At 35.2% G+C, this 72,089-nt stretch overlaps 5 protein-coding genes and 1 pseudogene across 6 annotated transcripts; 4 read left to right on the top strand and 2 right to left on the bottom strand.

The window, feature by feature from the left end:
* Window positions 1-1,152: 1,152 nt before the first annotated feature.
* Window positions 1,153-3,891, top strand: LOC125877765 (F-box/kelch-repeat protein At3g27150-like). 2 transcript variants are annotated; one of them, XM_049559031.1, is made up of 2 exons: window positions 1,153-1,348; window positions 2,535-3,891. In XM_049559031.1, the coding sequence occupies exon 2, from the start codon at window positions 2,545-2,547 to the stop codon at window positions 3,796-3,798; it is 1,254 nt and encodes a 417-aa protein (XP_049414988.1). In that variant the 5' UTR covers window positions 1,153-1,348; window positions 2,535-2,544; the 3' UTR covers window positions 3,799-3,891. The 2 variants fall into 2 exon arrangements, with proteins under 2 accessions (XP_049414988.1, XP_049414987.1); XM_049559030.1 differs by having other exon boundaries at window positions 2,505-3,891.
* Window positions 3,892-36,763: 32,872 nt separating this feature from the next.
* Window positions 36,764-37,411, top strand: LOC125877184 (G-type lectin S-receptor-like serine/threonine-protein kinase At2g19130). The gene has a single exon (XM_049558523.1). The coding sequence runs from the start codon at window positions 36,764-36,766 to the stop codon at window positions 37,409-37,411; it is 648 nt and encodes a 215-aa protein (XP_049414480.1).
* A 410-nt stretch (window positions 37,412-37,821) lies between these two features.
* Window positions 37,822-44,903, top strand: LOC125877570 (G-type lectin S-receptor-like serine/threonine-protein kinase At4g03230; annotated as a pseudogene).
* A 6,062-nt stretch (window positions 44,904-50,965) lies between these two features.
* Window positions 50,966-52,442, top strand: LOC125876549 (putative F-box protein At4g38870). Its single transcript, XM_049557760.1, has one exon. The coding sequence runs from the start codon at window positions 51,224-51,226 to the stop codon at window positions 52,391-52,393; it is 1,170 nt and encodes a 389-aa protein (XP_049413717.1). The 5' UTR covers window positions 50,966-51,223; the 3' UTR covers window positions 52,394-52,442.
* Window positions 52,443-52,989: 547 nt separating this feature from the next.
* Window positions 52,990-54,171, bottom strand: LOC125877568 (putative F-box protein At4g38870). The gene has a single exon (XM_049558826.1). The coding sequence runs from the start codon at window positions 54,169-54,171 to the stop codon at window positions 52,990-52,992; it is 1,182 nt and encodes a 393-aa protein (XP_049414783.1).
* A 13,369-nt stretch (window positions 54,172-67,540) lies between these two features.
* Window positions 67,541-69,527, bottom strand: LOC125877567 (receptor-like serine/threonine-protein kinase SD1-8). The gene is made up of 3 exons (XM_049558825.1): window positions 68,997-69,527; window positions 68,239-68,644; window positions 67,541-68,001 (listed from the first exon to the last, which is right to left on the bottom strand). Exons 1-3 carry the CDS (start codon window positions 69,525-69,527, stop codon window positions 67,556-67,558), a joined length of 1,383 nt encoding a protein of 460 aa, XP_049414782.1. The 3' UTR covers window positions 67,541-67,555.
* Between the last annotated feature and the right edge of the window lie 2,562 nt (window positions 69,528-72,089).

Here is a 72,089-nt window from a genome sequence, read left to right as displayed (position 1 = left end):
TAAGAAAATAAAGAAGATTTTTTTCTAATTTTGTGATATTAAATTAAAGTTATGTCAAATGTATCAAAATACTCTTTAATCTTGTGACCTTAAACATTCACGTGGTCCGTGAAAAACTGAAACTAAAGTGTTGCCAAAAAAGAAAATGAGTCATTCATTTTTAAACTAGCTAAAAAGAAAAAATAGGTCATTTTTTTTAAACGAAGGGAGTATAATTTAATTTTAATATTTTTATTTTTGCACAAATATTTATGACTTTAGTTTTATATTACAAATTTGGGATAAGGGTCTGAAAAATACCCCAACTTTGGTCGAATTTTCTGTTGCGATACTAAACTTTCATGAGGACCTATTACCCCCCTGAACTATTTAATAATGTATTTTTTACCCCTTGAACTATTTAATAGTGTATTTTAAAGATATATATGTGCCCACGTGGACACATTACTATTTATAATTTTGCATTATTTTTTATGTCCACGTGGACAAATATATATGTTTAAAATACGGTATTAAATAGTCTAAGGAGGTAATAGGTCCTCATGAAAGTTTAGTATCGCAACAACAAATTTGACCAAAGTTGAGATATTTTTCAAACCCTTATCCCTACAAATTTCAAAAATCTTTCCTTCATTCTTAATCAATCAAATACCTTCGCATACATTAGAACATACATAATAATTATTATAAAAGGAATAAGATTTTGTTTAATGTGCATTGATTCATTTTATAAGTTTTCACATTGATAGTAGATTGTGATGCAATAATAACCACTACTACTTTGGTAGATGGTTCATGCCATAATCTTATTGGTGGATTCTAGCCAATTGCTANATGATCAATCAAATACCTTCGCATAAATTAGAACATACATAATAATTATTATAAAAGGAATAAGATTTTGTTTAATGTGCATTGATTCATTTTATAAGTTTTCACATTGATAGTAGATTGTGATGCAATAATAACCACTACTACTTTGGTAGATGGTTCATGCCATAATCTTATTGGTGGATTCTAGCCAATTGCTAACTTTATTTTCCTCTTTGAATTGTTTATTCTTACTTTTTATAATAATATATAATGTAATATAGTACTCTATAACTGCCATAAGAGTTTAGTACTATGGTTTAATATAATAAGTATCCATTAGCATATAAAATAGTATAGTAAGTGGTGAAGTTTCTCCACTTGCCATAATCTTGTCTCCAACCCCATTAAGAGAAAACAAATAAAATTAAACAACAGAGCAAGAAAAGCTGGAGCTCAAGAAGGTGAATGATACTCAAAGAAGTGAAATACAGGAAGAAAAATTGTTTGGATTTTCTAAAATCCAATTTAATTTAAGGTAAATTAGTTTTAGGTACTTTTAAACTTTATTTTGGAGTACATATAATGTGTATGTTATTCATTTGCTTTTTTATGGCTTTTATGGTTCTTGAGTGATTGATTTTTGGATTTTCATCTTGGTTGTTGCATATTATTTGTTTTTTTGTGTGTGTGTGTGTGGATTTCGTGGTTCTTGAGTTTATTCTGATTCAATAATGAATTCTTGAAAGTTAGTATAGTTTTTCATATTGAATTTACATGTGGAAACTACTTTTGATTTTGACTTTTATGTTATAAGCATTCTAGGTGGAAAAGTTATTTAAAAATTGTTATATGTAACTTAAATCCTTTTGATTTTTGTCATTTCAGGCATTTATGTTTGTTATTGGGTATATGTGTTATCAATTACTACAATTACCTAAAAAGAAAAGTTGTGTCTTATTACTCTCAACATTATCTCGTTGTCTAGCAAGATACGTCTAGTTCTCCCTCTACTTACCTATCCATTAGGAAAGTGGAACTTTCTTGACCTTCGAAAAGGTATAAAATGGTTTTATAAATATGGTATGTTATATGGACTAATTTGTTAGGTGCTACTTGCTTGCTTCAAGCACAATACTTTGATTTCTTTTTAAAGTTTTAGACAGAGGCGGAGCCAAGATTTAAAATTTATGGGTTTTAGATTCTAATCTTTTATGTTTTTGGGTTCTAAATTGATAAAATGTATAAATTCAAAAGATTTTAAAGACAAATACAAGATTTAAACTAAAACTACTAGATTCAGACTGAACCCGTAGCTGATATTCTAGCTCCGCCCCTAGACTTTTTTATTAGCATCCTCAAATACTAAAGTGGTCTTATTGCCCTTTCTTTTGTCACACTTTTTAGCTAGTTTTCTCAAAATGCATGAAAAGGAAGAGATGCTCTATTTCATCTTTTAAGTTCAATTCTTGAGGCTATATCTTGAATTCACTTTATTTTTTAAAAAATAAAATAAAATTGAGGGCCTAAGAAAGGGATTACAATGTGGGGAATCAAATACTCACACACGCGATAACTAACTGAGTTACTGAGATTCTCCTTTATCTTGATTTCACATGATTTGCTATATTTTGTTGTGATCCAAGTTGTCTATCTATTTTAGCTTTAGGTTATCAGTTCTTTTCCTATTTCAGGCTACTTGCAAATGATTTGAGGCTTTGAAGGTTTAAGAGGATGTTGGACTTCAACAAAATAGAACCTGAAGAAGGGAAGCTAGACTTGGATCTTCGTTGCGTTAACTATGATCTTGATGACAAATCTCATCTTAGATATGGTGATTGGGTCACTTTCAAGAGCCATTCATCTAAAAAAGTTAGAATCTCTCGACCTGAATCTCCGAGAGGTGAAAATTCAGATAGACAACCTCAGGATGCAGATTATCCCTCACTTAGCTATGAACTCGAAAGTGAGATTCTAGCCAGGTTTCCTAGGTGGGAGTATTGGAAACTTAGCCTCGTAAACAAGAGATGTTCAATGCTTCTAAAGAGCGGTGAGATATTTGAGATTCGTAAAGAGAATGGATTTAAAGAACCTTCGGTATATATGTTAGCAAGTGGGGAGACTAACTGGTGGACGTTTGATCGAGAGTTTAAGTCCCGGAGGAAAATCCCCGACTTACCATCAGATGTGTGCTTCACATTTGGCGATAAGGAGTCGCTTTGTGCAGGCACACATTTACTTGTTTCGGGTAGGGAAATCGATGGCCTAGTTATATGGAGGTTCGAATTAGCAACGAATTGTTGGTACAAAGGTCCCTCTATGGTTAATCCAAGATGTTTATTTGCATCAGCTACTTGTGGCACCTCTGTTTTTGTTGCTGGTGGTGTTGGTATTATGGCGAATAGTGAGGTATACGACACAGCTGAGAAATACAACCCCGATAGCAGATCGTGGGACCTACTACCGAGGATGAAGAGGAAGAGGAAGCTTTGTTCAGGATGTTACATGGACAAGAAATTCTACGTGATCGGGGGGAGGAATGAGAACGGAGAGCTTACCTGTGGAGAATTCTTCGATGAGGGTAGGAACAAGTGGGAGCTGATTCCGGACATGTTGAAGGATGATCCAGTCCTAACATGCCACTCACCACCCCTCATTGCTGTCGTGAACAACGAGCTGTACTCACTCGAGGCATCTTCAAACCAGCTGAAGCTTTACATGAAAAAAACCAACACTTGGAAAATGTTAGGACAAGTGCCAGTGAGAGCTGATTCAAACAGAGGATGGGGCATTGCTTTCAAGTCATTGGGAAATGAACTTCTTGTAATCGGAGCTGCTTCGTCTTCAGCCTCTTATTCGGGTAATTCCATGGCTATATATACTTGCTGTCCAGATCCTGATGTAATTGAGTTGCAGTGGAAACCTCTTGACAGTGGTCGAAATCGGCTTAGTAGTTTCATCTTAAACTGTTCTGTTATGGTAGCTTGAATAATGTCATTTATCTAGCAAACAACTTATGTATTATGATCAAAATATATAAGTGGCAAATGGCCACTGGTTTCTGATATTTTCTTGCATATATTCACTACTGTTTGCTCTGCTATGTTTGATGTAATTTGCATTTATTGTTGCATTATTATGATTTATATTGAAGGTGTTATTCTATGGGAAAAAGGGTCTGATATACTTCTCTACTTTGTCATTTAAACATGATATACATCTCGTTATAAAAGTGGCTCATATATACTTCTACTGTTACATAAATTATTAAATTTGAGTCCACTTTTATGTGGGCCAAACACATATACATCCCCTTTAGATAGAAAATTAGCTACTCATAAAAGTATGTAAAAATACACTAATAAAATTCATAACCAATAAAAAAAATAGAAAAAAGAAAGGAAAAACTCATTATCAAATCTTTCGCGTTGCTCTACAATGACTCCTTGGTCTCTCAAACCACCTCCAATACATGTTTATGAACTATTTATAGGTGTAGAAAAGTCTCAAATAAAATAATCTATTTCAAAATAATTTGAAAAAAAAATCAAATTCAAAATTGACTTGACACACCGTCCATAGGCAAATTCCCAGTGACAAAAATTGTTGGGACGCATGACATGATGTAATTCTTCAATACTTGTGATTTAATTTCTTTTCCTTGGGGACAAGCATTATTTCCCCACTTGTCCCCCTCTTCTTTTACCTTTTTCTTTTTTTTTTAAATTTATTTTTGCTTCGAATTTCTTTATCTTCACATTATTTTATTCTTATACAATAAAATTATGATATTAAGTTTTATACTCACTCTTGTTATACGTTGCTCAACGTCGCTGGGATTATATAATTCATTTACAACCATTGAAAAAAGATTGTAAGAAGATTAAAATCTATTTTCCCCAAAAGTTTTAAAATCTTTGGCTTATGAGATTAAAATTATTTTCAATATTGCTACTTTTTGCCACCACTAGTTAGAAGAAAAATGAAAGTATGTTAGCAATAAGAAATATGAACTTGGTTTGACTACATTCATTGACTCCAAAGCAGAAAAGTCTCCTTATTGTTTCAGCCATATTCAACAAATTGTGTAGTTATCGAAATGAAGAATCGTTGGCTTCTAGTACTCTTTTTATGCTTCAGTCGCTGTTGATATCCAATTTTGGACCTCCACAATACAATTAATCACCGAACTTTTTCAATTTGGACGATTTGAAACAATTAATTTTATAAAAATTCACAAAGGTTTTCAAGTTATTTTAAGTAGTTTTGTCATGTCTTATAAATTTTGAATAATATATATGCTTTATATAATTAGTATATTTTATGAATATTTAAAAATCGTCTCAAAAATATTTTTTTTGTTGTTTTAATTAAATATTTGGTTAATTAGTTTAGTTATATAATGGTTTATATTTTTTAGTTTATATTTGAGTTGATTATTTTATTCCGTTAAGATTAAGAAGCTCATAAATTAATTATATTAATTCATCCTATCTAAGTTTTAGCCAAATTCACTAGTGAAATTCAATTTGATGAAATCAATAATTCATTTGGTTATATTAAAGGACCAAATTTCGGGCCTTCATAAAATATTTTTCAGCAGCCTTTTGTTCTCCTATCATCCAATTTCCCAGCCCACCATACAGCCCCACCAAACCGACCCAATTCCCCTGACCCGGCCCCATCCCTTTTTTCCTTTTAATTTCAACGATAGCAGCCGCAATACATACAACAGTAACAGTACCAAACGACCCCACCTGTGTTCTCCTTCTTCTTCAGCAAACACCAGAAATGTCAACAACAACCGTTATTGCTGACCAGAAACGTCAAAGCAGCAGCAGCTGCACGCAGCAGCCCTGCTGCCTTCGATTTTCTGGGATTTTGGAGGAAATCTTCTGCAAACCCAGCTGCTCCCTGTTCCGATTTTTAAATTTTCAAACCAAGGGAGAATTCCGTTTTTTACCCTCGTTCCTATCCGTTTTTCACCCCAACTCCCCCTATAAATACATTTCTTCTCTTCCATTGAAAAAGGGTTTTTTTTGGGAAAATTTTAACTAAGGCAAAGAGAGTAGCTTAGGTGAAATAGCTAAATTACATACAAAAATATACTACAAAAGTTAGAGGAAGCAATCGATTTCGGTGTTCGAGTTCGATAATTTCTCTTGGATTTCTTGATCGGTGCTCGAGTTGGAATTTTTTGCGTGGTGGAACTCGTCTCCCTGCTCGTTCCCGTTTCCAGTTCGCTGCCCCAACAAGGTAAACAACTATTGGCCTTTGTCCTTTCTTCTTCCCAATTCTAATGAGCGTCGAATAATGAAATATTCGTTGTTGGTTGTTGATACCTAATTTTGATCCTCCTCGATAAGATTAATTTTCGAGCTTCTTAATTTTCAATGATTTGGAATAATTAGTTTTACAAAGACTCAAATAGATAAATAAATTATTTTCTAAGTTTTAAAGCAATTTTAGTCATTTATATAATTTTCAAAACAATATAATATTTTCATATAAATTTTGTGTGTAATTGTTACTTTTCTTACGAGCATTCAAAAATAAAAAAAGAAGAAAAAAAAGAAGGGGATTTTACTTGTTTAAAATGTTTTGATAATTATCTCACTTAATATTAATTAATATTCCCAAATTAGTTATTTTTATCTCGTTAAGATTAAGAAGCCCGTTAATTAATTAATTTAATTCATCGTGTTCTAGCCGGATACACTAAATTAACTCAATTCGGCTATGTTTTGAATTTTATATGGTCATAATTGCAATCCATTTAGTCATTTTATACTACACTTCTAGCCAATTTTAACCTCACCTTAATTCAATTTTTCGATCAAAATTGGGTCAGTCGACCCATCAACCCATTCCATTTTTCCAGCCCACTTAATTTCCTATTCTAATTCCAACTAACCCAGCCCCTTTCAACTCCAAATAATACAAAAAACAAATGGCCCAGACCTGTATTTTTCTTCTTCCAGAACAGCAGCCAGCGCTGCAAACAAGAAACGACAACCAGAGATCCTAAAATTCCAGCAGCCCGTGGACGACCATCCGACCCTTGTACGCGCCTCACGCGAGAACACGCAACAGCGAGTTCACAGAACCCACAGTGACGTCTTTACGACAGCATCGACGATAGACGGAAAGCGAAATCCCAACGTCTTCTTCTTCAGGCTGGTACGATCTTGTACATCTTTTCCGCAATTTCAGCTGCTGCCTCGTCCTTGGGGCTGTGGGATGGAGCCACGTTGCGCCCAAGGATGGGTGAATCAATCCGGAACGTCGATTTGACCTTTCCTCTTTTGGAATTGGACGAAATTGCAAAGAAAAGATGTTTACCCCGAATGGTGAAAGTTTTGGAGTTCAAATTTCGAAATGGTCCCTTGCCTATCCGGATTTTTTCCAGCCTCTTCCCTCCAAAACTCGAAACCCTAGTGATTCCCTTTTATATATATTTGCTTTTGTTAGCTGCAGAGGGGGATTTTTTTGATTGAAAAATTGAGATTCAAAGAAAAAAAGAGGCGTTGTTTTGGTGAACAAAAATTCCTACATAAGAGATTTGAGTGGTTCTCTTTTGGTCATTCTTCATTAATATACATCTAGAAGCTGATAGAGATGAAAGAGTCACAAGTCACAAAGGTCATATAAAAAATATAAATCAAGTGTATTCTTCTTAGTGTTTCTTTCTGGTTGTTGGAAATTTGCCGGAATTCTCGGAGTTCCCCAGAATTGTTGGTGGAAGAAGCATCATCCTCAGCTCGTTGTTCTAGCCCGCTGCCCCAAAAGAGGTTCGTTCCCTTTTTGCTCTTTCACCCTTCTATCGCATATTTGAATCGAAGAACGATGAAATGCTATAGGTGATATGTCAAAATGCTACGGATTTATTTTCTTAACTCCGACGTGGTTTGTTTGAGTTCTTAGAATAACATCGCCCTGCTTTGTTCTACTTGGGATTGGTCTCACATTCATATGGTCCCAATGTTGATTTTATATGTCTATGAATTTTTCTCGAACTTCTTATCCATTATGAGTCTTTAAGTGGGAGAATTTTCAGGCAGTTAGTGTGACCTGTTTCGTCGTCCAAATATTGTTGCTTTGGTATCTGTGTGTTGAAAATTCTGATGATCTTACTCTGTTACTATTTTCTTGTCGAAATATGTTTGTGCCTATGTTATGAGTGTATGTTAGCTTTTATTTTTCAAATTGATGGTGAGTTGGGAAAACATGTGGGCTAAAATATTGCAGCATCTAATTGTTTAGATTTTTTTGAAGTCTCAATTTTTTTTTTTACGAAGTGGGTCTGTTCATTTAGCTTAGGAAGGAGTGAATTAATGGTCTTATTCTTATTTGAGGGTCGTTATCTTCACTATATTAGTACATTTGGTCGATCGTGCTTATAAATAAATGGTTAGCTCTTTCCTCTTTTAATATTAGTATTGTCAATCGAACATGGATTATGACCAAAAATGTATTTGTCATGTTTTACAATGATGATCTTATGTTATTGCTTTTCGTTAATATACATGATATACTTGTATGCTGTCTACTTTCGTTTGGGACTAAATTTTTTTTCTTTTTTTATTATTTATGATAAAACTTATTTGTCCCGTATTTGCTTCCCAATATGTCATGGCAATGCTTCCTTATCTTATTTTTGGGAAGCCGGTTAAGTCATTATTTGGATATTCTTTATTGCGTAAAATGTTACAGCCCCTTCCCCTTCTCTCTTTTAACATACTAATCTCTATTCCTTTTGTCGTTGCATGTAAATATGTCCGAGTTCCCCGCGAACTCCTATTTTTCTTTCCCCGCATTTCAAGAGGGAGCCATAAAGGCTCAAATCCTTTATGTTGAGTCAATCGGGTCAGCAAAAATGGTGTACATATTGAAAGCAGCAAGACATTGCTGGAAATTAAATTTTCTAGCTCCAAAAAGGTTGAAAACAGGCTGTGTACCTGTTGTATACAACAATATACATTGGTATACAGTCGGAAATGCAGTATACGGGTTTAAAAATAAAAAATAAAAATGAAAGTACAGGTTGCAAGCGTCAAAAGAATCGTATACGCTTGGTATATGGTCTGATATACAAGAAAACGGGTCAAAATACGACCCGTATGCGAAGTATACACTCGCTGTATAACGATTTTTAGTAGCGAAAATGGGCTGAAAGAGGCCCAAAATGCAGCAATAGGCCCAAATTTGACATGCTCTTCCTATCCCTCCTCTATTTATTTTATTGTATTTGACTAACACTTTGATTATCTTATGGTTCAATTTAATTAAATCCCCCAAGATCACCATTTCACCTTTTTTTTATATATATATATAGTTAAATTAAAATATGTAGATTTCATACTTAGTTTTAATTCTATTATTTGTCTCGTCACTTAAGTTACTTCTCCTTAGAAAAATCTCATTTAGTCCTATTTCCCTTAATACATAGAAAGTGATAAAAAATAATAATAGTAATAAATAAATAAGTTAAAATAAATGAGTTCATTTACTTAGGTAAATTTTTTTAAAAATAAGTTAAAGCAAATGAGTTCTTTTACTTAGTTAAAGTTTTCAAAAAATTAGTTAAAAAATAATTATTTTTTTTACTTAGTCAAAATTTCAAATTAGTTAAAAAATAAATGAGTCATTTTATGTGGTTAAAATTTCAAAATTAGTCAAAATCATTTTAAGTCAAATCGCCGGTCAACAGCAAGTTAGCGGGCATTCCGAGGGCCTAACGCTTTCTCGGAATGTATATTAAACTTTGAACCCTTTTTATTTTCAATTGATTTTATCTTTTTAAATCTATAGAGAACCCTTTAATATTTTTCTTGATTTTTATTAAAAAATTAAGTGGCGACTCTGTTCTTTTGAAAATTCGATTTCTCTTAAACTATAAGTTTAATCGATTTTTTCGAAAACTCAATCATTTTCCTTTATTTATCTTTTTAAATAAAACAGAAATGACGACTCTGCTGGGGACTTAATTAAGTTCTAACCATAAGATTTGACTTATTTGATTAATTGTTATTAATTATTGAAACTCTTTATTTGTGCTTAACGTGTTTTAACTGCTATAACTGTCATTGCATTTCATGTCATCTTCTCTTATATGTGTAGTATATTAAGGATGGTTTCTGCATAATCGCAGTCGGACTTTTTATACTCAACCCTTTTTCGGAAGGATCGGTGATTTATTGGTACGTCATGCGTCCAACGGTTGTCGTGAATTCCAGCCTAAGATGTCCACTTGGGTTCCCGGTCTTTCAAAGCCACTCTTAGTCAACTAGCGTAGAGCGAAACCAAATCCCTAATTTAGCGCATTTTGAACTAAGTTGACCCAACACCCAAAGCGTGTTGGGCCCATTAGAAGCCCACCTTGTGTCTATTTGGCCCATTTGCCAATAAAAATACAATCATACTTATGTGTTTTAATTGAAGGATGTATATGTAATTTTTAAACAAATCAATTATCAAGTGGGGGTGGGGGTTAACTTACCTTTGTTTGTTTTTCTTGTAGGATGAATTCGACATTTGAGCCGTTAAGAACCCGAATGGTGACTATACCTGATCCTTACCTCCAAGTTTGGTGGAAATTCATGAATAAGGAAGATAAGAAGAAAGTTCAAAAACACATAGGCCATCTCCGGTTACTGATGGAAATGGTGGCTTACCCCGATTTGATTGGAACAATGGTGAAGTTTTGGGATAGCGACAACATGGTATTTCGATTTGGGGAAGTAGAGTTGACCCCAACTATAGATGAAGTTCTTGCAAGGTACGAGAGCGTCGGCATGTGCAACAAAAGGAAACGCCAACCCGATACTGATCTTCTCTTTCCAAAAGTATGGGATTTTGCTGAAATCAATCAAAAATTGTCACTCGTCAAAGCCGAATGGATGGACAGGCTTCCTGGGTCAAATATTCCACTTCGGAAGAAAAATGGAAGGAAACACGCCCCCTCGCTTTTGCGATATGTCTACTTGGGACAATGGTGTTTCCCTAAGGACCGAACTACACCATCCATCCAAGTGTAGTAATGGTTACTCATGCTATTTTTAATGGAGTAGGCTACGGGTCTGCAAGAAAGTACTACAATTTGGCTCCTATAATCTTTGCCGACATTTACAGGGCATTGGATAGATGTAAAAATGGTACAGGTTTCTTTCAAGGGTGCAACCTGATACTTCAATGGTGGATGATAAGACAGTTGATCAAAGCTCATGATCCAACAGAACCAGACCCCTTGGAAATACCAAACAGACTCGAAAGTCATGATTGGTGGGTGCAACGTAATCATTTCAACAGGACTGGAGGCCAAGAGTTTTGGTACCCGAGACTTCAGAGTTTGAGAGAGGAAAATGTCCAGTGGTCGATTCAATGCTTGGTAGTGACAAACAAATTGTGATCCGAAGTGGAAAGGCCCCCTACTTGATATTTGCTGGGTTAAGAGGAACTCGGCCATATGCTCTTTCTCGAGTACTTAGACAGCTAGGAGAGAAACAAGAGCTTCATCAGATCGAAGACATGACAAGATTTGTGACGGATCATGAAAATGGCGAAGTCGCTTTTACTAAAAAGATGCTTCAATTATGGAAGACTCGAAGGGTATTGGGTGAGTCGGTGCCAAATAGGTTTCGTCCGGAATGTTCTAAAGATTACAAAGAATGGTTAAAGAAGAGTCTCGCCGGAACTATTGAACCCGGCCCAAACGTTCCCCATATTATTGCAGATATCGGAGCCAAGCATCAAATTCGACTTCATCAACTCCAAGAGAAGTTTGATAAGAATGAGTTAGAGCATCAACGTCGACACTCAGAAGACGCCAAAGTCATAGCTCAGTTGAAGCAAGAGTTACAAAAATCCAGGCAATGTATGTCAGAATTAGATGATAGCATGGAGCAGCAGATTCAGTCGGTCGAGAGGTTCAGACATCAAGAAGGGGCTCAGTTGGCAAGAGATCACCTATGGACGAACAAATATGCTATGTGGGAAGAGGTCAGCATAGCAAAGAATAGCAGACTTGGTGAAAGATCAGGATGAGCTTGAAGTTTGTTATCATCCCTTGCGTGGGATTGCTTTATTTGTACTTTGTCTTGTAATTTATTTTTCGAACTCTTTTCCCCAAATTTATGTTTGTCAAACATTTTTGAATGTTATTAATAAAATATTTTGGAGATAATTAATTGGCTTAAAAAGACATATACATCCTTCAATTCGCTAGGCCTACCCTTGGCACAAAAGGGTCACATGCATGTTTAGGACGCGATATTTGTCAGTTTACTTGTGTGCTTTAACTGTTTATGTGATACGCTGCTTTGAATGAGGACACCCTTAACCCGCTCCTTTTCAAAAATTTCCAAAAAAAAATTCCTACAATATTCAAATACAAGTCACTATCAAAATGTCCGACCAAAATTCCATGAGTCTTGAGTTTCTCAGTCAAAAATAAAATCCTACCACCCAAATCCTAAAATACTACTCTATCATCTCAGGAAAGGTGAAATTGCCGCTAAGATGGAAAAAGACAAAGGTATCGACATAAAGCTAACCGAGGAAGATTTGAGGATGAAATTGCAGCAGCTCAGGCGAGAGATCCAAGAAACCAAAGAAAGGAGAATAGAAGTGGATTTTGCCACCGCGGTCGCACAAGCAGCAAATGCGGCACTAGACGCGGAATTCGCAGCAAAGAGGACGAAATGCGATGTTATAAGTGAAAGGACAGTTGCTGTGCTGAAGGAACATGACGTCTTCAAGAAAGACATAACTATGAGACTTCAGAAGATACGCGGGAAATACTCTTTCTTCAATCAAGAAGCAAATAGTGGTCCTGAAGACACTCACCCTGGAGCTACTAAAGAAGATGCCGATGAGAAAATCATCTATATGCCTCCCTTCCTGGGACGTCTGAAAGGAGGAGACCAAAAGATCACTCTCCCGGCTTATGAGCGGACACATAGCGTGGGGGCAAGAGTCGTGTCGTGTGCTCTCATTTACGAGCACCTTAAGGCGTCAGGTATGCTGAAGCCTCTCGAAGGAACCACTTTTGGGTTTGGGTATGGAAGCTCTCAAAAGACATGTGTCTACCTCCCGAACCAAAGAGGACACTCTATAGAAGAATGTGTGGAGCTTAAGGCAGCAATCCGCAACCTGATCAACGTTGGGGAGATCCCGTATATGTGGGCTGGGAACACCGTCCTTACCTGTGACCAACAGGAGCCTAATATGCCGGTCACTGGGCACACTTTGTTTTATTGTCACTACTTCACGCCTTTCAAGAAAACATTGCTGGATATCTACAGTCTTTTAGTTCAAAAAAGAGTTTTGGCCTCTATCAGAAAGGATGACGAAGCAATCGATCCCATTGGAATTGAGATCTGGAAACCCTGCCCTTATCATGATGCCATAGATCACAACATTGGGAGGTGCCTCTGGTTTCGCTATGACAAGGAATCCCTCGTTAACATGGGAAAGATTTAAGTTGAGTTTGTCCCCCGTGGCTAATACGGCAGTCAGAGGAAGGAACTTCGGTGAAGGTACCATCTATCTTTTAGAAGCTTTATTATCTGTTTTTCACTTTCCTTGTAATCACCAAAAATGAATGAATGAAAATGAAAATTTTCCTTTGTATTCGAACTACGTAGGGCCTGAATTCTCATTGGGAGATACGTAGGTAGCCTTTCAAGGCCCGGCCCCTATCTTTTTCAAATTTTCTTTCCCCCATCTTTCATTTTACAAGGAAGCACTGAGTTCAGATCAACAGATGTCAGAAGATGCAGTGAGAAAACCTTAGCTCAATGCAATTTAGCCTTTCTGAGTCACTAGCCCCAAAATAAAACGAGCAAATTCCTGCTTGTTCAAACAGTCCCTATTACTCGTGGGTTAACGTGTCCTCAAATGAAGCAACTTTTATGTGTTTATCTGCTTTTTATGTGACATCTTGCATTATTCATCCAGAACTGATACTAACAGATTTGCCTTTGAGTTGTTTTTCTCTACAGGTAGTTAGAACTGATCTGTGTTGATACACTGGCTGAACACCCCTATTTTACCAGATCAAAAGGGCCTACAGATTCCTTTCCCAGTCAAAGTTCACAAAAGGGAAAAGCAGCAATGGGTGATAACAACGAAGAAACAGGCCTTATTGATGTCATGGTGGCTCAGCCCGTCCTTGCCGATCAGAATGAACTGATCCTGCAGTTGATGCAACAAATTGCTGAGATGAAGGTCGAGATGCAGAAAAAACAAGATTTGCCTCCTCCGATATTTGCTGTCAACACTCAACCAGACGGAAGACCTCCAGCTCAAACTCCCCTTCCTAACGTGGAACAAGCTCAGAACCCGCCTTCAAGTCCTGCTCGTAATCCCTCCGTCATTGACCTTACCACCCAAAACCCCCACTACGCCTTAGCCTCTTATCCAACACCACCCTCTCCTCAAAATACCAACCTCCAAGCACCACTCCCTCCTCCCAATGCAAACCACCAAACTGGCCTACCCCCTCACAGCCAAAACGCTAATAACCCACGCATTTCCCTCCTTCACCAAAACCAACATACCAACCCCCAGACTTTCCCTCAAAATTACCAAGCCACTCAAAATGCCCAAAGTCCCTCCATTGCTCCACCCCTACCTCAGAAAGCCATTTTCCAAATCCCAGTCCCTAATGAGCCTTACGCCAATTGTTCTGAGCTAAACCACTATGAGGAAAGGGAGAGAGAGTGGAGGTCAAAGGAGGAGACTGCCAAGATAGCTATGAAGGAGGAAATTAGAAAAGCCATGAAGGAATTGAACTGTATTCCTGAGGTCGCCGGGTTGAGTTATGAAGACATCTGCATTCATCCGAATTTGGACCTCCCGAAAGGGTTCAATGTGCCAAAATTCGACATCTTCGGAGGAACGGGGAACCCCTTGGCACACTTGATGGCCTACTGTGACCAACTCGTGGGAGTTGGGAGAGACGAAGCTTTGTTAATGTGGCTTTTTAGCCGAAGTTTGAGCGGAGAGGCTCTAGAATGGTTTACGTCTCATGAAATGAAACAGTGGTCTAGCTGGAACGCTCTGGCTAAAGACTTCATCGAACGATTCGCTTACAATGTGGAGATCGTTCCTGATCGTTACTCCTTAGAGAAGATGAAGCAGAAGCTGACCGAAAGTTACAGAGAATTCGCATATAGATGGCGAAAGGAGGCAGCTAGAGTTAGACCTCCTATGTCAGAAAAGAAAATTGTCGAAGTGTTTGTGCGGGTGCAGGAGACCGAATATTATGACAGAATTATGTTGCTCGTTGGGGCAAAATTTGCTGAGATAGTCAAGGTAGGTGAGACTATCGAAGATGGATTGAGAACCGGGAAGATTGCCCGTGTTGCTGCGTCGCCCGGATCTTCGAGCTTGTTGAAGAAGAAAAGAGAGGATGTGTCCTCTATCTCTTATGAGGGGAAAAAGACCCCAAGGAAATCCTCATCATACCAAGGTCATTCTTGACCTTTATAGAGTTCATACCCGGCTTGTTATGCACAGGCTGATTACTAGAATACCTCTCCCCATAGTTACCAAAATACCCCCCCTCCGAGTTATCCAAATACTCCCCCTCATAACTACCAAACTCCCCCTCCAGTTTACCAGACTCCATCTCATCACTACCGAAATGCCGCCCCCAACTATGGCAACATTCAGACAAATTACCAAACGCCTCCCCCAATGTACCAAGCCCCAACTCCACTTTACCAAAATAACCCCTCGAACTACCAAGCTCCACAACCAAATTATCAAACCAACTCATATCCCAGATATCAAGCCCCCCGTCTGAATGCTCCAAATTATCGCCAAATGCCTCCCCTTCAACAAGGCAATTACGATCCCTCCCATCCTAGATTTGAGAAGAAGCCTGCTAGAACTTTCACTCCGCTTATTGAAAGCCGAACAAAGTTGTTCGAGCGATTAACTACAGCAGGATATATTCATCCAGTGGGGCCCATGCCGGTTGACACTAGCTTAAAGTTTTACAGACCTAATCAGAGGTGCGCGTATCACTCCAACAGTGTTGGACATGATACCGAGGACTGTATCAACCTGAAGCATTAGATCCAAGACCTAATTGACCAGAATGTGGTCTCTCTTCAGACGGTCGCGCCCAATGTCAATACTAACCCTTTGCCGAATCATGGAGGTGCCACTATCAATATAATAGAGACAGATGATGACTGGTGTGTGACAAAGACAATAGTTCTAATTGCTCCTGATGAACTGGAAAGGGGATTAGCTTCGTTGAGCATCAGAGAACAGAAAGAGTTTGTGATTCTGACACCCTAGAAGGCTGTTGCCTTGGTGCCACGAGAAACTCTTACCCGACCAAAATTTGTAATTGAAACGGCTGTTACTCAAGGCATGACTAGATCTGGCAGGTGCTATACACCGGAAGAATTGGCCAAAGGAGAGCAGAAGAAGGACCAAACAAAGAGGCCGATCAGTAAAGCCGAGGCAGAGGAGTTCTGGAGAAAAATGCAGCCGAAAGATTATTCGATCGTGAAGCATTTGGAGAAGATGCCGGTTCAGATCTCCGTGTGGGCCTTATTGATGAGTTCGCAGTTACATAAGCAGGCTCTGATGAGGGCTTTGGATGATACTTTTGTGCATGTGGGTACTAACAGTGACAATTTAGCAGCCATGATAAACCAGGTCATCCGAGGACACCAAATCAGTTTTTGTGACGAAGAGTTGCCCTTTGAAGGGAGGATGCACAACAAAGCTCTGCACGTCACATGTATGTGTCGAGATAAAATAATTAATCGCGTCTTGGTCGATGACGGGTCCGGTCTTAATATTTGCCCATTTTCGACTCTGAGCCAGCTGAAATTCGACTTGGGAAAGCTTCACCAGAACCAAGTCAATCTAACGGCCTTTGATGGAGTGCAAAGAGACACATTGGGTGCGGTAAACTTGGATATTCAGGTTGGCCCTGCGGAATTTAATGTGGAGTTCCATGTGTTGGATATCAACACCAGTTACAACTTACTTCTGGAAGACCGTTTATTCATATGGCTGGGGCTGTGTCTTCTACCCTTCACCAACTAATGAAGTTTGTTTGGAAGGACAATGAATTGGTCATTTATGGTGAAGAGAGTCAGTCCAATGGGTATGCACCGATCGTTGATGATGTCTCTCGAGGTTGTGATTTCTGCACGGTGGAACTGGTAAATGCCATCGGTGATAACTTGGCTCCGCAACCTTCTATGTCTGCCGTGTACAAGATGATTGCTACTGTCATGCTCCAGAATGGTTTCGAACCAGGTTTTGGATTGGGGAAGCATTTCCAAGGAATCATCGAGCCTATCCAAATTCCCGCCAAAGGAACAAAGTTTGGTTTGGGATATGTCCCAACAGATGACGAAGCAGAGATGAAGAACAAGAATGTTGATCAAGCATTGGTCAGGCCAATTCGTCATCTGTACCAGTCATTCCCGGTGCGAGGATATGTCAATGATGATTGTCTCGTGGAAGGAATCTTGGGCCTTTTTGAGGAGATTGATGAGGTCATCGAACAAGAAGCTGGGACATCAGGCATCCGTGATGCAGAACCTGATGAGCAATTGCAGAATTGGACCTCCACACCGCTCCTGATTTCCCGTGCAGCTTAGTAGAAAAGACATGTGTCTTTATTTGTTTGTTCTTTTTTTTAAAAAAAATCGGTGGTAGTTCGAAAGAGGCCCGAGACCCACCCTTTATGAAGTTTTATTTGTTTGAAGTTTTTAAATTCCCTTGTGATGTTTAAAAAGGCAAAATGACCCTCGGCCATGACCAAAGTTTATGCTTTTCTTTCAATTTAAATGAAAAGCCTCTTTTATCGAAATTTGTTAGTTTACTTATTTGTTTATATTTTATATTCCTAACTTTGTTTGTTTATGATTTCAGTAATATTAATTTAAAACATGCCAATGTCATGTCATGTCATGAACCGAGGAACAAAATGAGGCAGGTGATGATGAGTGTGAGGAATATGAAGAAGGAAATGGGGTACCCGAATATATTGCTGAGGAGTTTCGACAATTCGAGAACCAACACAAGCTAAATTTGGAAGAAATCGAAACTCTGAATCTCAGAGATGAGCAATGTGTTAAAGAAGTAAGCATCAGTGCCCATCTGACGGAAGCTCAAATAAGAGACCTGATTCGTTTGCTCAGGGAGTACATTGATGTATTTGCCTGGTCTTATAAAGACATGCCAGGGCTGAGCACGAATATGGTGTCCTACAAGTTGCCGATCAATCCAGATTTCAGTCCAGTAAAACAAAAGACTCAGAAGTTCAAGCCTGAGCTGAGATTGAGGATCAAAGAGGAGATTACAAAACAGATCGAGTCTCAAGTAGTAGACGTAACACAATATCCGACTTGGTTAGCCAACGTTGTTTCGGTTGCCAAGAAAGACGAAAAGATCAGAATTTGTGTCGATTACAAAGATCTCAACAAGGCAAGCCCAAAAGATAATTTTCCGTTGCCAAATATCCACATTCTTATTGATAGCTGTACTAAGCATGAGATACAGTCATTTGTGGATTGTTATGCGGGTTACCACCAGATCCTGATGGATGAAGAAGACGTAGAAAAGACAGTTTTCATTACACCTTGTGTATATCATTGTCGGGTGATTCCTTTTGGTCTCAAGAATGCCGGTGCTACTTATATGAGGGCCATGACAACCATCTTTCATGATATGATTCATAAGGAGATCAAGGTGTATGTAGATGATGTTATAATCAAGTCCCGCGAGAGTCCGGATCAGTTGACTCACTTGAGGAAATTTTTTGATCATCTACGCCGATACAATTTGAAGTTAAATCCCGCTAAATGTGATTTTGGGGTGCCAGCTGGCAAGTTGTTGGGATTCATAGTTAGTAGGAGAGGCATTGAGCTTGACCCTTCCAAGATCAAGGCGATCCAAGAACTACCCCCTTCGAAGACCAAGAAAGAGGTGATGAGTTTCTTAGGAAGGTTGAACTACATCAGTCGGTTTATAGCTCAATCCACCGTGGTGTGTGAACCCATCTTTAAGTTATTAAAAAAAGATGTCTCGAGCAAGTGGACCGGAGAATGTCAAACTGTTTTTGATGCCATCAAGAACTATTTGTCCAATCCGACGGTGTTGGTCCCTCCGCGAGAAAGGAGTCCGTTATTGCTATATTTGTCGATCTCAGATAATGCATTGGGATGCGTGCTTGGTCAACATGACGAAACGGGGAAGAATGAGCGAGCCATTTATTACTTGAGCAAGAAATTCACTCCCTATGAGGTTCGTTACACTCTTTTAGAGAGAACATGTTGTGCTCTGACATGGATCGCTCAGAAGTTGAGAAATTATTTGTCTTCTTATACCACATACCTTATTTCCAGGATGGACCCGTTGAAGTATATTTTCCAGAAAGCAATGCCGATCGGGAAGTTGGCTAAATGGCAAATGCTTTTGAGTGAGTTTGACATTGTGTATGTGACTTAGAAGGCGATAAAGGCACAATCCTTGGCTAATCATCTTGCGGAGAATCCAATTGATGAAGAGTATGAACTGCTTAAAACTTATTTTCCCGATGAAGAAATAGCATTTGTGGGTGAGGATATTTCTGAAGTGTACCTTAGTTGGAGAGTGTTCTTTGATGGAGCGGCCAATCATCAGGGGAAAGGAATCAGAGCGGTCCTAGTGTCAGAAACCGGTCAGCACTATCCTATGGCGGCTAAACTCCGATTTGAATGCACGAACAACATGGCTGAGTACGAAGCTTGCATCCTCGGTCTGAAGATGGCAATTGATATAAATGTTCACGAGTTGCTGGTTATTGGAGATTCAGATTTGTTGATTCATCAGGTTCAAGGGGAATAGGCTGTGAAAAAACCAAAGATCACACCGTATGTGCGGTATATACAGAAGTTGTGCAAGAGATTTCGCAAGATTGAGTTTAGACATACTCCCAGGAAACAAAATGAGTTGGCCGATGCTCTTGCCACCATCGTATCAATGATTTAGCATCCGGATACAAGTTATATTGATCTAGTGGATATAGAGGTAAAAGAACAACCTGTTCATTGTTCACACGTCGAAGCAGAACCAGATGGTTTGCCATGATATTTTGACATCAAGAAGTATTTAGAGGACGTGACTTATCTTGAGAATGCAACGTTCAACCAAAAGAAGTCGATACGCCTCATGGCCCTCAATTTCTTTACAAGTGGGGAAATCCTTTACAGGAGGATTCCAGATTTAGGTCTTCTCAGATGTGTTGGTGCTAGTAAAGCTGCAAAGCTTCTGGAACAAATACATGCCAGAGTTTGTGGTACTCACATGAATGGGGTCACTTTGGCAAGGAAGATCCTTCGAGCCGACTATTTTTGGATGACTATGGAACATGATTGTTGCAAGTTCGTGCAGAAATGTCATAAATGCCAAGTGCATGGTGATTTGATTCGAGTGCCGCCTCACGAACTTAATGCTATGAGTTCCTCTTGGCCATTTGTGGCTTGGGGCATGGATGTCATCGGTCCAATAGAGCTAGCCGCCTCTAACGGACACAGATTCATTTTGGTTTCCATTGACTACTTTACCAAGTGGGTATAAGCAGCTTCATATAAGTTGGTGACCAAGACCGTTGTAGCTGATTTTATTCGCAACAATTTGATATGTAGATTCGGAGTGCCAGAATCCATCATTACTAATAATGGAGTGAATCTCAACAGTCACTTGATGAGAGAGATATGTGAACAGTTCAAGATTACTTACTGGAACTTAACCGCCTATCGTCCCAAAATGATTGATAACCGCAGAGGTTGGCACGAGATGTTGCCATATGCTTTTTTGGGTTACCGAACGACTGTCAGAACATCAGTTTGAGCTACTCCGTATCTGCTGGTTTATGGAACAGAAGCAGTCATACCTGCATTAGTTGAAATACTTTAATTAAGAATTATCCAAGAAGCTAAATTGAGTGATGCTGAATGGGTTCGCAAGTGGATCGATTAGTTAACATTGATTGATGAGAAGAGAATGGTTGTTGTTTGTCATGAACAACTATATCGACAGAGAATGATTCGTGCTTTCCACAAGAAAGTAAGAGCCAGAATATTTGAGGTTGGTCAGTTGGTCCTTAAACGCATTTTCCCTCATCAGGATGAGTACAAAGGGAAATTTGCACCAAATTGGCAAGGACCCTACATGGTTCGCAAAGTGTTATCTGGAGGTGCATTAGTCCTGTCGGAGATGGATGGCACCGAATGACCGAAACCGATCAACTCAGATGCTGTCAAAAGATATTATGTGTGAAGTTTCAGTTTGTATTTTCTGTCATTTCCTTGTAATCGTTCTATTAGCTTGTAATCCCTTTGTTCAAAAGTTTATCCCTTTGTAATGAACTACGTCTGACCTGAATTCTCAAGAACGAAATATGTAGGCGGCCTATGTCAGCCTCGATCACCCCTTTATTCCCTTTCAATATTTTCTTTGTAGCTTGAACTACGTTCGACCTGAATTCTCAAGAACGAGATACGTAGGCGGCCTATGTCGGCCTTGGTCGATTTCTTTGCAAAATTTCTTATTTTTGATCCCGAGAAAGGAACTACGTTAGACCTGATTCTTCCCTCAACGGGATACGTAGGCGCCACAAGGGCTCGGTCATATTTCCCGTAAGGATTTCTATATCTCTTTACAATAGAAACTGGGACAGAATTTTTGAGAGGGACTAAAAAATTCTCAAGAAAGAGATCTCTCCCACAAAGTCAAGACTGAAATTACTTTGAGATTTGCAACTGGGACAGAATTTTTGAGAGGATCTCAAAAATTTCGTGATTTGCTCACCAACAATTCGAGATAAGTCAAGACAGTTAACTGGGAAAGAAATTTTTGAGGATGACCTCAAAAATTTCAATAAGGTTGAGCGAGAGTTTAGAGCAACTTTGAATATTTCCCAACAAGTGATCAGACAGATCTCAGAACACCAACTCTGAATGATGTTCATTAAACTTGACGTAACATGACACTTGGCAGTGACTTTTTTCCAAAAGCTACTTTTGAAAATCTATTTTCCTTCAAACTTTTCCTTAATGTTTCAATTATATTTGCATAACAAAAAGTGTTTTGTCTTATCTATCAAAAAGCGGGAGAGCGGAGAAATCAACCTAAGATAGCAAGACAAGGAGTAAACAACCGAAGAGATCGACACAGATCAGTTCATTCTTTTAAAAAACTAACAATTTTTCTGTGGACGCAGGTCTATAAGCTTGCCTCAAGATCAACATATCCCACCATTCAATGAATATGGAGAAGTTAAAGGGGTAAGGAGCTCTCCAAAATTTACAAATTTTTTTGTGGATACATGAGATATCTTATGCTTCTTATACCATGAATTGGGAATACGAGTAGCATTACTTTAGTCAAATTCTCAGCAAGGCAAGGTTCATAACGAACATGCAATTACGTTCGGAGATGGGACAAATGAAAACCTTGAAAAAAGAAATATTATTATCTTTCAGCAACTAAAGATACCTGGAAGATATTTATCTGCATTATATTCTCGGATATGATAATATTCTTACCCTGAAGGTTATTTATATCGTATTGTCGAATAAGACGATATCACTACCCAGAAAGTCATTTATATCGTATTGTCAAATGAGATGATACCACTACTTCGAGGGTCAATTTTATTTATATTGTCGAATGAGACGATACCACTACCCGGAGAGTCATTTATATCGTATTGTCAAATGAGATGATACCACTGCTCCGAGGGTCATTTTTATTGTATTGTCAATTGAGACGATACCGACATCCAAAAGGTACCCAGAAGATCACATATCTTTCTCGGTGAAGCATTATCTTCATTTGGTATCAAAGAGGCATCAAGAGAAGAAAATCATGCATTGCAAGAGAAGATTCACGCATCGCGAAAAAGATATTTATGCATAGCAAGAAGAAGAAACCATGCGTAACAAGAGAATGAAGCTCATGCATTGCAAAAGAATGAAGTCATGCATCGCGGAAAAGTCATGCATCGTGGAAAAATATTCATGTATTGCGAGAAAAAGATTCATGCATTGCAAGAGAAGATCCATGCATCGCGGAAAAAAGTCATACATTGCGAGATAAAGAAGTCATGCATCGCGGTGAAGAGATTTATGCATAGTAAGAAGAAGAAATCATGCATAGCAAGAGAAAACGTCATGCACGCGAGAAAAGAGGTTCATGCATTGCGAGAAAAAAATTCATGCATTGCAAGAGAAAATCCATGCATCGCGGAAAAAGATTCATGCATTGCGAGAAAAAGATTAATGCATTGCAAGAGAAGATCCATGCATCGCGGAAAAAAATTCATGCATCGCGAGAAAAGGGATTCATGCATTGCAGGAGAAGATTCATGCATCGCGAGAAAATGGATTCATGCATTGTAAGAGAAGATTCATATATCACGAGAAAAGAGATTCATGCATTGCAAGAGAAGATTCGTGCATGGCAAGAGAAGATTCATGCATCGCGAAAAAAAAATCTATGCATCGCGGGAAATAGGGCTGGGCAAAAACACTGAAAAACCAAAATACCGAACCGAACCGAACTATTTCGGTTTCGGTATTTTGGTATTTCGGTTTTTGGTTCAGTATTCGGTGTATGTTTTCGTATTTTTTGGTATTTTGGTTCGGTTTTTGGTATGTAATTTTTGTGTTATTCGGTATTTTGGTTTACCGAAATATATTATATTAAACAATAAATATTATATTTTTAATTAAATTAGGTCAAAACTCTTTAAACCTTTTCGTCTTTTTAATTTTTTTATTTTACTAAATTCTAACTTTCTATTTTCTAAGCTTTAGCAGCAGCCAGCAGCCGCACAACCAGCAACAGCCGACGACCAGTAGTCGACGACCAGCAACAGGCGACAACCAGCAAGTCAGCAACCGCCAGTTTCGTCGACCAGCAGCAACAGCCGCCAGTCCCGTTGACCAGCAGCACACACATCAGTAGCAACCGGCAGCCACCAGCCCCAGTCGACCAGCAGGGCTCAGGAAGCCGCAGCACCACACACAGCACTAGTCGGCGACCGGCAGGTGACAACCATCAGCTTTCAGGTATTTTTTTCTTATAAATATATAAAAATAATTTTAAGTTTTTAGCTTGCATTTAGTCTATTACTTGAGAATATTTTAGTGCATTTGAATTTTGATCTATCCATTAAAATAAACTAATAAAGATTTCAGATTTGTATATTTTTAATTTTTATATTTAAACTTTATTTATTTATTTAGATTTGCTCATTTGTATAATTGTAATATTGTATTTTCTAATTTCTATGTTCTAGCAAATGGTCAAATCTTAGACAAAAAAAAAAGAGCAAAAGTAATAAAGAAAAAGAAACCACAATGAAAAAATGCATCCAATTATCATTTTCTTTTCCTTATTTGATCCTTAATATTCTAAGTGTGAATTCATTGTGAAATGGTTTTTTTATTATATAGATGGCTGAACAAAATCAATCAAATATGGGTGTGGCTAATCAAAGTCGAATAAGTATGGCTGATTCTACGGATAATACACCTACTACTAGCAATGATGTCTCAATTGGCACAGAGGAAACAAAAAAAAGAAAAGAAATGGATCCCAGGTCTACTGTTTGGCAACACTTCAAATTTTTTTTTGAAAATGGTTTATTAGTTAAAGCAAAGTGTTTACATTGTAAACAAAACTATGCTGCTAATACAACTAGAAATGGAACAAGTGGACTGAAACAACATTTGACTAACCGATGTAAAGTGTATAAGCCCCGCCTGTTGCACCTGGCATTCAAAAATTATTAAATATTCAAAGTAACAGTTCTTCGATAGAGACTTGGAAATTTGAGGAAGAGGTATGTAGAAGAGCTTTAGTTGAGATGATAATTTTGGATGAGTTACCTTTTAGTTTTGTTGAAAAAGAAGGCTTTACGAAGTTTATGAGTAAAGTTCAACCTTTGTTTCAGATTTCTTCTCGTAGAACCATAACAAGAGATTCTTATGAAGTTTATGGTGAATTGAGGATGAATTTGAAAATGTCTTTTAGAGAAATACAACCAAGAATTTGTCTCACAACAAACACATGGACCTCGGTGCAAATAATCAATTATAGGTGTTTGACTGCTCACTTTATTGATAGGGATTGGGTGCTTCATAAAAGAATATTGAATTTTTGTCCTATCACTAGTCATAAAGGTGAGCATTTGGCTGAGTGTATTAGTAATTGTTTACTTGATTGGAACTTGGACAATGTCTTTACTGTTACGGTTGATAATGCCTCTTCAAATGATGTGGCGGTTTTAAAGTTGTCAAAAAAATTAGATATGTGGGGAACTAATATGATGGAAGGTAAACATCTCCATGTGAGATGTATGGCTCACATACTTAATTTAATTGTGCAAGATGGTTTGAAAGAAATTGGTCCTTCTATCAAACGGGTGAAACAAATGGTGAAATATGTTAGATCATCTTCTACAAGGACAAGAAACTTCTTGAAATGTGTTGAAATGCAAAAAATAGAATGTGATAAAATGTTGTCTTTAGATGTGCCTACTAGGTGGAATTCCACCTATTTGATGTTGGACACGACAGAAAAATTTGAAAAGGCTTTTGAGAGGTTTGATCTTTATGATGGTAATTTTAATTCTTTTCTTGCTACTGATGTTTGTGAAGATGGAAGTATTGCAGGTTTAATTCAATATGAGGATTGGGCTAATGTGAGGAATATCACAAAGTTTCTTGAAAAATTTTATGAGCTCACATTGAAAGTTTCAGGTTCACGGTATGTTACTTGTAATGTTCATTTTGAGGATATATGTGAGCTTGATGCATACTTGAAAGTATGTATGACAAGTGATGATGTTGATTTGAGTAAAATGGCTTCGGGGATGAAAGAAAAGTTCAAGAAATATTGGGGTACTCCTGAAAAGATGAACAAAATGCTTTTTATTGCTTCTGTTTTGGATCCTCGCAATAAATTTATGTATGTTAGTTTTGCTCTTGAAGAATTACTTGGGAAAGAAAAGGGACAGATAGTGAGTAATGAAGTAAATGCTTACTTAAAGAATTTGTTTGCGATCTATGTAAGTAAGTATGCAAAAGGTTCTAAAAGTCAATCATCTTCATCTGACTCCTCTGATTCATCTACTTATGGTCTTTCTCAAATTGTGAAAACAAATTCTTTGAGAACTAAGTTTTACATGAAGAAACAAAAGGAAGATTCTGGAAGTTTAGGTGTTAAATCTGAGTTGGATAGATATCTTCTTGAAGACCAAGAGCCTGAATTTGAGGACTTTGATATTTTGATTTGGTGGAAAGTTAATTCTCCTAGATTTCCTATACTTTCACAGTTGGCTCGAGATGTATTGGCTATTCCTATGTCGAGTGTGGCATCGAAATGTGCATTTAGCACGGGTGATCGTATTCTTGATCTCTTTAGAAGTTCATTGACTCCCAAATATGTGCAATGCCTTATTTGTGTTCAAGATTGGCTTAGACAAGAAACTAAGCCTATTTGTGTTGAAGAAAGTTTGGAGTTTCTTGAAAAAATTGAACTTGGTAAGACTTTTTATTTTTTATTTGTTTTTGGAAAAAATAAAAGACTTATTGTGTTGTATGACATATTTGATTTTCTTATTTATAGAGATGACAAATAGTGGAAGAAACTCTTCCATTGTTGATCTATGATTGGCTTGCAAGTCTCAAGTATTTAATAGTGGTGAGTTTAATACGTCATTTATTTAATCATATCATTTTTTTTAATCTTAAAAGTAGTATTCTAACATTTAATTTTATTTTAAAAGGTCCAAAGTCGAGACAATGAAGAAAGGTGTAAAGTACCAAGTTTTGTTAGTGTTTTGGTAATTTTGTTGGCACTTGAGACTTCAAAGTGGTCTCATGGAAGAAAGTCAAGAAACTACATTGTTTCTCATTATTGTTATTTGTTATTGTTGGCACTTGAAACTTAAAAGTGGTCTCATGGAAGAGGCTACATTGTTTGTTGTTCATTATTGCACTTGAAACTTAAAAGTGGTCTCATGGAAGAGGCTACATTGTTTGTTGTTTGTTATTGTTGGCACTTGAAACTTGAAGGTGGTCTTATGGAAGAGGCTACATTGTTTGTTGTTTGTTATTGTTGGCTGTTATTGTTGGCACTTGAAACTTGAAAGTGGTCTCATGAAAACTACATTGGTACATTATTGTTACTTGTTAGATTGTTATTGTGTTGTTGTGTAATGCCATGATCAATTGATTATTGTATTTGTGAAGTGTAGTGAAATTTATTTACTTGTTAAATTGTTACTTGTTACTTGTTAGTGCCTTTTGGCCTATTTGATAGTGCCTTTTTGGCCTAAAACTGCCACATCATTTCGTATTATTCTAAGGATTCATTCATTTTGATTCGATTTTTGAGGGGGATAAAAATGGATTTAAATGTTTCCTTAGGAAATTAAAGGTTGATAGTTTAATTGAGTTGCCCTACATTCATTGAGTAAAACTATGGTATTTTATAATAATGTTAAAGAGATTTGTATCACAACTCTTTTCCTATTTGTGTAATTGTGTGTTACTTCTTGAAAGAAAAAAAAGAACAATGATAACAACAAGTGTGGAACTTGGAAGTTGGAACTACTCACAAGGCTTTTTTAGTAGTACTTAATTTAAATTTATAATTTATTGGCTTTTACACTTTTAGTAGTATTTTAATTATAATCTATTAACAAGGGCAAATTTCAATGATAATTGATAACGGCAGTTTCGTAGTTAGTACTTTTCATCATACAATAATTTAAAAAACAGAGTAAAATAAGTAAAAAGATATAAATATAAATAAAATAAACAAAAAAATTACAAAATTTTAAAAAGCTCACTAAGCAGGCCCATAACAAAAAAACCGAACTAACAAAAATCGAACCGAAATAACATAAACCGAACCGAAATAATAAAAACCGAACCGAATCGAATTATTTCGGTTCGGTATTCGGTACACGTTGTATAAAAACCGAAAACCGAAAAAACAAAAAAAAACCAAAATCGAACCGAAATACCGAATGCCCAGCCCTAGCGGGAAAGGAATTTATGCATTGCAAGAGAAAGATTTACCCATCACAAGAAAAATCAACATCAACTGCATCATTTTCTTGGCAAAAAACAATGAAATCAAGAGAACCGTCAACATATTACATCAATCTATTTTATTACTTTGACATAAAAGGAAGAGTACATTGAAGATTATATTGCAAATATGAGACACAAACTTTATTTGCTTCACGTCAAACCCGATGGAGTTGACGTCAAATGTTCAAGGAGAACAATTAAGTGTCAACATGGTAAAAGACACTGTCTCCCATTTGAATTGCATTTTTATGCTAATAAGTAGGAACGACTTCACCACAATCAAACCACACCCCTATCAGAAGGCATATGGGTTTTTCTTAGATTTGTCAGTTCCTATTTTGCATCCGGAAAATTTTGGGTTCATCGAAAGCAATTTTCCAATCTGAGTGACAATGCACCAAGAGCCTTGGAAATTATGTCCATGTAAGTTCTTACTTATGGATGTGAAGAGCTCTGCATTCATGGCTAAGAGGTTGCAAACCTCATTTTCATACTCGACTCATTTTATTCAATCTTCCTGAACTGAATGATATCTTGTCATAAGAGATTTTCTTTTTTCACCCGATCGAGTCGAACTACAAGCAGCCTAATTCCTAATGTTTAAGGATATGTAGGCGTGCTCAATGTTGAAACTCGGCTGTGTTCCAACATTCACTCTTAAATCTTATTCTCAAGCATTTCATGTCTCTTCTTAATCCGATATCGGGATGACTTTTGAATTCTTTGAAATCGTGCATCAAATCAAGCGTATCGAGCTACAAGTGGCCTGAATTCTCATGTAGCTTGAGATATGTAGGGAACCCACTTTCAGGGTTCGGCCATAATTCCTAAAGTCTGTACCAAATCACTCTCCTAAAGGATGAAGATGTGGTCGGTCAAAATTGGATTAGTCAATTTCATTTTTCTCGAATTTCTTGCATCAATCGGAGTAAAATGAGGGACAGTTGTTGACACCTAATTTTGATCCTCCCTGATAAGATTAATTTTCGAGCTTCTTAATATTCAATGATTTGGAATAATTAGTTTTACAAAGACTCAAAATGATAAATAAATTATTTTCTAAGTTTTAAAGCAATTTTAGTCATTTTTATAATTTTCAAACCAATATAATATTTTCATATAAATTTTGTATGTAATTGTTACATTTCTTACGAGCATTCAAAAATCAAAAAAAAAAAGAAAAAAAGAAGGGGATTTTACTTGTTTAAAATGTTTTGATAATTATCTCACTTAATATTAGTTAATATTCCCGAATTAGTTATTTTTATCTCGTTAAGATTAAGAAGCCCGTTCATTAATTAATTTAATTTATCGTGTTTAAATTCTAGCCGGATACACTAAATTAACTCAATTCGGATATGTTTTGAATTTTATATGGCCATAATTGCAATCCATTTAGTCATTTTATACTACACTTCTAGCCAATTTTAACCTCACCTTAATTCAATTTTTCGATCAAAATTGGGTCAGTCGACCCATCAGCCCATTCCATTTTTCCAGCCCACTTAATTTCCTATTCTAATTCCAACCAACCCAGCCCCTTTCAACTCCAAATAATACCAAAAACAAATGGCCCAGACCCGTATTTTTCTTCTTCCAGAACAGCAGCTAGCGCTGCAAACCAGAAACGACAACCAGAGATCCTAAAATTCCAACAGCGCGTGGACGACCAACCGACCCTTGTACGCGCCTCACGCGAGAACACGCAACAGCGAGTTCACAGAACCCACAACGACATCTTCACGACAGAATTGACGATAGACAGAAAGCGAAATCCCAACATCTTCTTCCTCAGACTGGTACTATCTTGTACAGTTTTTCCGTGATTTCAGCTGTTGCCTCGTCCTTGGGGCTGTGGGATAGAGCCACGTTGCGCCCAAGGACGGGTGAATCAATCCGGAGCGTTGATTCGCCCTTTCCTCTTTCGGAATTGGGCGAAATTACAAAGAAAAGATGTTTACCTCGAATGGTGAAAGTTTTGGAGTTCAAATTTCGAAATGGTCCCTTGCCTATCCGGATTTTTTCCAGCCTCTTCCCTCCAAAACTCGAAACCCTAGTGATTCCCTTCTATATATATTTGCTTTTGTTAGCTGCAGAGGGGGATTTTTTTGATTGAAAAATTGAGATTCAAAGAAAAAAAAGAGGTGTTGCTTTAGTGAACAAAAATTCCTACATAAGAGATTTGAATGGTTCTCTTTTGGTCATTCTTCATTAATATACATCTAGAAACTGATAGAGATGAAAGAGTCACAAGTCACAAAGGTCATATAAAAAATATAAATCAAGTGTATTCTTCTTAGTTTTTCTTTCTGGTTGTTGGAAATTTGCCGAAATTCTCGGAGTTCCCCAGAATCGTTGGTGGAAGAAGCATCATCCTCCGCTCGCTGTTCTAGCTCGCTGCCCCAAAAGAGGTTCATTCCCGTTTTGCTCTTTCACCCTTCTGTCGCATATTTGAATCGAAGAACGATGAAATGCTATAGGTGATATGTCGAAATGCTACGGATTTATTTTCTTAACTCCGACGTAGTTTGTTTTCGTTCTTAGAATAGCATCACTCTGCTTTGTTCTACTTGGGATTGATCTCACATTCATATGGTCCCAATGTTGATTTTATATGTCTATGAGTTTTTCTCGAACTTCTTATCCATTATGAGTCTTTAAGTGGGAGAATTTTCAGGCAGTTAGTGTGACCTGTTTCGTCGTCCAAATATTGTTGCTTTAGTATCTGTGTGTTGAAAATTCTGATGATCCTACTCTGTTACTATTTTCTTGTCGAAATATGTTTGTGCCTATGTTATGAGTGTATGTTAGCTTTTATTTTCCAAATTGATGGTTAGTTGGGAAAGCATGTGGGCTAAAATATTGCAGCATCTAATTGTTTAGATTTCTTTGAAGTCGCAAGTTTTTTTTTTTTTTACGAAGTGGGTCTGTTCATTTAGCTTAGGAAGGAGTGAATTAATGGTCTTATTCTTATTTGAGGGTCATTATCTTCACTATATTAGTACGTTTGGTCGATCGTGCTTATAAATAAATGGTTAGTACTTTCCTCTTTTAATATTAGTATTGTCAATCGAACATGGATTATGACCAAAAATGTATTTGTCATGTTTTACAATGATCTTATGTTATTGCTCTTCGTTAATATACATGATATACTTGCATGCTGTCTACTTTCATTTGGGGCTGAAATTTTTTTTTTTTTTTTATTATTTATGATAAAACTTATTTGTCCCGTATTTGCTTCCCAATATGTCATGGCAATGCTTCCTTATCTTATTTTTGGGAAGCCGGTTAAGTCATCATTTGGATATTATTTATTACGTAAAATGTTACAGCCCCTTCCCCTTCTCTCTTTTAACATACTAATCTCTATTCCTTTTGTCGTTGCATGTAAATATGTCCAAGTTCCCCGTGAACTCCTATTTCTCTTTCCCCGCATTTCAAGAGGGAGCCATAAAGGCTCAAATCCTTTATGTTGAGTCAATCGGGTCAGCAAAAATGGTGTACAGGCTGATAGCAGCAAGACATTGCTGGAAATTAAATTTTCTAGCTCCGGAAAGGTCGAAAACAGGCTGCGTACCTGCTGTATACAGCAGTATACATTGGTATACAGCCGGAAATGCAGTATACGGGTTTAAAAATAAAAAATAAAAATGAAAGTACAGGTTGCAGGCGTCAAAAGGATCGTATACGCATGGTATATGGTCCGATATACAAGAAAACGGGTCAAAATACGACCCGTATGCGAAGTATACACTCGCTGTATCGCGATTTTCAGAAGCGAAAATGGGCTGAAAGAGGCCCAAAACGCAGCAATAGGCCCAAATTTGACTTGCTCTTCCTATCCCTCCTCTATTTATTTTATTGTATTTGACTAACACTTTGATTATCTTATGGTTCAATTTAATTAAATCCCCCAAGATCACCATTTCACCTTTTTTTTATATATATATATATAGTTAAATTAAAATATGTAGATTTCATACTTAGTTTTAATTCTATTATTTGTCTCGTCACTTAAGTTACTTCTCCTTAGAAAAATCCCATTTAGTCCTATTTCCCTTAATACATAGAAAATGATAAAAAATAATAATAGTAATAAATAAATAAGTTAAAATAAATGAGTTCATTTACTTAGGTAAATTTTTTTTAAAATAAGTTAAAGCAAATGAGTTCTTTTACTTAGTTAAAGTTTTCAAAAAATTAGTTAAAAAATAATTTTTTTTTTACTTAATCAAAATTTCAAATTAGTTAAAAAATAAGTGAGTCATTTTACTTAGTTAAAATTTCAAAATTAGTCAAAATCATTTTAAGTCAAATCTCCGGTCAACCGCAAGTTAGCGGGCATTCCGAGGGCCTAACACCTTCTCGGAATGCATATTGAACTTCGAACCCTTTTTATTTTCAATTGATTTTATCTGTTTAAATCTATTGAAAACCCTTTAATTTTTTTCTTGATTTTTATTAAAAAATTAAGTGGCGACTCTATTCTTTTGAAAATTCGATTTCTCTTAAACTATAAGTTTAATCGATTTTTTCGAAAACTCAATCATTTTCCTTTATTTATCTTTTTAAATAAAACATTGGTTACAAGTTGATCTTACGTGATTTGTTTTCGAGCCTAAGTTGCCTTCGTCGTTTTAATGTTTCTGAATTTTATTTTATTTTTTGCCTTGATGAAATATTGTTCATGCCTTTGGCTATGAGTTCAGAGGATGTCGAAGTAATAATTTAGCCGTCGCTTGTGCTTATTTTTCGAGTTTAAATCTTGTTACGCTTGATTGGTGGGTCTTATTCCATATTTTCAAGTATCTCAGTTTTGTTTAAATCGTTGACAATGTTGTTCTTGTTTTTTTACAGAAAATTATATAAATTGTCTCTCTGTTTGCATTTTGTCGTATTCGTGATCTTTGTCGTATTATGCTATTGTTTTGTTCTTATTTCGTTAAAATAGCACTCATGCTTGCGGTATGTGTTGGAAGGTGCCGAATGAATTATGTTGTTGTACATTTAACTGATTTTGAATGGAAGTCGGAATTAGGAGTTTGTATTCTTTAAAAGCATGCCCAAGACCTGTTCATACCTCGTTTCGATAGGAAATTATTCCAAACCTATTCCATTGAGTCTAATGGTTTGTTTCTCTTGTTCACTCGTGTATGTTTTCACTTATTTCTTGCTCTAAAAGATGTTAACTGTTTCCTTATGGAAGTTCACTGTTACTTTAAAATAAAAATAAGAATGGAATTGGAAGAGGTTATATGTTAATGTTTTGAGGTGCATTGCAACAGTGACCAACATATATTGCCAATTCTTTGGTAAGAATGTAATTTGTCTTCATTATGTTTAGTTTCCATTTGGGCCAATTTCACTGATCATGTTGCCAATTAGCATGAGCATATTAATTCTCCTATTTGTCAAGTTGCTTAATATGTTATGGGGTGCATTTGTTAAGAGCTAGATAAGCGTTGAGTCGATTTTAACATTGAGGTTAGCCGTTGTTTGGTTTCACGGCAGATTTTGACAAAGAGTTCTCAATATTTTATTTCATTTTATTTTATTTTGTTTATTTTTATTTTTTACTAACTTGAAAATTATTTCTAAGATTAGTGCATTCTTTGATGCCTTACAATTTTGCATTCTAAGTTGGTCTATATTAATTTGTGGTTACGGGTTGATCATTGCTTCTAATGCATCACTATATTTATGCGCATATTTTTCTCATGTTTACCTTGTTTAGTTCTTGACATAATTATAGCTAATTAAAAATTGTTCAATGCCTTCGATGATATTCGAGTGGTAGTATTTATTTTATTTCACTATTTTCTTATATTAAACCATTGAATTGTTGCTTACATTTTATTTGTTTGTGTTTGCATGTGAAATCTGTCCGGGTCTTCACGGACTCGACCCTAGCATTTTTCTTTGGGCCATGAAGGCCCAATTATACCTTTATTGAGTCGGTCAGCCTATTAAAAATTGGCGAACAGGTCCAGGAGCCTGAAGATATGCATCGAATCGGAGAGTTGAAGAAATCGGGTAAAAAAAAGGCCCACATTTTATTATTACAATTGTATTTTGTTATGTCTGGGCCTAAGCCCACTTATCTTTGTCTTGCTAGAATGTAGGACAGGTGGAAAATCGGGCCTGGGGCCCAAATAGTATTCTATTTTTATGTTAGACTAGGACAGGTGTAGATGACTCAAATGGGTCAAAGACCCAAAACGAAAATGGGTCCAAATATTGGTCCAGGCGGACAGAAATCAAATTTAGGCCCAACTCTCTTTCCCTCTTTACTTTACTGTATTCATTTTATTTGTTAGTATTTGTCGTTAATCTTAAGGTCAAACAATTCGAATCCCCGTAAGACGCCTGTTATGTTTTATCAATTTAACTAAATCATTCATCTTTTAACAAGACTTAAAGAAATAATTTTATAAAATAGCTCACTTAGATAATGAATCTCGATGAGAACTTTTCCTAGAGATGACAACCCATTCATCAACTTAGTGAGTCTAGTAATCATTTATAATAAAGGTTTGCCTTCCTTCATCTAGGTTTCATATTCAATGAACAACATAGCGACTCAAAATTTCCTTACTTGACTGGTTCCTTCATGAGTATTGCCAAGTGCATCCCATTATTGGTTGGCTGTAGTACAATTTGAGATCCTATTATACTCATCTAGTCCAAGGCCACAAACTAGAATGCTTTCGATATTAGCATTCTTTCTGAGAGCTGATAGATCTTCAGCAGTAAATTCAATCCTTACCTTTGGAACTGGAACTCCTTCCACAGTTTTCATAGGAATGGTAGGTCCAATAGTTATCCCATTCCAGAGTTCATAATCTTCACCTTGGATGAAATCTTCCATGAGTGCTTTCCACCAACCAAAGTGAGACCCGTTGAACATTGGAGGTCTGACAATTGATTGTCCTTTACTGTGCCCGATAGGTGGTGCATAATTCATTGCGATCTTTATCTTAGGTGTAACCTTCCTCTGATACCAATTATTGTTCTACACGACCTAGATTTTTCTTACTTTTCTTAAACTTTACTTAAGTGAACCAAGTTGCCTACCATGTTTCGATGATAAAGTAAAGACAGTAAAGTAAGAACACAAGATTTAACATGGAAACATCATACTAAAAAGGTGTAAAAATCACGACCTGTTCCTCAACAAGATTTACCCCCAAATTCACTAAATATCAATGAGCCTCAACAACCAAATAGATTACAAGACTTTATGTAACCTAATGATCAATCAACTAATCTCTATGCTAGCACAAACCTCAAAGGTATGTGTTCCCAAGTCTTCAAGTTCCCCTCAACTTGAAGACTAAAATCCTATATTAAGTTCATAGACCACTGAACTATCAATACATTAAAACCACAAACACCAAGAAAACTTCCTAGAACCTAGGCTCTGTGATAAGACTTGTTCTGTAGTGTTCTTCGTTCAACAACACCTTGAAAAGTCAATCTCTTAATTGCCTTTTGCGTTGTGAGTGTGTGATGAATCTTGATGACTATTCCTCTATTTAAGCTTTTGCTTCTCTTGCAGTTTACTTCCTTGAGAACTCTTCTTCCGTTAGTAACTCCACTTTGATTAGAGTCCTACCTGCAGCCGAATCTTCAATAGTCTTAGATTGATTAGAAGTCCTTTTTGAAACAGTTTCCCGTGTATCCGTTGAGCCTATTTGTTCCATGCATTTGAAATAATGCATTTTCTGGAAAATGTTTTTAATTTTTCCATGTTGGTTGTCTTAAATGTTTTGGAAAATGTCTTTCAAATCAACTTGTTTTCCTCAAATTTAAGGAAAATGACTTCCCTTCAAAAATTAAGGAAAACATTTTCCAAAACTCTACTACATCCTTAAATTACAATTTTTTTTTTCATACCCTACCTGTATCCCGTACTCGACCCTCCCCATCCAAAAAAATTAAATTTTGTAAATTTTCAAATATTTTTTTTACCCCTACCATCAAACCAGCCCCAGCCCTCCTATGCCCCAAATCACCACCCCCCAAACAAAAAATTTAAAAAATTACTTTTAAAAAAATATTTTAAATTTTAAGATTATTTTTACCTCATCCAACCCCTATCACCCCTACCCCACTCCCCACCCCCCACCCCCCACACAAAAAAATTATTTTGAAAAAATATTTCAAAATTTTAAAATTTCATTTTTTGACCCACCCCGTACCCTAACCCCATGACCCCTCCCCCCGGTCAATTTTTTTTAAAAAAATTATTTTTGAAAAATATTTTAAATTTAATATTTTTCATTTTTACGCCACCCACCACCCCTACCACGCACCACCCCACCCCCTGCTACTTCCGCCATTTTTTTTTTAAAAAAAAATTGTTTTTGAAAAATATTTCGAATTTTCAAAATTTCTTGCTTTTACGCCACTCCTAGTTTGGGTGTCAGGGTTGGGTCCGAGATCGATTGTCGTTGATTTTCGGATCAAAAATTATTTTTCTAAAAAGTATTTTCTAGTCTCAAGCCAAAAATAAAAGATATTTTCTAGAAAATATTTTTCATTCATCAATCAAACATGAGAAAATAAGTAAGAAATCCACTTATTTTCTAGGAAAACATTTTGCTTTCCTACCAAACACACCCAAAAAATCAACTTGTTTGACTACTTTCATGGACTCTGAAGCGAAAAATATACTTCCGTCAACACTTATTTTCTCTTATTCTTTCGTTCATCATCTTCTTTACCATGGAAATGAAGAACAATCATTCGTTTCTAGTACTTTTTTTGTGCTTTAGTCTCGGTACCAATCTTCTATCGGAGGATACACCATTTCTATGAATGAATCTGTTTCTTCAGGCCAAACAATTATCTCTTCAAGTGGGACCTTTGAACTTGGTTTCTTCACACCAGGTAACTCTTTTAAATATTATCTAGGCATATGGTACAAGAATATTTCATCGCAAACTGTAGCTTGGGTAGCAAATAGGGAGACACCAGTTAGTGATGCTGCTCAGTTGACAATTATTCAAGGCAACCTGGTGCTTCTCGATAAATTTCAAAGCTTAGTTTGGTCAACAAATATTTCAAGGAGTGTACCTCCAAAAAATTTAGTCATAGCAGTTCTTCGCGACGATGGAAATTTGATTTTGAGTGATTTGTCATCAAACTCATCGACACCGTTACTACTTTGGCAAAGTTTTGACTACCCAACACATGCATTTTTACCTGGTGGTAAGCTTGGATATGACAAACGCACACAAAGAAAACAGGTTCTGATTTCATGGAAGGATTTGAACGATCCGTCACCTGGATTGTTTTCCATGGAATTAGACCCACGGCATGCCCAATTTGTTATAAAATGGAATAGGACAACACAGTATTGGGCAAGTAGTTCATGGAATGGCCGGACGTTCAGCTCAGTACCTGGGATGAGGTTAAACTACATATTCAATTACAGCTATATCGACAATGAGAATGAGTAATATTTTACATATTCCCTTTATAATAGTGAAATCCCATCAAAATTTATCATGGATGTCTCAGGACAAATTAAGCAACTCTTATGGTCGACTAGTTTGGATGATTGGTATCCATTCTGGGCTCAACCAACGGAACAATGTGATGTTTACGCCAATTGTGGGGCATTTGGAGTTTGCAACAATGTTAATTCATCCTGCAATTGCTTGAGCGGTTTCAAAGCAAGATCAGATGCAGAATGGAATTCAAATAATTATTCCAGTGGCTGTGTAAGAGTAAGAGACCAAGAGGTGCAGTGTAATGGAATTACTGAAGACAAGGATAGCTTTTGGATGAATTCAATAGTGTCATTACCTGCTTCTCAAGATACTAATATCACAGTTGCAGAAGCCTCACAGTGTAGATCTGCATGTTTCAACAATTGCTCTTGCACTGCTTATACCTATGATGTTTCTGGTGCATGTTCAATTTGGACCGGGGATCTGTTCAATCTGCAACAACTCAGCAAAACTGAAACAGAAAAAACTATCTTTGTCAAAAGTGGCTCACCTGAAGGTTAGAATAACATAAAATAACTTAGCTTAATAAGTATCGAGGTCCACTTTTGCATTATGTTTTTCAAGAAAGATGTTAAACATATCTGACTTGTTTTTGGCTCTTTACTTTCAGATCAAACTAAGGCAAAGAAATCGATGAAGCTGGTAGTTCTACTTTCATCCACAACAGCTTTTATCGTTCTATTCATAGGAAGCTTTAGTTACATTTACTATAGTAGATGAAGAAGAAGAAGAATGACAAAAGGAACAGGTATTTACTGAATGAATCTCACTCTGGAAAATATTTCGTTCGTACCTTTTTTTAACTTAATTTGCTTTCTCAATCTTATTGAGGTAATGAGGTAATTCTGTTTTTCTTATTCTTTTTCCCTAACTATTTAAGATAGAATAAATGATACTCAAGGGACACAAATATCTCACTTGGACAAGATTGGAGGAGGAGAAATCATTGATGTTCCATACTTTCGTTTGGAGACCATTTTGGTAGCTACAGATAACTTCTCGAATGCAAATAAGCTCGGACAAGGAGGATTTGGTCCTGTTTACAAGGTTAAAATATAATTATTGCACCTCTGTGTACTGGTATGGCTTAATTGACCAATAGTAATGAGATGAACAACTTTTAACAGGGTATCTTTCCAAGCGGAAAAGAAATTGCAGTGAAAAGGTTATCTAGTCATTCAGGACAAGGCATGGATGAATTTAAGAATGAAGTGACTTTAATTGCAAAACTTCAACACAGAAATCTGGTCAGGCTTTTGGGCTATTGCATCAACGGAAAGGAACAAATTTTACTGTATGAATATATGACAAATAAAAGTTTAGATACATTCATATTTGGTAAGTTTGCCAAGGTATGTTCTTTATTCTCAAGCACCTATACTATTGACAAGATTTAATCTTTGTCATGATATTTATGCAAGATGGAGAACTTTGCAAATTATTGGATTGGAAGAAGCGCTATGACATCATATTGGGTATTGGACGAGGTCTTGCTTATCTCCACCATGATTCACGACTAAGGATCATTCATAGAGATTTAAAAACCAGCAACATTTTACTAGATGAGGATATGAATCCCAAGATTGCAGACTTTGGCTTGGCGAGGATTGTTGAAGGAAGAAGACCAGAAGCAAAGACAGAGAAAATAGTGGGGACCTAGTAAGTATAACAACCTTCCTATCGATCATTTTCCCTTTTGCTTTTGTAAAATACATCTAACACGTTTTCGACATGGTGTAATCAAGTGGCTATATGTCTCCTGAATATGCATCAGATGGTCTGTTTTCCCTCAAGTCAGATGTATTCAGTTTCGGAGTAGTCATACTTGAGATGATCAGTGGACGAAAGAACACAGGATTTTACCAATCAGAAGAAGCATTAAACTTGTTAGGTTATGTAAGTGCATAAACTCAGACCTACATCATTTTTGTCCTTTTTGCAAGTTTTGATATCTAACTGGAAGTTATCACAGGCATGGAGAATGTGGATAGAAGAAAGGGCAATGCAATTAACAGAGAAGTCATTACTTGAATCATGCAATAGAAGTGAAGTGATGAAGTGTATCAATGTTGCACTCTTGTGCGTGCAAGAAGATTCAAATGATCGTCCTAAAATGTCAGATGTCATTGTAATGTTGGTAGGAGAAGGTACGAGTCTTCAGAGACCTAATAGACCAGCTTTTGTAATAAGAACACACGCATCTAGCAGACCATCTTCTCCCTCAAAAGTCTCTAACAATCAAGTGACAATTACAGAAGAAGGAGGACGGTAGTAATGGTGTGAGATCATCTTAATTTTCATTTATATATGATACAATTGTAATGTTTTTCTGCAGACTTCTAAAGCACTAGCAGAAAAATAATCTATATTTTGTTAGTATCTTGATTGTAATTTGTAGCCATGACATTGTTATCCTTACACATATATTACATGCACTTTTCAGATCTCAATCATTTATCTCTTAATGCTTCCAAGTGGGGCTGCTCAACTAAAACCTTATCTCATAGTCTCTCGAGAACAACCAAATATAACATCATTAATCAATGGCCAATCAATTAATTACAATCATTACATAGTCGAACAAACAGGGTTAGAAAAACTCAATTATATAAAAATATAACAAGAATTCATCGTGCAAAAGGTTTTACCAAATTTCTAGATAGAAAATTAGCTACTCATAAAAGTATGTAAAAATACACTAATAAAATTCACCAATAATAAGAAATAGAAAAAAGAAAGTAACGGAAAACTCATTATGTATCAAATCTTTCACCTTGCTCCACAATGGCTCCTTGGTCTCACCTTAGGTCAAACCACCTCCTATACATGTTTATGAACTATTTATAGGTGTAGAAAAGTTTCAAATAAATTAATCAATTTCAAAATAATTTGAAAAAAAATCAAATTTAGAATTGACTTGACACACCATCCACGGACAAATTTCCAGTGACAAAAATTGTTGGGTCGCTTGGCATGGTGTTATTCTTCAATACTTGTGATTTCATATCTTTTCCTTGGGGCCAATCATTATTCCCCCACTTGTCTCCCTCTTCTTTTACCTTTTTTTCTTGTTTTAATTTAATTTTGCTCCGAATTTCGACATCTTCAAATTATTTCATTCAATCTATTATATACCCATATTTATATGAGTGGATTGCAGTCCAATTCATTTTCAATATTGCTACTTTTTGCCACCACTAATTAGAAGAAAAATGAAGGTATGTTAGCAATAAGAAATATCAACTTGTTTTGACTACATTCATCGACTCCAAAGCAGAAACGTCTCCTTATTGTTTCAGCCATATTCAACAAATTATGTTATGTGTAGCCATTGAAATGAACAATCGTTGGCCTCTAGTACTATTTTTATGCTTCAATCTCAACAGTAATCTATGTTTTGGAGGGGAGACTATTTCCGTGAATAAATCTCTTTCATTTGGCGAAACAATAGTCTCTTCAGGTGAGAAATTTGAGCTTGGTTTCTTCAAACCAGGTAATTCTTTCAACTACTACATAGGCATATGGTACAAGAACACTATTTTATGGCAAAATGTAGTATGGGTAGCAAATAGGGATAAACCACTTGATTATGGTACTGCTAACTTAACAATTCTTCAAGGCAACCTGGTGCTTATTGATAAATTTCAAGGTATAGTTTGGTCAACACATGTTGCTAGGACTATTACACCAAATAATTCAGTCATAGCAGTTCTTCGTGACGATACGATATAAATTTGATTTTGAGTGATATGTCAAATTCATCAACAACCTTAATACTATGGGAAAGTTTTGACTATCCAACAGATACATTGTTGCCTGGTGCTAAGCTTGGATACGACAAACGTCGTACACAAAGGGGACAGGTTCTGATTTCATGGAAGAGTTTGAGTGATCCAGCACCAGGATTGTATTCTCTAGAACTAGACCCCATCCATGCCCGATTTGTTATAAAATGGAATAGGACTAAACAATTTTGGGCAAGTGGTTCATGGAATGGCCATACGTTCAGCCCGTTTCCTAAAATGGGGTTAGACTACACGTAAAATTACAACTATACCAACAATGGAAATGGATCATATTTTACATATTCCCTTTCTAATTATACTAGTTCATGGCCACCAAATTTGAAAATAGATGTCTCAGGAAAAATTAACGAACTCGTATGGTTGGATAGTGACTCTCATTGGACTCTATTGTGGTCTCAACCTAGAGAACAATGTGATGTTTACGCTTATTGTGGGGCATTTGGAGTTTGCAATAATGCTAATTCATCCTGCAACTGTTTAAGCGGTTTCAAGCCAAGATCATATAGAGAATGGAGTTCGAATGATTATATGAGTGGCTGTGTAAGAAATGAAAAGTTCAAGTGCAGTGCAATTAATAAAGATGAGGATAGTTTTTGGATGAATTCAATTATGAGATTACCTGCTTCTCCAGATACTAATATCACCATTAGCGAAGCGTCACAGTGTAGATCTACTTGTTTCAACAATTGCTCTTGCACTGCTTATACTTATGATGGTTCTGGTACCTGTTCAATTTGGAGAGGATATCTATTAAATCTGCAACAACTCAGCGAAAATGAAACAGGAAGGAGTATCTTTGTCAAACGTGGCTCAACTGAAGGTTAGAATAGCTAAAACTTAGTAGGATTTCTTACATACATTAGCACTTAGCAACAACAATGATTCTCCTTTTCCTTTTTCCTTAAGCTTGAAATAAATTCTTAAAAGGTATTTGTGAGTTAGCCTTATTAAGTTCCACCCGAGGCATTCGTCAAGTTAATCATATCATAATAGAAGGTTGATGTTGACAGTTGAAAGACTAAAGAAAAATTAAGTCTGAATTTTGATTTTTAGACAAAAGATGATGCATCAATCCAAATATTTCAGTAACTGCAGTTCTTCGTGATGATGTAAATTTGATTTTGAGTGATGTGTCGAAGGCATCAACACCCTTACTACTTTGGCAAAGTTTTGACTACCCAACACACATACTTTTGCCTGGTGCTAAACTTGGATATGACAAACATACACAAAGAAAACACATTCTGGTTTCATGGAAGAATTTGAGTGATCCAGCACCAGGATTGTATTCTGTGGAAATAGACCGAAAGCATGTTGTTATAAAATAGAATAGGACTACAGAGTATTGGGCAAGTGGTTCATGGGATGGCCAAATGTTCAGCACAGTACCTGAAATGAGGTTTAGCTACATATATGATTGTAGATACAGAAAGGACTATATTTGTCAAGAGTGGCTCACCTTTAGGTTAGAATAGCATAGTGTAACATAGCTTGCTTCTTTATTCATGATGGTACTATGTTATTGATAGAATTCCTTATTAACGTTAGCACTTAACAACAATGATTCTCCTTTTCCTTTTCCTGTGTTGAGGAGTTCGTTGAGCAAACTAGAACTTAAAATAGAAATGATTCTTAAAAAGTATTAATGATAAGTTCTGAGGTCCAATGAATATTTGCATCAAAGTTCTTCAAGATAGATGCTAATATATCTAACATGGTTTTGGATTTCTACTTTCAGCTCAAACTAAAGCTAAGAAATCGATGAAGCTAAAAGCACTCCTTTCGTCCATAACAGCTTTGATGTTTCTAATCATAGGCAGCTTTAGCTACATTTACTATAGAAGAAGAATGGCAAAAAGAGCAGGTATTTTCTGAATGAATCTAACTCTAGAAGATATATTTTCTTAAACCATTTTGGACTTGATATCAAAGTTCATTCTCAATCCAATTGAGGTACTGAAATCCCTCCCCCTTTCTATTTCAGATAGAAGTAAAGGTACTCAAGGGGCACATAAATCTCACTGGCACAAAGCTGAAGGAGAAGCGAAAGTATTGATGAATGAAAACAGTGATGAAGCGATTGATGTTCCATACTTTCACTTGGAGACCATTTTGGCTGCTACAGACAACTTCTCAAATGCAAATAAGCTCGGACAAGGAGGATTTGGTCCTGTTTACAAGGTTAAAATTACAATCTTACATCTCTGTGGACTGGTATGGACACATCACATTGACCAATAGTAATGAGATGAAAAACTTTTGGCAGGGCATCTTTCCTAGCGAAAAAGAAATTGCAGTGAAAAGGTTATCTAGTCATTCAGGACAAGGCATAGATGAATTTAAGAATGAAGTGACTCTAATTGCAAAGCTTCAACATCGAAATCTGGTGAGACTATTGGGCTATTGCATCAATGCAACGGAACAAATTTTACTATATGAATATATGCCATAAAAGTCTAGATTCATTCATATTTGGTAAGTTTGCCAATATTTGTTCTTTATTCTCAAGCTACTATACTTTTGACAAGATTTAATTTTGTTAATTGATGTCATTCTATTTGTTCTAATGATAACTATGCAAGATGGAAAACTTTGCAAATTATTGGATTGGAAGAAGTGCTATGACATCATATTGGGCATTGGACGAGGTCTTGCTTATCTCCACCATGATTCACGACTAAGGATCATTCATAGAGATTTAAAAACCAGCAACATTTTACTAGATAAGGAGATGAATCCCAAGATTGCAGACTTTGGCTTGGCGAGGATTGTTGAAGGAAAAAGAACAGAGGCAAAGACAAAGAAAATAGTTGGGACCTAGTAAGTATAACATCCCTTCCTATCGATCATTTTCTCCTTTTGTTTTTGTAAAATACATCTAACATGTTTTCGACATGGTGTAATCAAGTGGCTATATGTCTCCTGAATATGCATCAGATGGTCTGTTTTCCATCAAGTCAGATGTATTCAGTTTCGGAGTTGTCATATTTGAGATAATCAGTGGAAGAAAGAATACAGGATTTTACCAATCAGAAGAAGCATTAAACTTGTTAGGTTATGTAAGTGAAGAAACTCAGACCTACATCATTTTTGTCCTTTTTGCAAGTTTTGATATCTAATTGGAAGTTATCACAGGCATGGCTAATGTGGATAGAAGAAAGGGCAATACAATTAACAGAGAAGTCATTACTTGAATCATGCAATAGAAGTGAAGTGATGAAGTGTATCAATGTTGCACTCTTGTGCGTGCAAGAAGATTCAAATGATTGTCCTAAAATGTCAGATGTCATTGTAATGTTGGTAGGAGAAGGTTTGAGTCTTCAGAGACCTAATCGACCAGCTTTTGTAATATGAACACACACGTCTAGCACATTGTCTTCTTCCTCAAAATTCTCTAACAATCAAGTGACAATTACAGAAGAAGGAGGACGATAACAATGGTGTGAGATAGTCTTAACTTTTCATTTATATATGATACAATTGTAATTTTGTCCTGCAGACTTCTGAAGCACTAAGCAGAAACTAGGTCTCATGCATGCTTTCCAAAAGCATATGGCCTTCATGAAAATTGTTAAAATATTAAAATAATCTTATGCATAGTCGTTATATTGTTGTTTGTAGTAACAATAAATCCTGAAATCTCTTTTTTTAATAAACTATCTGCACCCCAAACAGTGTAATTTTTTAAAACACTATCTTATGTATAATCTTTAATATCTTGATGTTGGACTTTTGTAGCCATTACTTAGTTATCCTTGCACATATATTAATGCACTTTCAGATCTCTTTAGCCTCAATCTTATATTCATCGTTTAAGTACCTGCATTGTTGAATACCCAGTCTGTTTGCATCCGTCTCGTTGTTGGATCAACTGAGTGATTGTTGTTAAAGAAAAAGGTGGGAACTCATGACCCCAGATCATAAAAGGGTGGTAGAGCTGCAGAAGGCACTGACAACGATGGCTTCTAACAACACCGGAGTAAGTGGGCAGACGCCACTGGGAACGCCCACACCACAAAGAGAATCAAGAATCCGTTTCGCAGCTGAGGCCCTTTCAGAAGAATGCAGAGCTGACAGGTCGGGAAGTGGTTTCAAGATTGGAACGTTGATGCTGCAGCCTATCAGGTATGAACTCAGGTCGGGCCTGAAGGAATACCCTCCTGAACTAGATCCACAGAGCATCTCTAGCCTTGAAGGGACCAGATCCTCAAAGTTGCTCTTAACTACCATACAAGGCCAGCGCCACACCGAAACCTATTCCAAAAAGGTTCAGGATGCCGGATATACCAAAAAATGACACAAGCTTTGTAAAGATATGATACCTGGGCCTAACTCAACCCCAAAAGCTAGTTCATGAGGAGAGGATTGCCCAAGTCCATATAAGGAGACCACCAGTCCATTCTCCAACCAATGTGAGACTTTAACCTACTCTAACACCCCCCTTCACGCCCAGGCCTAGCTGGTACGTGGACCGGGAGCCCAAATGGGGTCGTGGCCTGGCTCTGATACCATGTAAAGATATGACACCTGGGCCTAACTCAACCCCAAAAGATAGTTCATGAGGGGAAGATTGCCCAAGTCCATATAAGGAGACCACCGGTCCATTCTCCAACCAATGTGGGACTTTTACCCACTCTAACACCCCTCTTCACGCCCAGGCCTAACTGGCGCGTGGACCGGGAGCCCAAATGGGGATGTGGACCTGGCCCTGATACCATGCAAAGATATAGCACCTGGGCCTAACTCAACCCCAAAAGCTAGCTCATGAGGGGAGGATTGCTCAAGTCCATATAAGGAGACCACCAGTCCATTCTCCAATCAATGTGGGACTTTTATCCACCCTAACAAGCTTGAACACTCATTAAGCAAACATGCAAGGGAGATTTCGTCTATCTCGCCTTGGTCTTTTTTGGTAAGGTTTCAAATAGTCGGCCACCACGACTATTTTTGAGAGAGGTTAACTTTTTCAAAAACCAATAAATCCTCGAAGATGGGACTAGAGCGGCCATCACCGAGATGAAAAAAACTGGCTTTTCAGGGGGAAGATGAAGGCTGGGATATGATCTCTGTTGCACCCAACCCTGAGCCAATATGAGTATAAGGTATAGGCAAACGAGATTCGACCATTTCGACATGTTCAGCCTCAACGTACAATTGTTCGAGCTCACTGAGGTCTGTGATAGAGGCGGCCGAAGATTTCTTCTTTGTAAGAAGCAAGGCATCATCACAAATCTCCTCAATGTAAGACTCAGCCGGCAGCAGTGATCGATCCATTGCCATGGATAACAGTTGAGGCTTTGTCAGGTTTTTTCTTCTTTTGTGGAGAAGAATTAGAGGCCACAACTGTTTCCTCAGCAGCAATGGCCGGTTATGAGGGACGTTTGACCCTGAGAACACAGTCACATACTGTCGAGCTTCCTACGGAGTAACAAATTCTTTTGGTTCGCAGCTCGGACGAACCCTTTGGAAGACCTATGTGTACAAAAATATATTTTAAAAAATGGATACTTTCATATGAGTATTTCAGAGAAGAATTAATAAGAAATACAGTGATTTTAGCTTTTTAGCCTTTGACGCCGGATATTTGCTTCCATTACCGATCCTTGGACACGGCAATATCCAAAACCTTTGGAACCATTGCCAGATAGGGAGTCGATAAACAACAACCAAGCATGCGCTGAGTAATAAATTTCTATATGAACTTAGAACAGGTTATCAAAAGACCGCAAAGAGAGAAAATGTGCGAAAGAATGAAGACTTGTGGGTAAGGTTCCATGATTCTGGAATCAGGTACTCCAGAACAATATCTTTGGTGGTGACGATAACAATTCTCTCTATCCAACGGCGGTCATGATCATTATCTAGACTTGTGCGAGGAGAATAAAGCAAGATCAAGTAATCCAAAGAAAAGGATTGACTGGCTTTCTCAGCCAACACTCAGAGGCAAGCCAGGTCCCTTCAAACGACCGTACCAACTTGCGCCAGACATATCTGGTAGAACTAGTAGAATCGGATGAAAACCTCGTCTATTTCTGGGTCTCTGAAGTTGAGAGCGAAGCAGTAAGAATAGATAAACAAATAACTGGGTTTGGAGAAGTTTAAGCTCTCGATAATACCAGGAGAAAATACCCTAACTTTATCTTCTGGCTACTTACAGTTAGACCGAATGGTGGGTAGATGTTCTTCACAGATTGGAGAAACATTAACACTAGCCAGTTTTCAAAACTATTATATCAACTGAAGGCTCTGGGGCCTCAACTTATACTTTTTTGTTTTCCTTCGGGCTACCATCGAAGAGAGAAGAATTAGGATGAGTCGGAGACGAAACATCATTGGTAAAATCTGGGAAAGAATGAAAATAAGAAGGTTTGAATATAACGAGATGTGAAGTTTTGAAGATTCATGGATCAAAGGCAAGAAATCAAAGAGATGAAGAGAAGCTTGGAAAATTGTAGAAGTTGGGAATTGGTACAAAGGGCACTATTTATAGATTCATGAACGAAGAAGTCATCATTATCTTGATTGACGCGCCATTTCTGGATCAGGATCTAGACGATGCATGGTAAGCGCATTTACAGCGATGGGATATTTGCCTCTGTGAATGTCAAGAGACGCTTCATTTACTTTCCCGCCTAGGAATTTTGAAAATACTCTGCTTTCTGGTTACAAGTTAGCAAAGTATCCGAAAAGCGGGGGGTACTATCTGTATTAGGGAAAATTATCATGTATATGTGGACACTTACAACAAAGGGACACTTGGCATCAGAGTGAGACCGGAGGATGATTTAGCATAGAGACATCGAGAAGAGCTTCCTTCGAGATGTCATCGTTTAAGTACCTAAATCGTTGCACATCCACTCCGTTTGATTTTATCTCATTTCCGGATCAACAAGTGATTGTTATTAAAGAAAAGGTGGAAACTCATGGCCCAAGGTCATGAAAGAAGAAGAAAGGGACTTGTGGCCCGAAGACACGTTAAAAGAACAAAAGGACAGATACGTCAACCAGGTCTGTATAAGATCCCACGAATCACGGGAGAATAATAGTTGGCTCACGTAACGGTATTTCCAGGTGGATTACTTTTATTGGACAATGTACCTTAGGGCTCAAGTGGAGTTTTCCTATTGGCTGGTGTATTTTCTTTGTTGCCTATGATTTCATATCAGGATTTCATCTCATATGATCAAACGGGCTCTAAGAGAATATGTATCTACTTTCAAATGTTTGGTCGGCCTAAAAGTGCTTAGAGAAAAGTGTCATGGCTGGCAAAATCTTGAAAGAAGCCATGAGTGGACACAAGCAGGTGAAACTTTGACAAAAGGCATCAAAAACTTCAGTAGATTGAAAAAAGTATAAAGAAGTTACAGGCTCTTATCTAAAGGGCCAACTCTCACTACCTCAAAAGTTCACTTGGGAAATTTCACAAACACATTGTACGCGATTTACTAATTGGCAATTTACACACACAAATAACAACTTCTCCAATATGTATTTGAGTTGTAAGAAATTGAATATGGATTAACAACGTACCTGTCTGTGGTTATCGATTCTGCAACAAGCGGCAAGCGGAAATGCAGGGAGGCTGCAATCTTTGTGGGATAAATTGGAGGAGAAATACATTGTTGACAAGTCATTGTCTCCATTTGTATCAAATCATTGGTTTAGAGTTGAAATGTGAATACATAACACACAACACAATTATATTGAATTGATGATTCATTTTATGACATTGTTTGGACAATTGTTACTATTATTTCATATTATATCGTATTTGTATTATATCATTTTGTATTGTTATAATGAATATAATGTTTGGATAGATTGTATCTTTCTGTGTTGATTGTTGTTACATATTGTCACAAATTCTTAATTTGAATAATCAACCTACAAGAAAAGTAGGGTACGAGTAGATGTACTGTGAAAAGGTAGGATAAAAGATAAAATAAATTATTAAATAATAAATAAAGAAAATATTTAAATAACAATGCAATTACACCAAATCGATCATTACATAAAATGAGTTTTTTTGTCATCACCTAACGATAGATTTAAATGATACCATAGAATAGAATTTAAGTAACAAATATTGTATTTAAACTAAAAATAAGTACGACAAATAAATTGAAATGCAGAGAGCATATTAAAATGTTAATCTCTCTTCAAAAAGTATTTTTAATCACAATATTGAAGTATGTGTATATATGCTCTTCAATTAAGTTTTCTATGTCAATTAATCAACGTTTATTACTTTTAAGAATAATTCCTACTAAGGGCAAAACGAGAATAATGTACTCAATTATATTTTGGTGTTCTAAAATGAGAACTACTCCGAATCATCTATTTTTAGTAAGGATTACAAGTAAAATGGTTCAAAATGGAGTATCATATTACTCCCTCAATTTAATTTTACTTGATCATGTATTAAAAATATATTATATTTTTACTTGTACATTTTAGCAAATCAAGAGAGTGTTATTATTTTTTTCATATTACTCTTAGTATTAAATAACTATATAAAGTAGTACTAGTCAAATTTGAAATTTCAAAGCATCATTAATGAGGTTAGTTTAATAAAATACACCTCAAATAAACGTTTTTTAAGAGTTTCTCTGAAATGAAACAAAGTGAGTATATTTTATCGTTTTTATTGTTTTTAATCATATAGATGGCCTAAAGTCAAACTTTATTATTATTATTATTATTATTATGATTAAAAAGCATCATATATATATATATTCTTATTGAGTATATTTTGTTTAGCTTTTTGAGATATTAAAGTTATTGCAATAATCTTCTCGTTCACAATAAGGATTTAGGAGAGTGATTCATATTTTCACTTTTTGCTCAAACGATTATATCAATCACAAAAAAGAAGGCTATCCTTCATTTTTGTGAATAAGTTTTTTTTTTGGAAATACCAAAAAAAAATAAAATTAAAAGACAAATTAACCAACAAATCTATAATTGGTAAGGTTTCATATTTTCTCAACTAGAGGTCTTCGGTTTGAGCCTTAATCGGGCCTTGGGTGGAGAAAATTTAAATTAATCAGGAAACCAATACATATCGAATATCGAAAAAAAAATAGAGATTGTTTCAACTTATGTTGTACCAAGCAAATGTTCACATCTCGCATTGTTTCAACTTATGCTGCTCAGATTACTCATTATGGACGGGTGCGTGTCGAATCCTCTAGACTTGATGTATTTTTGGAGGAGTCGACACGAATGCAACAATATTTTTGAAGAGTGTAAGCAGTATATGTTTCAAAGAAGCTAACCAGGTGACTAGCAATTTAGCAAAACTAACCACCACCCTTGAAGAAGATATATACCTTCTTTCCTACTTTGACAAAAGACTAGAAATGACATCGCATCTTGATATTTAACCTAGCATAGTATTGTCGGAAAATATATGGTGAAAGTATAATATCATAAATATAATGATACGACAATTAGGATAAATACTACTACACGCACTGTCTTAGGAAAATATTTCTGTAGTGTGAAATGTTTCCCAAGATTAAATAAGTCTTCTCTAATTAATTAGAGAATACATGGATCAACAAAATATAAATACTACTATAAAATAAGCAAGTCAGAAGAGAATATTTGGAAATTGGCAAAGTCTTACTACTTCACTTAGTTGTGTATCATCAAAACCACATCAACTTATATATAGGAGAGCTTAGGACGTTAAGCTTGGAGAAGAGGAAAACATTTTCACTATGCATTACTTGGAGACCAAGGAAATTAATACTTGTTGATCAAGTTGATGACATAAGTAAAGCAAGGCTGTCTCTCTCTCTGGCAGCTAATTAATAAATTAAGTATTCAAAGTCTCATCTTCATTACTATATAATACTAATCTATACTGGAGATATAGAAGATGAAATTAACAACTTAGATCTTTCTTTCTTTCTCCCATCTACGCCACGAATTAAGCAGTTGAAGAATGGATAATGCAATGGCATTGATGAGTACCAACATCATGACTCTGCCTTGTGAAGTCTTGGTGGACATACTCTCTAGGCTTTCACTCAAACATGTCCACCAACTTCAAACTGTTTCAAAGTTATGGTTCAAAATTATCTCTAGTCCACATTTCAGAAAACTCTACAACATGAAATCCATGACTCGTCCTCGAGCACGTGTAGTTCAAGTACCTGACACCAAGTTTTCACCGAGCTGGGAAATGATTAGTCGAACCATTATTATATCGGCTATGGACCTCAATATTGACAACAGTGAGATCCAGGAAGAGTTCAGTTTTGAGGATATTATGGCCCCTCAACATTCCTTCATCATATCATCCAATCTCATCATTTTCAATCACAAGGTATGCAATCCTACAACAAAAGAGATTATAGACATTCCAATATCAAGTCATCCATCAATTAGTTTCGATGCTACGTATATCCCATCTAACAATACATACAAGATTGTCCATTTATATGGTACCAAACCTGGCCATGACTACAACTTCAACTATGGTGGTAGCCCTCTAGAGTTCCGATTTGAGACTCTTACACTACGAGACGGAGGACCAATTCCTAGTTCTTGGAAAGCCCTGACACACCAAGAATGGTTTTCTAGTAAGATAGAGTCAACATGTGTAAATGGTGTAGTTCATTGGTTGCTTGAAAGAGGACCTCGAATGGAAAGGTGTATTATTTCAATGGATATTGAAAGTGAGGATTTCTTGAGTTCCATTGGTTGCCCCAATAATCCATATGTGGAAGAGGCACCGATATTCGAGAATGTCCAGTTAGCTGATTTGAATGGGAGGTTATGTTTAGCTTACTACTCAGAAGAATTATTCAGGCTGGATCTATACTTTGTCAAGGATCGGACGAACCAAGAATGGGTAAAGGAGCATACTATCAATTTATCAGGTATGGGGAGTTGGTTCAAAATAGTGGGGTATGTACAATTACAAGGTAACAATGGAGACATTGTTATTGATGGTAAACAACTTATCCTCTACAACATTGAAGAGAATAGGTTTAGAAGTCTACCTAGGCCTAAAATGAAGATTCATATTGGCTTGTACTTTGATAGATGTTTCAAGTTAGAAAGCACAAAACTATCTATGCAACCAACTGTAGATTTTCTATCTAATTAATGGATCTTTGTATTAATGAACTTGTACTCTAAATGGATTTGAGTCTTCTACCTAGTGAAATTTTAGCTATGTAGTTCATTGAAAAGGGACGCAAAATGGTTGAAAGAGACATTGTTAAGGGAAAAGACATTGTAAAACCATTAACTTAGTCATATGGAACTGTGTCACCTAAGTAGAGTGAGGAGGTTTGGGTATCAAGAATCTAAATATGCAAATAGGAGTCTCTTGATGAGATGGTTGTGGAGGTTTAGGGGTCGTTTGGTAGCTGATTAGGAGGTAAATTGTTCATGTATTAAACTATTGCATAAGTAATATCATGTTTCGTAGCATTCTTTTATTATGTATACAATTAATATGGTGCTTGATTTGCAATATAGAAACCTGCATAACTAATATATGTATAAGTTATGACGAAATCTATGTATTATTTTATGACAGACAGAAGATAGAATAACTAGAACCTGCATAACTATTACATAGTATAACCACACAAATTCTGAAGATTGATAGATATATGTTAAAATGTTCCATAAAAATTTAGACAGTTACATAGATCAGCTGCATATCATTTAAAAAAAAGAAAGGCGCGAATCAATTCAGAGTATCTCACATTTTGAAGTCGTCTTTGATGGTAAATCTCTCACTCGTAATCGTTCCACTGCTGGCAATGGTAGTCTTGTTCTCTCTAATGTAAAACATCTATCATAATACAAGCAAGTATAGTTGACATTTGATTTTTGCAGCTTTCTTCCCCTTTTCTCTTTAATGTTGTAGCGGAAAGGCATTTTACCATTAATAAGGATGTCACCATTGTTGCCTTCAAGTGGTACATACCCTACTATTCTCACCCAATCCCCCATACCCGATAAGTTGATATCATATTCCTTGACCCATGTTTGGTTCGTAGTATGATCTTTGAGCAAGAACAGACTCATTCTTGACAATTCTTTCGAGTAGTAAGCTAAACAGAGTTTCCCATTCAAATCAGCTAACTGGCCTTGCCCAAATAGTGTATGATCATCTCCTTTAGGACAACTAATAGTCAAGAATTCTTCATTTTCACTTTCCATTGATATGATATGTGTCCCTTCCATCATTCTAACTAACCAATACATTACACCATCTACACATGTTGCATCAATCAAGTAAGAAAAGTATTCTTTACGCGCAACAGATTGCCAAGAGGTAGGAATTGGTCCACCATCTTTTAGTGTGATAGACTCAAATCCAATCTCCAATACTCCGCGAGTACCTACTATTTTGGTACAACGAAATAGATGGACAATCTTGTATGTATTGGTAGAAGGGATATACGCCACATCGAAACAAAATGATGGATAACTTGAATTATTTGGTAAATTTATGATTTCTCTAGTCATGAGATTGCATACCTTATGTTGGAAAATTATGAGATTTGACGAGACACGAAAGGAATATTCACGTCTAACAATTTTAAAACTTAAATGATCTCTCTGAATCTTGATGTTGTCGCTAACAAGGTCCATAGTCGAAATTGTGATAATTCGACTTGTAGGTCCGAGACCACTGGCTGAATATGTTTGATCAGATTCTTGAACTACAAGTGCCCGGGGACGAGTCATGGATTTCATGTTGTAGAGTATTTTGAAATGTGGAGTAGAGATGTTAGTGAGCCACAACTTTGAAACAGTTTGAAGTTGGTGGACATGTTTGAGGGGAAGTCTAGTGAGTATATCTGCAAAGACTTCACAAGGCAGATCCATGATGTTGGAGCTTAGATCCATACTAGTAGTAGCCATTTTCCCACTGATCTATGATCTAGAAAGGATAGAGAGAGATTAAGTTCATGTATCCACATCGCTACAGTTGAAAACTTGTCCAACTGTATATAAGTTTAAGGGTGTGTTTGGTGTGAAGGAAAATGTTTTCTTGGAAAACAAATGGATGTCTAATTTATTTTCTCATTTTTTGTTGGTGAGTAGAAAATATTTTTTAATGTTTGGTTGGTGGATGAAAATATTTTTCTGAAATATATCTTTTATTTTTGGTTTAAGACTAAAAATTAATTTTTTTAAATTGAAATATTTCGCGGGGAAGGGGGGGGGGGGGTGTGGCGGCATAAAAAAATAATTTTTTTAAAATTTGAAATATTTTTCAAAACCAAGTTATTTTAAAAAAAGTTTTTGATGGGGTGGCTTGGGTGGGTGGTGGGAAGGTAGGGATGGGGTCGGCGTAAAAATTAAAAAAAATTTGAAATATTTTCCAAAAACAATTTTTTCTTAATTTTTTTTTGACGGGAATGGCCTGGGTGGGAGGAAGGGGGTAGGGGTAGGGGTGACGTTAAAATGAAAAAATTTGAAATTTGAAATATTTTCCAAAAAGGGATAGGGGTGGCATAAAAAATGATTTTTTTTTAAATTTGAAATATTGTTCAATAACAATTTTTTTAAAAAAAAGAATTGATGGGGGTGACTTGGGTGGGGGGAGGGGGTAGGGGAGGTGGCGTGAAAAATGAAAAAAAAAATTGAAATATTTACCAATTTTTTTTTTTTTTAAATGATGGGTAGTGGAGGAGGGGGAAAGTGGCGTAAAAATTTTTAAAAAATTAATTAGAAATACTTTCAAAAGCAATCTTTTGGGGGTAGGGAGTAGGGGTGGTAGGGGTTGGGTGAGGTAAAAAAAATCTTAAAATTTGAAATATTTTTCAAAAATAATTTTTAATTTTTTTTTTGTTTGATGTGCAGGGGTGGGGTGCTGATTTGGTAGTAGGGATAAATATATATTTGAAATTTAAAACATAAGGAAACTTTAAAAAATATTTTTTTTAATGGGGAGGGTCGAGTACAGCGTATGTGTAGGGAAGAAAAAAAATTAAAGGATGAAGTAGTGTTTAGGAAAATGTTTTCCTTAATTTTGGAAGAGAAGTCATTTTTCTTAAATTTGAGGAAAATGAGTTGATTTGGAAAAAAATTCCAAACATTTAAACCAACCAAATATCGGAAAATTGAAAACATTTTCTAGAAAATATTTTCCTCTATACCAAACACACCCTAAGCATCTACTTGTGCTGCACCTATGACCTAACATTAGAGGACATTGATATCCATTAAGGCTAAAATAAAAGCACATTTATGTGTTATGTTATTTTTAAAAGTAGGTAAGACATGTCCATATAATAACATGTAAATACGCAAAAAGAGGGATTAGGTTGGTATATTATATAAATAAACCGTGCCAAGTTGAGATAATCATATGTTCTGCCTTCTAAACTATCATCATAGTCATACTTAAAAAAATTAAAATTGCTAATATCATAAAGCCATCGAAAATTTCCCATTAAAATAATTAAAATAATTAAGCAACTTGGAAAAAAAAGTCAGAATTAGGGAGACAAAGACAACTTGCCTTATTTTCGAAAATAGTAAACTAATAATCCCCTTTATCGGGACAAAAAAAAAACCCACCTGATATAAAATATTACTCCCTCCGTTCTATTTTATATGACTTAGTTTGATTGAGTTTAAAAAAGAAATGAAGACTTCTGAAACTTATGATCTAAGATAAGTAATAGATAATTTTATGGCTATAAATTATTTTATTAAAAATAAAATAAATATTTTAAAGTTAAATTATTACTTAATATATAAATGTATAAAAAAAAATTAAAACTGACTAATTTTTTTAATATAAATTGGGTGAGGAAGTAGGTAAAATAAAGCAACTTGCACAAAACCAGATTTATTGTCCCTATAAATTTCTCAAGACATGAATGAGATAGACTCAACTACAATATCCAGCAACATAATATAGCAAAATGGATTGCAAGATTTCCTCAACAAAGTTGGCTTGTATTGTTGCTTATTTACTTTTTGCATGCTGTAAGTAATTCTTTTTATTACTTCTTTCTCATGTGTATATCTTGTAAGTGATAGTATATACTTCCTATATCTCATATGTACTATTATATATTTCTTTTGTTTCAATTAGTTTGTCTGATAATATAACTTAATATATAGATTAAAAAGTAAAATAAAAATAAAAATTGTGGTCTTTACACTATATAGATATGTGAAATTTATCAAAATGTCATTTAATATTATGGTCTTAAAGATGTAACATAAAAAGTTAGAACTGTGATTGTTTTGTTTGAAGCCAAGTTATGTTAGGATTAACCATGTTGGGAAAAATTATGATGAAATTAGTTATGTTGCGATTATTTTTTAGAGCAACTTTCACATATAACAAACATAAAAATCATAGTTGTATGTTATAATTATAGTTTGCATAATTGCGCTGCATAGCAAACATAAATATGTATATTTTGCTATACATATACAAAAGAAAGCAGTTGTATAATTTGCTTTGGTATACATACACAAAAGATCAATTGTATAATCTGTGTTTATATAAAGCGAGAAAGAGAGAATGACAAAAGAAAACTGGGCAGGGGAAGATCGTATTTGTATAATCAGAATTTTTGACCAAAGTAAGCTATTATAAAAATCAATTTACTAAAATAATACGTTTTTTAAAATTTTTACAAAACTAGTATAAACGTAGTTCACAGTAACGTTTTATGTTATATTTTATTCAAAAAAATTGAATAACAAAAAGATAAAAATCTGATAGAGTAAACAGACATAAAACATTATTGTCAGTAACGTTTTATAATTCGTTATTCTGAGGCACATTTTACAGCTAAAATGTGACTCACGGTAACATTTTTCTGGAATGACTGAAAATTAAAAATATAATCGTGTACATGCCTCATTCAACTTTATTAAACTTTCCAATATTAAAATGAATATATAAATTTCTCTTTTCTTCTCTTTTCATACATAGATAATACTTTTGCAAGGAAAATAAGTTGTGAGGAGGCTTTACTACAACATCAATTAATTCCTTTGTCTCTTCTATTATGATGTAGCCATTATATTTTTTTTAATAGTTGGTTTGCTTACTTATTACATCAATTTTAATTCAATAACTTCTTTATTGATAGTCTAATATTTAATAATGATAAGAAACCGATTGGTCTAATAATTGGAAGGGATGCTATCTTAGACTTGAATTAAGAAGATCTCTCATATGATTTATTTACAAATTTTGAAATTGAAATGATATAAGACAAGCTCCAATTTGTGTAAAGTCATCCTCATTTTTTTTTTCCTTTTGTATAAAAAAATGTATTGTCTATATGAAAAGAGAAAGAAAAGAGAAAATCATATATATTTCAAATAAAGGTATGTACAAAATATATCTATCCATTTTAATAGTGGAAATTTGAATAATGAATGAGAGATGTACAAGATTGGATTTCAATTTTCACCATTGAGAAACGTTACTGTGAGTTACGTTTTAGCTGTAAAACGTGCTTCAGAGTAACGAATTATAAAACGTTACTGACAATAACAGTAACGTTTTATGTCTGTTTACTCTATCAGATTTTTGTCTTTTTGTTATTCAATTTTTTGAATAAAATATAACCTAAAACGTTACTGTGAACTACATTTATACTAGTTTTGTAAAATTTTAAAAAAACGTATTATTTTGGTAAATTGATTTTTATAATAGCTTACTTTGGTAAAAAATTTGTATAATCATAAGTGTATAGGACGAAAATATATGCATTTGTATATACAATTTTCTCTCGCTTTATACAAATACAAACGCAATGTATACATTTGTGTTTGTATAACGTGAGAGAGCGAGTGAGCAAGCGAGATCTGGGAGAGTGGCAAGCGAGGGGAACAAAAATATATGTATATATACAATTTTCTCTCGCTTTATACAAACAAACACATTTATACATTTGCGTTTTTGTATAAAGTGAGAGAGGCGAGTGAGCGAGCAAGATTTGGGAGAGTGGCGAGCAAGATCTGGGAGAGGGGAGAGAGGGGAACGAAAATATATGTATATATACAATTTTCTCTCGCTTTATACAAACACAAACACATTTTATACATATGCGTTTGTATAAAAGCGAGAGAGGAGAGGGAGAGAATGAGAGTGGCGAACGAGATTCACCAGGAGAGAGGCGAAATAGCAACAGTTTGCTATGGGGTACAATTAAATCAAACTATGGTTATATCATTTAATTTGAATTAATAGTTTGCTATTATATACAATTTTCCCTATTTTTTATTGGTAGTTTGGTTTGTCAAATATGCATGGCATAAATTCTAAAAATTAGTCATTTTTGATTTACAAATATACCCTCTAAGAATAAGTTAGTTGTTTATAAAAGAGGTTTAAGGGGATACTTTTGTTATTTTACATTTTTATCACAGGATAAGTTATCTCGAAATTAGTATTCTATCCACAAGTAGGGATAACTATTAATCCCAGTCATAATTATTAATCTTGAAATAAGTTATCCCACACTTTGTAACCAACAAAGAATTAAGGGGTACTAAAAACTTATCTCGAGATTATTTTTCTTTATCCATCATACCAAATGTTGTAAATAGAAAAGAGATATTCTTTTTTAAACCGATTAAAAAGAAAAGTAAGACAAACAAATTTAAATTTATGAAGTAATACTTATTAGTCCACTTAAACATGATTTTTTTTTACAAAAATAGTTTAATTTTAAACTTCTCCTTTGTTTTTAGAAAATTTCATCACAAGTTTAAGACTACAAATTCATAAAATTTTTCTCTCTTCTCAATTTCGTATCTAATTAAACTATGTCACGTAAATTAAAATAAGTGTGTTTCCAATATGCAGTTTTCCAACTTCTTACGGCAAACGAGGAGGTCAAGTTAAATGATGAGTTAAAAGTTATACAACTTCCAGAGGCAAACTCAGAAGCACTCGATGGTGTGTTTCAAGTGTTTGTAACTAGATACGGTATGATTAATATTGTCTTTAAAGTATTTTATTCCAAATTCGTATACATTTAATCAGAATCGGTTTCAAAATTTAAGTTTATGAATTTTTATAACAACTTCACAACTAGATTCATAATCAAATACTTATAATATCTAGTAAAATTTTAAAATATATACAAAATCTAGATCAGAACTACTGAATTTATGTGAATCTTTCAATAACATTGTTATAATTAGTTCTTTTATTTTTTTTGCAGATCGACAACATGTTGGTTCAAAAAAAATTGGTGTATGTATCGACCCACCTCCTTGTGGATCTGATAGTGAGTGTGCTAACTCAGGTTGTGGCCACAGATGTTTGAGGGATGGCTGGGGCTTTCGTGTCTGTCACATCTAAAATTGTATTCCATGGCATTGAATTCTTATGAGAATAAAATTGTTTGTATTTGAAAGTTTGTAATCGCAAGTATTTAATTATAAATGGAATATGGAGATTTTCGATTTATCAATACAACATCTTAATTACAATATTGTTTATAAAAAAAAAAATGATTCAGCTAAATTTGGATGAGGTCAAGAACGCGCGTCTTAGCTCAACTCATTAAATTTAGTAATTAGCAGTTGAATATTGTGATATTTGTAACACAAAATAATGGCTTCTGTGCGGGGTCCATTCAATTATAAGACCACTAAGACTATCTCCACCCCACCTCTATTTTACTCTCTATTCTCTATATTTAGAGAGTAAAATAGAGAATGAGCTCTCCAACCACACTTCTTTTCATTCTTTATTCTCCATTTATAGAGAGTTGAATAGTAGTTTCAATTCTCTATTTCACTTTTTGATTATTTTATTATTATTTCTATTATCTTATAATTAACACATTATTTTTCATATAAGACCATTAATTAAATATTTAATATACGTAATTCTTTTTAAATGTAATATAATATTTTGAAAAATATATTATTTAATATATACTATTTTCATCTCGAATTAATAATATTTTGTTTTAAATAAAATTCGTCACTTTAATATGATTTGATATTATTATTAATTGTCACTATGATGAATGCACAAAATTAAAATGATAAGTTGAAAATTTTCATTTAAAAATACAATATATAACATAATAATTTAAATACGAGATAACACAATACATAACATAATACTTTATCACAACAGTTTTGGTTGCAATTTATGTCCACTAATTTGTATATTATATAATATTTATTTGCAATTTATGTTATTTAGAAATTTAGAATAAAAATAAAATTTTAAATTAAATAAAAAAATTGAAAAAGTAAAATTTATATTACATCTGAATTATACAAAGTGATTATTTGAAAAAAAGAAAAGAAAATTATATTATGAAATAAGAAAATAAGAATGAAATAGAAATAATAATATAATATTGAGGAGAGAAAAAAGAATCCCTTTTAGAGAGTAAAATAGAGAATTGGGTTGGAGTTGATTGTCTGAGAAACTAGAGACCTCTATATTTGGAAAGTAAAATAGAGAGTAGGGTTGGAGATGCCCAAGTAATGATTGGTGCTTCAATTTTTTCTAAAGATGTATTCTATATGTAAATTGTTAAAAAAACTCGGTTAAATTTGGAAAGAGAAATGCAATAGTTTTTTTTAGGTAATTATAGTATCATTTCTTATGTGGTTATCTTTTTGTTGCCTCATTTATATCGTGGCAATTAACATGAACTATTATTTTTTTTATATTTATTTTTCATTTTTCTTTCACTATTTTATTATCTTAGTATTGAATATTTTGAAGTCTCCCAAATGATAAGACATATTAAATTACGATAAAATCTATTGTCCTTTGTCTACAAAAAAAACAAACTTAGTTTTTTAATTCTTCTTTTAATTTCATTCATCGCTACAAGTCAACATTATTTCAATATCATTATATCAACTTATAAAATTCAATGCAACACTATTTCAAAGTCATTATATCAACTTCTCAAATTTTTGAGGAAGACTTTGTTATTTTAACTTAATATTATATTTTCATTAAAAATTATATTGTTTATATTCTTGCTTTATAAGGTTTGCGTATATTTTACCTCTCCAAATCTCACTTGTAGAATTACTAATTATGTTATTATTGTTATTCAATTTATATTCCACAAGAAGAAAAAAATTAAGCTCTCTATGTGAATTTGACTTTAAACTTTCAATCTTATTGAAATGGCACTGCTTCTATGTGCTTGTGGGAATATAGACAAACCTGATAAGCCCTCTTATACTGAATGAATACTTTTTTTTTTTACCACGTAGTGGTATATAGGGATGTCAAAATCAAACTCAATTCGCCTAAGTTGCTCAATTCATTCAAGTTTGAGTGGATTATTGACTTACCAAATTATTAGGTGGATCCATTTCAACCATTAAAAAATAGATTGATATATAATTTAAATTAACTCATGAGAAATCTTGTCAAAATATTTTTTATTTAATATGTTATATATAGTCATAAAAGAAAAACAATTTTATGAGCTACTAAATTTTTTGGGATAATACATATATTGGACCTTAAACTTGGCTTCAAATTTTAACTTTGACCTCCAACTTTCATAGTGCACAAACAGACACTTTAACTATCCAACCTTTTAATAAATAAACACGTGTGTCTTACCTGGCAAAACGCGTGATGTGCATGTATTTTGCGCGAGTAGGAGTAATTTTTGAGGCCTACAACAGTAAAAAAAAATGCTGAAATGACAACTCTACCCTTAATTAATTTTATTTTATTTTTAGTTCTAAAATGGACGTGTAAAGTGTTTAATTAGTTGGCAGCCATTGAGTGGCTCACTAATACACGTGGAAGCGTTTGCATTTCACGCTCTTGGCTCCAAAAATCGCGTGTTTATTTATTAAAAAGTTGGATAGTTAAAGTGTTTGTTTGTGCACTATGAAAGTNCTTGTTGGCATGATTCTCCTGAAGAATATCGTGGGGGTAACCAAAACAAATCGACTCTTTGCCTTGACTTTCACTTACGCAAAGACAATTGGGTTGATACTGGACATGAGTGCACTCTTTCAGAATTCTTGTTGTCTGAATTATGTGCATGCAAGACCTTCGACGTTCTGGATTTTTCTCTTGGAGGTGTCACATGGTTGGCTCTGATAATGAGGCCACAAACAGGTGGATGTGATCAACTTAATTTAAGTCAATTTCCATTTGATCCTGGTGCTAAAGGTGATACTGTATCCATTTGTTTGACTGCAACGGATCTGGGTGTATGGAATTCAAGAATACGTTTCACTTTCATGGCTCAGACGGGTTACACAGTCAACGTAGAGGCACTACAATTGCAGGGCTGTTCTGTTAAGATTTGCTTAATTGCTTATTCAAACTTTATGACTAGAGTGTGGGATCCCGGACAATCTTGGTGTGTGAATTCCTCCATTTTGCAATCTGATTTGGCACTAGTAGTTGCTCTTTCTCCAAATTTTACTCAAGTGTTATATTGTTAAAAGAGGTATTTCCTTCTACCTGACAACTTGGAGAAGAAATATTCATGTTTTCCTATTAGCACGACATGCTGACAATAAAGTCCGATACATGGACATGCCTACTTTAGAGACGTGTTTGCTCAAGGTTAATATTTTCACAAGTCTTGGCACTCTCTTGCTTTGGAAGGATAACTATGGCCTTGCCTCTGTTGCCAAATATCTCTGTAGTTTTTGGCCAGCTAGCATTATGCTAATCTTGCCTTACTTCCATCGTTGCAATTCTGAAAGACCGGACATTAAGATCATATTCATTCATTTTCAAATGTTTATGACCAGCTTCATATCTGGTTCACTCGGTGGCATTGATGATTACTTCTGGGCTGTTGGAGCGACTAAACCTCTTGTCTCTAGATTGGCTTTCCTTGTTTCAGCTCAGCTACTTTTCTCGGTGGGTTTAGGAGAGAGAAACTGCGCTACATATTCCATTCAAGTTGTTGTCATGTTAACCACTGGAATGAGCATTTTTTATATTGGAGCAGGCAATGGCATGCCAACAAGAAATTCAACAGATGCGAAAATACTTATCCCTTTTGTTGCTGTTGGGACTGCTGGAACTGTCTCTTTATTTATTCCTTGGTACACTACTCTTCTTATGGTGAGTTTGCACAATACATTTATGGTACGGCATGCTTTGAGGAGTTGGATCAAACAACTAACAATGATTTCAATTCAACACTATGGATTGGAAAACAAAACAGAGCATATGCGGTTACCTCTTAGTTATGGAATTGTTATCACACTACTCTTAATGGAATTGATGGGAAGAAGTATGTTTCACCTTATGAGAGTGATATTTTGTTATTGTTGACATTGTTCTACTTGAACCTTGAGGACAAGGTTCTCATTGAGGGCGGGAGTATTGTTGTGAACAGAGTTTGATATGTATGGGCCTATGGACTGGAATTTGTGGAGACTAATTTAGTTGGAATTATTGGGCCGAGTAAAATGTTGGAGTGTCTTATTTGGGATCCCGACCCAATTAGTATTTGGTTAAAAGGGCAAATGAGTTGGAAAGAAGGGTTATGCAAATTGTTAAANTTGTATTTGAACTATACTTTTTACAAAGAATATTTAGTAGTTGAATATATTTTGTCTGAATATGACTTAATCCCTCAATTTCTAAAAATTAGAAAAATCATCCAACTTGACTAGCTTAACCATGTGTACATATATTCATTCGACTTGACACATTTTTTGTTGGTAGCTTGAGTTTCTTAAAAAAATAGACAAAAGGATGAATCTTACCCTAGGGTTTCTAGTGACTCCTACTTAGGCAGCAGCTGCGTAGCTATCATGGCTGCTACGGCCACTGGACGGCCTCCTTTCGAGGTTGTCCAGCCCTCCCCACCACTCCAAACCACCACATACGCCACCCTTTTCAATTCAAATACTATAAATCCTAAGCAATCTGCCCTAATTAACTAAAAAACAATCGTAAAATCAATCGAAATAATTCATGGAGAACCTACTATCACATTTTCAATGGAGGAAAGGCGAGACTTTATGATCGAAGAGGGATTACATCAAGCAGTGGTGTTTAAATTATCCCATGGTGAGTCAGATTTGAAGGTATTAAGGCCAATTTTACCGAAACATCTGGTACCAAGGGCAATTGTTTAGTTGGCTTACTTGCTCCAAGACAAATTTTGTTTAGGTTTGATCAATATGAAGATTATGTACTATCTTTATCTCGCTCAATTAATTATATTCTCTACAATGGAGAGGAGGGTTTTTCCATGGTCCATTGGATATAGCCCTAAGGAGGAAACGACGTTAGTTATGGTTTGGATTTCTTTACCGAACTTATCTCCAGATTTATTTGCAAAGAAGTCTCTGTTGTCTATAGCATCAATAGTTGGGAAACCAATAGTTATAGATAAAGCTACTCAAATCAAGTCAAGACCTAGCATGACCAGGGTCAAGGTTATACTTGATCTAATGGAAAAGCTTCCAAATCGTATAAGGTTGCAGTTTGTGGATGGAAAATCTGGTAAGTTGATTGAAGTTTTTCAGGAGATTGTATATGATAATTGTTGTGAACAGAGTTTGATATGTATGGGCCTATGGACTGGAATTTGTGGAGACTAATTTAGTTGGAATTATTGGGCCGAGTAAAANAAATAACAAACAAATTGATGATACCATTGAAGTTGCTTTAAAAGGTACTACCGATGGTGAAAAGTATCAAGGCGATGCGAGAGAAATATTAAATAAAAAAGAAAGACTATAGATGTTGATCAATCTAAAGCTACTTCTTTAGATCGACAATTGGTTGCTTCCACTTCCGAGCAAAATCATGTAGACTCAGTGGATGTTAATACAAGTAATATTGGTATTCAAACAACTACCGAAAACAAAGTTGATTGCAATAACCAACATGCTGCTACTAATGAGGTGCAATCAAAGAAGTTGGGCTGAATTTGATGTCTAATGCAACTAAAAACATAGGGTGGACATCAAGAGTTGAGATTGATGCGCGACGAGTTGGTTCAGGGAAAAAATTAGTGGATTCAGGACAAAAACTAATGGATACATCTGATGTTGATGCTGAAAATTCTGGGCAACATGTTTTGCAAGTTGAAAATGAGAATCCAACTAAAAACTGGACACTGGTTGCACACAAAAAATCAACTAGTAGTCGGATCCTTCCCTGACTAGTCAAAATAATTCTCCATGTAGTAAAAAGGGTCCAACTGAGAATTTTCATGACAGTGAGAAGAGGCAAGATACTAGTAATGTCTCAAGAGACCAATTATGTTCGAATAACTTTGATTCTTTATTGAAGACTACTGGAAAGCAAGTAAGGTTAACATAGAATGACAACAATTTGATCCAAGAAAAACAAGTCTCACCACTTGCTTTGAATAGAAAATTAAGTCCAGAAGCTCTCGTATTTGTGCCTAAATGTATGCTTGCAAAGACGAATGAGTCAAGAGCCTTAGTGTCAAATACAATTGATTTGGGTGAGGATTCTTTTGATGAAGATGGAGTGGATTTGGGTGAGGATTCTTTTGATGAAGATGGAGTGGATTTGGGTGAGGATTCTCTTGATGAAGATGAGGAAGACAATATGCTTTGATAGAGTGGCTAGGGAAGGGGATATATCACCTAGACAACAAAAAAGTGGAAGCAACAAAAGCAAAAAGAAGACACATGGAAGGCAACATAGTTGGGACGGTAAATGACTGTGGAGTTTGTTCCAAGACACCAACCGATGCTACAGGCAAAGCAAAACCATTTGACAGTATCAATAAGTTCAACTACATCCAATAAATCCATAAAGAAGGTATGAATCATCAAGTGTTGTTGGATAGGTTTGAAGAAGAAGACAAGCGAAAAATACTTCAAGTTACTTTTGATAGGCAATCAATCTTTTTTAATTCATGCTTTTGTAATAAAAAGTTTGAGGTTGATAACTCAACTTTCTTCTTAATTGACATACTTTTACATTATTTAAGCATCATCATTTGTAATATCATCATGAAATGTATTACAAACTCTGTAATGATCAGAAAATACTTAATTCTCTCTAGCTCTTATTTTCTTCATACTTATTAGGTAGCAGAAGTTAGGTACTTCATTAGAATTAGTAAGATAAGGCTTAGCCCCATGTGCTTGTACTTGTCCCTATTGATATTTTTTATGATGTTTAGTGGTAAATTTGCTTGAAAAAAAAACAACTTTTTGGACGGTGCAAAATATTTTTTGTTCATTTATTTAATAAGCATGTACTTTAGGTTTAAATCGTACTTCAAGTATAGCTGAAAACTCTAAAATTTGCCATTGAAATGAGCTACTTTCCATCACCAAATAGGTTCATCCAATTGCAACTTTTGGTATGGTAGGATCTCCATTTGTTTGTGGAGGGTCTTCAATCCGAATTCAAGGCGTTATTTGTTGATTGATCAATTTTGTATGTATTGGTAGACTGGGATATACAATGAACTGATCTTCAAACTTATCGGTCTGCTCTGAGCTTGTTCAACTGTAAGTGCTCCAAACTCTTGTTGTTGTAGAATCTATTCAAATCAATACTTGCTTGGAATTGACGCAGTGTAGGAGTTATTGTTATGTGATTTCTTAGGTCTTTAATTAAAAGTAATTGGAAGAAAATTTTGTTTCTATCGAAATGAAGACTGGAAATGATTCTAAGACACTGGTTTGAAACTGTTCTATGTCGGTAGACTGTTTGAGTAGAGGCATAAAGAGTGTACATACCCATCGACATCTTCTAGCTACTGGTTTCATTACTTTTGAAGAGTTAATGTAACAAGAAGAACTTGTTTTAGCATTAAAGGTGACTCGTCCTTGGTTGTTTTACGTTACCTTGTTACTTTTATTACTATGTTATGTTTTTCTCTACAAGACCCTTCGTCACTTGAACGAAAGAGGTTAAATTTCATTGCATATAATGGGAAGAAACTTAATTTATATCTGTTACAAATACTGGGCAAACAGGACTGCAGAAAAAGTTAGTGATACAAGTTTCAGCAGTGTGGCTTTAAATAAACACAGTTTGTTAAAAAGCATATGCAATAGTGACTCAACCACCTCTATCCTTTTCTTTTTTGAACTTTCTGTTGATTAATACTTCAGACATTTGTTTTGGAGTTTTGTCCTTTAATTGCAACTCCTTTCTTTGTTTCTTTCCTCAATGCTTTTCTCCTGCATATTTTGGACAATTTTTTCTCTTTTGAGGGAGGTGGTTGGGCCAATAGCATATTGAGTAAAGAAAGAAAAAGTTTGAAATATTTCCTTTTCACCCGGAGAGATACCCTGCAAGATTTTTTCATCTCATTACTATAGGTCAATGCGGTCATGCCAGTCCACATAGATGTAGGAATGAAGTTCTAACCTTGTAAACAGGACCAAATCCTCCTTGTCCGAGCTTATTTGCATTTGAGAAGTTGTCTGTAGCAGCCAAAATGGTCTCCAAGTGAAAGTATGGAACATCAATAGCTTCATCACTGTTTTCATTCATCAACACTTTCGCTTCTCCTTCAGCTTTGTGCCAAAGAGATATATGTTCCCCTTGAGTACCTTTACTTTTATCTGATTGAGAATGACCTTTGAAATTAAGTTCAAAATGGTATAAAAGAAAATATCTTCCAGAGTAAGATTCATTCATCAAATACCTGCTTTTTTTTGCCATCCTTCTTCTATAGTAAATGTAGCTAAAGCTGCCTATGAGTAGAATCATCAAAGCTATTATGGACGAAAGAATTGTTTTTAGCTTCATCAATTTCTTAGCTTTAGTTTGATCTGAAAGTAGAAAGCCAAAACATGTCAGATATATTAACATCTATCTTGAAGGATTTTGATGCAAATATTCATTGGACCTCAGAACCTATCATTAATACTCTTTAAGAATTCTTTTCTGGCTTAAGTTTTACTTTGCTCAGCCAACTCCTCAACACAGGAAAAGGAAAAGGAGAATCATTGTTGTTAAGTGCTAATGTTAATACCATAACAAGCTATGTTATACTATGCTATTCTGACCTTCAGGTGAGCCACGTTTGACAAATATAGTCCTTTCTATTTCATTTTTGCTGAATCGCTGCAGATTGAACAGATCCCCTGCCCAGATGGAACAGGTACCAGAATCATCATAAGTATAAGCAGTGCAAAAGCAAGTGGCGAAACATGCAGATCTACACTGTGAGGCTTTCCCAACTGTGATATTAGTATTTTGAGAAGCAGGTACTCTTATAATTGAAGTTATCCATGAACTATCTGTGTCTTTTGTAATTGCATTAAACTGCACCTTTTGGTCTCTTACACAGCCACCAGAATAATCATTTGAATTCCATTCTCTATCTGATCTTGGTTTGAAACCACTCAAACAATTGCAGGTTGCAATAGCTTTATGATCACAAACTCCAAATGCCCCACATTTAGCGTAAACCTGACAAAGTTCTAATGGTTGAGTCCAGAATAGAATCCAACTACAGCTACCATCCATCCATATTAGTTGCTCAATTCTTCCCGAGACATCTATGATCATTCTTGATGGGATTGTACTATTGTAAGGGAATATGTAAAATATGACTCATTCTCATTGTCGATAAAGCTGAAATTATACATGTAGTTTATGCTCATCTCAGGCACTGAGCTGAACGTTCGGCCAATATATGAACCACTTGCCCAATACTCTGTAGTCCTATTCCATTTTATAACAAGTTGGGCATGCGTTGGGTCTAGTTCCATGGAAAACAATCCTGGTGCTGGATCGTTCCAATCTTCCACGAAACCAGAACCTGTTTTCTTTGTGTACGTTTGTCATATCCAAGCTTAGCACCAGGCAAACATGTGTGTGTTGGGTAGTCAAAACTTTGCCAAAGTAATAAGGGTGTTAATGCCTTTGCTGTATCACTCAAAATCAGATTTCCATCATCATGAAGAACTGCAGTAACTGAAACATTTTGATTGATGTTTCCAGCAAGTGCAGACCAAATTGAGTTTTTATGTCTATCAAGAAGCACCAGGTTACCTTGACTAATTATCAAGTTAGCATCAACAGCATGATCATCAAGTGGTTTATCCCTATTTGCTACCCAAACTACTGTTTGCATGTTTAATTTCTTGTACCATATGCCTATGTAGTAGTAGGGAGAGTCGCCTGGTGTGAAGAAACCAAGCTCAAAGTTTCCACCTGAAGAGATAATTGCTTTGCCTGAAGAAGCAGATCCATTCACAGAAATGGTGTTTCCTCCAAGGGAAAGATTGGTGTTGAGGCTAAAACATAAAAGTTGCAGAAGAAGTATCAGAATAGAATATATGTTCTTCATTTCTATGTCTGCACAATTTGTTGATAGAATGAGTGATTGTTAAAAGAAAAGATAGAGAACGAGTGAGTTTTTTCAACTGTCCATATCAACCTTCTGTTAATGATATACATAGCTCGACTAATACAGTTCTAGTTTTAATCTTACAGTTAACTTGTTCTACTTTTTTTTCTTAATTAAATTAATATGAATAATGATATGTGCCAATTAATAAATAAGTCGTTAATTCAGTTAGTGGTCATGTGAGGCGCACGTGCTAGTTGTTAGTCGGTTAACACTGTAGCCAAGTTAGTTATAACTAACTATGGGAGTCTGCTTTTACTTCACGTGTATAAATAGGAGATCAACCCCAATTGTAAAGATATCGAATTGTAAAAGATCAATAAACAGTTCTCTCTCTTTCTCTTCTCAATTCCTTTGTTCTACAGAACCAGCTGTTCAAGAGCAATTAGTTAATTTGCTCTCTAGGCTTAGTTCAATTTCTTTCCCAATTTATCGGTACACATCAAATAACTGGACGAATGCCTCGGGTGTAGGTCTATCAGTATGAGCTTAAATACAAGTGATTTGCCCATAATTTTATGAGTTGGCCACGAGAGATAATTTAAAATTGGATTAATTTCAACCCATTCATTTTTAAAGCATTTTTAATTGAGTCCAATCAATTTAGTCTTCAATTCGTTTCGATAATTTCATTAGCAAGAGCAAGTTGATAGGCCAGCAACATGAGTGGTGATAATACAATGTTACCCCCACTGAAAAATGTGAAGAACATTAATCAGTGCAAAACATTTTCAACGTGTGCGGCGGGTACAAGTTATATATATAGTCTTACAAAGCAATAATGACCTATTATTTTAAAAAAAAAAAAAAAATCATTTATCATTCCTATAATATAATAATAGGGTTAGGTCCATCAAGTACTCCTGTAATATAACTCAATGTTGGATACACTTTTTGTATTTTAATATTATGATATTAAAGATGTAACATAAAAAGTTAGACATGGGTTATTTGGTTTGAAGACAAGTAATGTTGAGATTAATTATAATGAGATAAATTATATTGGGATAAATTATGATGAGATAAGTTATGTTGAGATTATTTTTTATTGATTATTTGGTTTGTCAAATATGCATGACATAATTTCTAAGAATAAATTCTTTGTTTACAAAAATACCCTCTAAGAATAAGTTGTTTGGTTATAAAAAAGGGTTTAAGGGGTACTTTTGTTATTTTACATTTTTATTCCGGGATAAGTTATTCGGATTTAGTATTCCACCCACAAGTAGGGATAACTTATCTCAGTCATAATTATTACTCCTGAGATAAGTTATCTCATACTTTGTAACCAAACAAAGAATTGAGCTAGGAGTACTAAAAACTTATCTCGAGATTATTTTTCTTTATCCATCACACCAAATATTGTAAAAAAGAAAAGAGATATTTTTTTGAAAACAGATTAAAAAGAAAAATCACGCAAACTAATTGATTCTGATGAAGTATTACTTAATAGTCCACTTAAAAATTGATTTTTTAAACAAAATTGTTTTTAGAAAATCTCATCGCAAGTTTAAGACTACAAATTCATGAAGTTCTTCTTTATCCTTTCAATCTCGTATCTAATCATGTAGGACGTATTTGTCTATTTATTCAAGCTTATACAAGTTTAAGTGTGTACTTGTGCAAAACCATTGTTGGAAGGCATATGTAAAATGAAACCAAATTAAATAGTAACATATTTATATATAATACCACTTTTATAACAACTTCACAACTAGGTTCATAATCAAATAATTATAATACCTAGTAAAATATTAAAATATATGTAAAACCTAGATAAAAACTACTATATTTACGTGAATCTAAAAATAATATTATTATAATTAATTCAGTTTTTTCAAAAAATTATATATCGAACATTAGAACATGTTTTTATTTTTTTATTTTTTTATTTTTTTTGCAGATCAACAACATGTTGTTGGTCCAAAGAAAATTGGGGTATGTATCGACCCACCTCCTTGTGGATCTGACTGTGAGTGTAATAAATCACCTTGTGGTCACAGATATTTGAGGGATGGGTGGGGTCTTCGTTTCTGTCGCATTTACTATTGTATGACATGGCATGGAACTTTTATGTTTTTCTTAATCGGAATAAAATTGTGTGTATTTGAAAATTTGTAATCGCAAATATTTAATTATTAATGAAAAATAAAGACTTGTGATTTATCAATGTAATGTCTTATGATATTGTTTACCAAAAAAATGGTGCAACTAAATTTGTATGAGGTCAAGAATATATGTCTTAGCTTAATTCATAAGATCTGGTTATTAGCAATTGAATATTGTGATATTTATAACAAAAAATAATGGCTTATGTGCATGGTCCGTTCAATTATAAGACCATTAAAGTAATGAATTGGTGCTTTAGTTTTTTCTAAGGATGTGTTTTATATATAAATTGTTAAAAAAAAATCTCGGTTAAATTTGAAAAGAGAAATGCAATAGTTTTGGGTAATTATAGTGTCATTTCTTATGTGATTGTCTATTTTGTTGCTTCATTTA

Source organism: Solanum stenotomum, chromosome 9 (assembly GCF_019186545.1).
Source record: "Solanum stenotomum isolate F172 chromosome 9, ASM1918654v1, whole genome shotgun sequence".
NCBI classification, from domain to species: Eukaryota; Viridiplantae; Streptophyta; class Magnoliopsida; order Solanales; family Solanaceae; genus Solanum; species Solanum stenotomum.
This window is presented reverse-complemented; position numbering and strand designations above follow the sequence as displayed.

Excerpts from the sequence above, each read along its gene's own strand:
- LOC125877765 (XM_049559031.1), top strand. The coding sequence starts at position 2,545 with ATGTTGGACTTCAACAAAATAGAACCTGAAGAAGGGAAGCTAGACTTG.
- LOC125877184 (XM_049558523.1), top strand. The coding sequence starts at position 36,764 with ATGAATGAATCTGTTTCTTCAGGCCAAACAATTATCTCTTCAAGTGGG.
- LOC125876549 (XM_049557760.1), top strand. The coding sequence starts at position 51,224 with ATGGATAATGCAATGGCATTGATGAGTACCAACATCATGACTCTGCCT.
- LOC125877568 (XM_049558826.1), bottom strand. The coding sequence starts at position 54,171 with ATGGCTACTACTAGTATGGATCTAAGCTCCAACATCATGGATCTGCCT.
- LOC125877567 (XM_049558825.1), bottom strand. The coding sequence starts at position 69,527 with ATGAAGAACATATATTCTATTCTGATACTTCTTCTGCAACTTTTATGT. Across the intron at positions 68,645-68,996 it reads AACGTACACAAAGAAAACAG|GTTTACGCTAAATGTGGGGC; the intron begins GTTCTGGTTTCG and ends GAACTTTGTCAG. Across the intron at positions 68,002-68,238 it reads CAAACGTGGCTCACCTGAAG|ATCAAACTAAAGCTAAGAAA; the intron begins GTCAGAATAGCA and ends TTCTACTTTCAG.